Source organism: Ranitomeya imitator, chromosome 1, assembly GCF_032444005.1.
Source record: "Ranitomeya imitator isolate aRanImi1 chromosome 1, aRanImi1.pri, whole genome shotgun sequence".
NCBI classification, from domain to species: domain Eukaryota; kingdom Metazoa; phylum Chordata; class Amphibia; order Anura; family Dendrobatidae; genus Ranitomeya; species Ranitomeya imitator.
Window position 1 is genome coordinate 543,844,174 of NC_091282.1, and position 68,609 is coordinate 543,912,782.

The following is a 68,609-nucleotide window of genomic DNA, read 5'->3' on the forward strand; positions in this document are numbered from 1 at the left end:
TGTCAGCAGGCTGCAGCAGAGCTGTGTGTGTAGAGCCCGGCGTGTGTCAGCAGGCTGCAGCAGAGCTGTGTGTGCAGAGCCCGGCGTGTGTCAGCAGGCTGCAGCAGAGCTGTGTGTGCAGAGCCCGGCGTGTGTCAGCAGGCTGCAGCAGAGCTGTGTGTGTAGAGCCCGGCGTGTGTCAGCAGGCTGCAGCAGAGCTGTGTGTGCAGAGCCCGGCGTGTGTCAGCAGGCTGCAGCAGAGCTATGTGTGCAGAGCCCGGCGTGTGTCAGCAGGCTGCAGCAGAGCTGTGTGTGCAGAGCCCGGCGTGTGTCAGCAGGCTGCAGCAGAGCTGTGTGTGCAGAGCCCGGCGTGTGTCAGCAGGCTGCAGCACAGCTGTGTGTGCAGAGCCCGGCGTGTGTCAGCAGGCTGCAGCAGAGCTGTGTGTGTAGAGCCCGGCGTGTGTCAGCAGGCTGCAGCAGAGCTGTGTGTGCAGAGCCCGGCGTGTGTCAGCAGGCTGCAGCAGAGCTGTGTGTGTAGAGCCCGGCGTGTGTCAGCAGGCTGCAGCAGAGCTGTGTGTGCAGAGCCCGGCGTGTGTCAGCAGGCTGCAGCAGAGCTGTGTGTGCAGAGCCCGGCGTGTGTCAGCAGGCTGCAGCAGAGCTGTGTGTGCAGAGCCCGGCGTGTGTCAGCAGGCTGCAGCACAGCTGTGTGTGCAGAGCCCGGCGTGTGTCAGCAGGCTGCAGCAGAGCTGTGTGTGTAGAGCCCGGCGTGTGTCAGCAGGCTGCAGCAGAGCTGTGTGTGCAGAGCCCGGCGTGTGTCAGCAGGCTGCAGCAGAGCTGTGTGTGTAGAGCCCGGCGTGTGTCAGCAGGCTGCAGCAGAGCTGTGTGTGCAGAGCCCGGCGTGTGTCAGCAGGCTGCAGCAGAGCTATGTGTGCAGAGCCCGGCGTGTGTCAGCAGGCTGCAGCAGAGCTGTGTGTGCAGAGCCCGGCGTGTGTCAGCAGGCTGCAGCAGAGCTGTGTGTGTAGAGCCCGGCGTGTGTCAGCAGGCTGCAGCAGAGCTATGTGTGCAGAGCCCGGCGTGTGTCAGCAGGCTGCAGCAGAGCTGTGTGTGCAGAGCCCGGCGTGTGTCAGCAGGCTGCAGCAGAGCTGTGTGTGTAGAGCCCGGCGTGTGTCAGCAGGCTGCAGCAGAGCTGTGTGTGCAGAGCCCGGCGTGTGTCAGCAGGCTGCAGCAGAGCTGTGTGTGCAGAGCCCGGCGTGTGTCAGCAGGCTGCAGCAGAGCTGTGTGTGTAGAGCCCGGCGTGTGTCAGCAGGCTGCAGCAGAGCTGTGTGTGCAGAGCCCGGCGTGTGTCAGCAGGCTGCAGCAGAGCTATGTGTGCAGAGCCCGGCGTGTGTCAGCAGGCTGCAGCAGAGCTGTGTGTGCAGAGCCCGGCGTGTGTCAGCAGGCTGCAGCAGAGCTGTGTGTGCAGAGCCCGGCGTGTGTCAGCAGGCTGCAGCACAGCTGTGTGTGCAGAGCCCGGCTTGTGTCAGCAGGCTGCAGCAGAGCTGTGTGTGTAGAGCCCGGCGTGTGTCAGCAGGCTGCAGCAGAGCTGTGTGTGCAGAGCCCGGCGTGTGTCAGCAGGCTGCAGCAGAGCTGTGTGTGTAGAGCCCGGCGTGTGTCAGCAGGCTGCAGCAGAGCTGTGTGTGCAGAGCCCGGCGTGTGTCAGCAGGCTGCAGCAGAGCTGTGTGTGCAGAGCCCGGCGTGTGTCAGCAGGCTGCAGCAGAGCTGTGTGTGTAGAGCCCGGCGTGTGTCAGCAGGCTGCAGCAGAGCTGTGTGTGCAGAGCCCGGCGTGTGTCAGCAGGCTGCAGCAGAGCTATGTGTGCAGAGCCCGGCGTGTGTCAGCAGGCTGCAGCAGAGCTGTGTGTGCAGAGCCCGGCGTGTGTCAGCAGGCTGCAGCAGAGCTGTGTGTGCAGAGCCCGGCGTGTGTCAGCAGGCTGCAGCAGAGCTATGTGTGTAGAGCCCGGCGTGTGTCAGCAGGCTGCAGCAGAGCTATGTGTGCAGAGCCCGGCGTGTGTGAGCAGGCTGCAGCAGAGCTATGTGTGCAGAGCCCGGCGTGTGTCAGCAGGCTGCAGCAGAGCTATGTGTGCAGAGCCCGGCGTGTGTCAGCAGGCTGCAGCAGAGTTATGTGTGCAGAGCCCGGCGTGTGTGAGCAGGCTGCAGCAGAGCTATGTGTGCAGAGCCCGGAGTGTGTGAGCAGGCTGCAGCAGAGCTATGTGTGCATAGCCCGGCGTGTGTCAGCAGGCTGCAGCAGAGCTATGTGTGCAGAGCCCGGCGTGTGTGAGCAGGCTGCAGCAGAGCTATGTGTGCAGAGCCCGGAGTGTGTGAGCAGGCTGCAGCAGAGCTATGTGTGCAGAGCCCGGCGTGTGTCAGCAGGCTGCAGCAGAGCTATGTGTGCAGAGCCCGGCGTGTGTGAGCAGGCTGCAGCAGAGCTATGTGTGTAGAGCCATGTGTGCAGAGCTATGTGTGCAGAGCCCGGCGTGTGTCAGCAGAGCTGTGTGTGCAGAGCCCGGCGTGTGTCAGCAGGCTGCAGCAGAGCTGTGTGTGCAGAGCCCGGCGTGTGTCAGCAGGCTGCAGCAGAGCTGTGTGTGCAGAGCCCGGCGTGTGTGAGCAGGCTGCAGCAGAGCTATGTGTGCAGAGCCCGGCGTGTGTCAGCAGGCTGCAGCAGAGCTATGTGTGCAGAGCCCGGCGTGTGTGAGCAGGCTGCAGCAGAGCTATGTGTGCAGAGCCCGGAGTGTGTGAGCAGGCTGCAGCAGAGCTATGTGTGCAGAGCCCGGCGTGTGTCAGCAGGCTGCAGCAGAGCTATGTGTGCAGAGCCCGGCGTGTGTGAGCAGGCTGCAGCAGAGCTATGTGTGTAGAGCCATGTGTGCAGAGCTATGTGTGCAGAGCCCGGCGTGTGTCAGCAGGCTGCAGCAGAGCTGTGTGTGCAGAGCCCGGCGTGTGTCAGCAGGCTGCAGCAGAGCTGTGTGTGCAGAGCCCGGCGTGTGTCAGCAGGCTGCAGCAGAGCTGTGTGTGCAGAGCCCGGCGTGTGTGAGCAGGCTGCAGCAGAGCTATGTGTGCAGAGCCCGGCGTGTGTCAGCAGGCTGCAGCAGAGCTGTGTGTGCAGAGCCCGGCGTGTGTCAGCAGGCTGCAGCAGAGCTGTGTGTGCAGAGCCCGGCGTGTGTGAGCAGGCTGCAGCAGAGCTATGTGTGCAGAGCCCGGCGTGTGTCAGCAGGCTGCAGCAGAGCTATGTGTGCAGAGCCCGGCGTGTGTGAGCAGGCTGCAGCAGAGCTATGTGTGTAGAGCCATGTGTGCAGAGCTATGTGTGCAGAGCCCGGCGTGTGTCAGCAGGCTGCAGCAGAGCTGTGTGTGCAGAGCCCGGCATGTGTGAGCAGGCTGCAGCAGAGCTATGTGTGCAGAGCCCGGCGTGTGTCAGCAGGCTGCAGCAGAGCTGTGTGTGCAGAGCCCGGCGTGTGTCAGCAGGCTGCAGCAGAGCTATGTGTGCAGAGCCCGGCGTGTGTGAGCAGGCTGCAGCAGAGCTATGTGTGCAGAGCCCGGCGTGTGTCAGCAGGCTGCAGCAGAGCTATGTGTGCAGAGCCCGGCGTGTGTGAGCAGGCTGCAGCAGAGCTATGTGTGTAGAGCCATGTGTGCAGAGCTATGTGTGCAGAGCCCGGCGTGTGTCAGCAGGCTGCAGCAGAGCCATGTGTGCAGAGCCCGGCGTGTGTCAGCAGGCTGCAGCAGAGCCATGTGTGCAGAGCCCGGCGTGTGTCAGCAGGCTGCAGCAGAGCTATGTGTGTAGAGCCATGTGTGCAGAGCCCAGCGTGTGTAAGCAGGCTGCAGCAGAGCCATGTGTGTGCAGAGCCCGGCGTGTGTCAGCAGGCTGCAGCAGAGCTGTGTGTGCAGAGCCCGGCGTGTGTCAGCAGGCTGCAGCAGAGCTGTGTGTGCAGAGCCCGGCGTGTGTCAGCAGGCTGCAGCACAGCTGTGTGTGCAGAGCCCGGCGTGTGTCAGCAGGCTGCAGCAGAGCTGTGTGTGTAGAGCCCGGCGTGTGTCAGCAGGCTGCAGCAGAGCTGTGTGTGCAGAGCCCGGCGTGTGTCAGCAGGCTGCAGCAGAGCTGTGTGTGTAGAGCCCGGCGTGTGTCAGCAGGCTGCAGCAGAGCTGTGTGTGCAGAGCCCGGCGTGTGTCAGCAGGCTGCAGCAGAGCTGTGTGTGCAGAGCCCGGCGTGTGTCAGCAGGCTGCAGCAGAGCTGTGTGTGTAGAGCCCGGCGTGTGTCAGCAGGCTGCAGCAGAGCTGTGTGTGCAGAGCCCGGCGTGTGTCAGCAGGCTGCAGCAGAGCTATGTGTGCAGAGCCCGGCGTGTGTCAGCAGGCTGCAGCAGAGCTGTGTGTGCAGAGCCCGGCGTGTGTCAGCAGGCTGCAGCAGAGCTGTGTGTGCAGAGCCCGGCGTGTGTCAGCAGGCTGCAGCACAGCTGTGTGTGCAGAGCCCGGCGTGTGTCAGCAGGCTGCAGCAGAGCTGTGTGTGTAGAGCCCGGCGTGTGTCAGCAGGCTGCAGCAGAGCTGTGTGTGCAGAGCCCGGCGTGTGTCAGCAGGCTGCAGCAGAGCTGTGTGTGTAGAGCCCGGCGTGTGTCAGCAGGCTGCAGCAGAGCTGTGTGTGCAGAGCCCGGCGTGTGTCAGCAGGCTGCAGCAGAGCTGTGTGTGCAGAGCCCGGCGTGTGTCAGCAGGCTGCAGCAGAGCTGTGTGTGTAGAGCCCGGCGTGTGTCAGCAGGCTGCAGCAGAGCTGTGTGTGCAGAGCCCGGCGTGTGTCAGCAGGCTGCAGCAGAGCTATGTGTGCAGAGCCCGGCGTGTGTCAGCAGGCTGCAGCAGAGCTGTGTGTGCAGAGCCCGGCGTGTGTCAGCAGGCTGCAGCAGAGCTGTGTGTGCAGAGCCCGGCGTGTGTCAGCAGGCTGCAGCAGAGCTATGTGTGTAGAGCCCGGCGTGTGTCAGCAGGCTGCAGCAGAGCTATGTGTGCAGAGCCCGGCGTGTGTGAGCAGGCTGCAGCAGAGCTATGTGTGCAGAGCCCGGCGTGTGTCAGCAGGCTGCAGCAGAGCTATGTGTGCAGAGCCCGGCGTGTGTCAGCAGGCTGCAGCAGAGCTATGTGTGCAGAGCCCGGCGTGTGTGAGCAGGCTGCAGCAGAGCTATGTGTGCAGAGCCCGGAGTGTGTGAGCAGGCTGCAGCAGAGCTATGTGTGCATAGCCCGGCGTGTGTCAGCAGGCTGCAGCAGAGCTATGTGTGCAGAGCCCGGCGTGTGTGAGCAGGCTGCAGCAGAGCTATGTGTGCAGAGCCCGGAGTGTGTGAGCAGGCTGCAGCAGAGCTATGTGTGCAGAGCCCGGCGTGTGTCAGCAGGCTGCAGCAGAGCTATGTGTGCAGAGCCCGGCGTGTGTGAGCAGGCTGCAGCAGAGCTATGTGTGTAGAGCCATGTGTGCAGAGCTATGTGTGCAGAGCCCGGCGTGTGTCAGCAGAGCTGTGTGTGCAGAGCCCGGCGTGTGTCAGCAGGCTGCAGCAGAGCTGTGTGTGCAGAGCCCGGCGTGTGTCAGCAGGCTGCAGCAGAGCTGTGTGTGCAGAGCCCGGCGTGTGTGAGCAGGCTGCAGCAGAGCTATGTGTGCAGAGCCCGGCGTGTGTCAGCAGGCTGCAGCAGAGCTATGTGTGCAGAGCCCGGCGTGTGTGAGCAGGCTGCAGCAGAGCTATGTGTGCAGAGCCCGGAGTGTGTGAGCAGGCTGCAGCAGAGCTATGTGTGCAGAGCCCGGCGTGTGTCAGCAGGCTGCAGCAGAGCTATGTGTGCAGAGCCCGGCGTGTGTGAGCAGGCTGCAGCAGAGCTATGTGTGTAGAGCCATGTGTGCAGAGCTATGTGTGCAGAGCCCGGCGTGTGTCAGCAGGCTGCAGCAGAGCTGTGTGTGCAGAGCCCGGCGTGTGTCAGCAGGCTGCAGCAGAGCTGTGTGTGCAGAGCCCGGCGTGTGTCAGCAGGCTGCAGCAGAGCTGTGTGTGCAGAGCCCGGCGTGTGTGAGCAGGCTGCAGCAGAGCTATGTGTGCAGAGCCCGGCGTGTGTCAGCAGGCTGCAGCAGAGCTGTGTGTGCAGAGCCCGGCGTGTGTCAGCAGGCTGCAGCAGAGCTGTGTGTGCAGAGCCCGGCGTGTGTGAGCAGGCTGCAGCAGAGCTATGTGTGCAGAGCCCGGCGTGTGTCAGCAGGCTGCAGCAGAGCTATGTGTGCAGAGCCCGGCGTGTGTGAGCAGGCTGCAGCAGAGCTATGTGTGTAGAGCCATGTGTGCAGAGCTATGTGTGCAGAGCCCGGCGTGTGTCAGCAGGCTGCAGCAGAGCTGTGTGTGCAGAGCCCGGCATGTGTGAGCAGGCTGCAGCAGAGCTATGTGTGCAGAGCCCGGCGTGTGTCAGCAGGCTGCAGCAGAGCTGTGTGTGCAGAGCCCGGCGTGTGTCAGCAGGCTGCAGCAGAGCTATGTGTGCAGAGCCCGGCGTGTGTGAGCAGGCTGCAGCAGAGCTATGTGTGCAGAGCCCGGCGTGTGTCAGCAGGCTGCAGCAGAGCTATGTGTGCAGAGCCCGGCGTGTGTGAGCAGGCTGCAGCAGAGCTATGTGTGTAGAGCCATGTGTGCAGAGCTATGTGTGCAGAGCCCGGCGTGTGTCAGCAGGCTGCAGCAGAGCCATGTGTGCAGAGCCCGGCGTGTGTCAGCAGGCTGCAGCAGAGCCATGTGTGCAGAGCCCGGCGTGTGTCAGCAGGCTGCAGCAGAGCTATGTGTGTAGAGCCATGTGTGCAGAGCCCGGCGTGTGTCAGTAGGCTGCAGCAGAGCTATGTGTGTAGAGCCATGTGTGCAGAGCTATGTGTGCAGAGCCCGGCGTGTGTCAGTAGGCTGCAGCAGAGCTGTGTGTGCAGAGCCCGGCATGTGTCAGCAGGCTGCAGCAGAGCTGTGTGTGCAGAGCCTGGCGTGTGTCAGCAGGCTGCAGCAGAGCTATGTGTGCAGAGCCCGGCGTGTGTCAGCAGGCTGCAGCAGAGCTGTGTGTGCAGAGCCCGGCGTGTGTCAGCAGGCTGCAGCAGAGCTGTGTGTGCAGAGCCCGGCGTGTGTCAGCAGGCTGCAGCAGAGCTATGTGTGTAGAGCCCGGCGTGTGTCAGCAGGCTGCAGCAGAGCTATGTGTGCAGAGCCCGGCGTGTGTGAGCAGGCTGCAGCAGAGCTATGTGTGCAGAGCCCGGCGTGTGTCAGCAGGCTGCAGCAGAGCTATGTGTGCAGAGCCCGGCGTGTGTCAGCAGGCTGCAGCAGAGCTATGTGTGCAGAGCCCGGCGTGTGTGAGCAGGCTGCAGCAGAGCTATGTGTGCAGAGCCCGGAGTGTGTGAGCAGGCTGCAGCAGAGCTATGTGTGCATAGCCCGGCGTGTGTCAGCAGGCTGCAGCAGAGCTATGTGTGCAGAGCCCGGCGTGTGTGAGCAGGCTGCAGCAGAGCTATGTGTGCAGAGCCCGGAGTGTGTGAGCAGGCTGCAGCAGAGCTATGTGTGCAGAGCCCGGCGTGTGTCAGCAGGCTGCAGCAGAGCTATGTGTGCAGAGCCCGGCGTGTGTGAGCAGGCTGCAGCAGAGCTATGTGTGTAGAGCCATGTGTGCAGAGCTATGTGTGCAGAGCCCGGCGTGTGTCAGCAGGCTGCAGCAGAGCTGTGTGTGCAGAGCCCGGCGTGTGTCAGCAGGCTGCAGCAGAGCTGTGTGTGCAGAGCCCGGCGTGTGTCAGCAGGCTGCAGCAGAGCTGTGTGTGCAGAGCCCGGCGTGTGTGAGCAGGCTGCAGCAGAGCTATGTGTGCAGAGCCCGGCGTGTGTCAGCAGGCTGCAGCAGAGCTATGTGTGCAGAGCCCGGCGTGTGTGAGCAGGCTGCAGCAGAGCTATGTGTGCAGAGCCCGGAGTGTGTGAGCAGGCTGCAGCAGAGCTATGTGTGCAGAGCCCGGCGTGTGTCAGCAGGCTGCAGCAGAGCTATGTGTGCAGAGCCCGGCGTGTGTGAGCAGGCTGCAGCAGAGCTATGTGTGTAGAGCCATGTGTGCAGAGCTATGTGTGCAGAGCCCGGCGTGTGTCAGCAGGCTGCAGCAGAGCTGTGTGTGCAGAGCCCGGCGTGTGTCAGCAGGCTGCAGCAGAGCTGTGTGTGCAGAGCCCGGCGTGTGTCAGCAGGCTGCAGCAGAGCTGTGTGTGCAGAGCCCGGCGTGTGTGAGCAGGCTGCAGCAGAGCTATGTGTGCAGAGCCCGGCGTGTGTCAGCAGGCTGCAGCAGAGCTGTGTGTGCAGAGCCCGGCGTGTGTCAGCAGGCTGCAGCAGAGCTGTGTGTGCAGAGCCCGGCGTGTGTGAGCAGGCTGCAGCAGAGCTATGTGTGCAGAGCCCGGCGTGTGTCAGCAGGCTGCAGCAGAGCTATGTGTGCAGAGCCCGGCGTGTGTGAGCAGGCTGCAGCAGAGCTATGTGTGTAGAGCCATGTGTGCAGAGCTATGTGTGCAGAGCCCGGCGTGTGTCAGCAGGCTGCAGCAGAGCTGTGTGTGCAGAGCCCGGCATGTGTGAGCAGGCTGCAGCAGAGCTATGTGTGCAGAGCCCGGCGTGTGTCAGCAGGCTGCAGCAGAGCTGTGTGTGCAGAGCCCGGCGTGTGTCAGCAGGCTGCAGCAGAGCTATGTGTGCAGAGCCCGGCGTGTGTGAGCAGGCTGCAGCAGAGCTATGTGTGCAGAGCCCGGCGTGTGTCAGCAGGCTGCAGCAGAGCTATGTGTGCAGAGCCCGGCGTGTGTGAGCAGGCTGCAGCAGAGCTATGTGTGTAGAGCCATGTGTGCAGAGCTATGTGTGCAGAGCCCGGCGTGTGTCAGCAGGCTGCAGCAGAGCCATGTGTGCAGAGCCCGGCGTGTGTCAGCAGGCTGCAGCAGAGCCATGTGTGCAGAGCCCGGCGTGTGTCAGCAGGCTGCAGCAGAGCTATGTGTGTAGAGCCATGTGTGCAGAGCCCGGCGTGTGTCAGTAGGCTGCAGCAGAGCTATGTGTGTAGAGCCATGTGTGCAGAGCTATGTGTGCAGAGCCCGGCGTGTGTCAGTAGGCTGCAGCAGAGCTATGTGTGCAGAGCCCGGCGTGTGTCAGCAGGCTGCAGCAGAGCCATGTGTGCAGAGCCCGGCGTGTGTCAGCAGGCTGCAGCAGAGCTATGTGTGCAGAGCCCGGCGTGTGTCAGCAGGCTGCAGCAGAGCTATGTGTGTAGAGCCATGTGTGCAGAGCTATGTGTGCAGAGCCCGGCGTGTGTCAGCAGGCTGCAGCAGAGCTATGAGTGTAGAGCCATGTGTGCAGAGCTATGTGTGCAGTGCCCGGCGTGTGTCAGCAGGCTGCAGCAGAGCTGTGTGTGCAGAGCCCGGCGTGTGTCAGCAGGCTGCAGCAGAGCTATGTGTGCAGAGCCCGGCGTGTGTCAGCAGGCTGCAGCAGAGCTATGTGTGCAGAGCCCGGCGTGTGTCAGCAGGCTGCAGCAGAGCTATGTGTGCAGAGCCCGGCGTGTGTGAGCAGGCTGCAGCAGAGCTATGTGTGCAGAGCCCGGAGTGTGTGAGCAGGCTGCAGCAGAGCTATGTGTGTAGAGCCATGTGTGCAGAGCTATGTGTGCAGAGCCCGGCGTGTGTCAGCAGGCTGCAGCAGAGCTGTGTGTGCAGAGCCCGGCGTGTGTCAGCAGGCTGCAGCAGAGCTGTGTGTGCAGAGCCCGGCGTGTGTCAGCAGGCTGCAGCAGAGCTGTGTGTGCAGAGCCCGGCGTGTGTGAGCAGGCTGCAGCAGAGCTATGTGTGCAGAGCCCGGCGTGTGTCAGCAGGCTGCAGCAGAGCTGTGTGTGCAGAGCCCGGCGTGTGTCAGCAGGCTGCAGCAGAGCTATGTGTGCAGAGCCCGGCGTGTGTGAGCAGGCTGCAGCAGAGCTATGTGTGCAGAGCCCGGCGTGTGTCAGCAGGCTGCAGCAGAGCTATGTGTGCAGAGCCCGGCGTGTGTGAGCAGGCTGCAGCAGAGCTATGTGTGTAGAGCCATGTGTGCAGAGCTATGTGTGCAGAGCCCGGCGTGTGTCAGCAGGCTGCAGCAGAGCTGTGTGTGCAGAGCCCGGAGTGTGTGAGCAGGCTGCAGCAGAGCTATGTGTGCAGAGCCCGGCGTGTGTCAGCAGGCTGCAGCAGAGCTATGTGTGCAGAGCCCGGCGTGTGTCAGCAGGCTGCAGCAGAGTTATGTGTGCAGAGCCCGGCGTGTGTGAGCAGGCTGCAGCAGAGCTATGTGTGCAGAGCCCGGAGTGTGTGAGCAGGCTGCAGCAGAGCTATGTGTGCATAGCCCGGCGTGTGTCAGCAGGCTGCAGCAGAGCTATGTGTGCAGAGCCCGGCGTGTGTGAGCAGGCTGCAGCAGAGCTATGTGTGCAGAGCCCGGAGTGTGTGAGCAGGCTGCAGCAGAGCTATGTGTGCAGAGCCCGGCGTGTGTCAGCAGGCTGCAGCAGAGCTATGTGTGCAGAGCCCGGCGTGTGTGAGCAGGCTGCAGCAGAGCTATGTGTGTAGAGCCATGTGTGCAGAGCTATGTGTGCAGAGCCCGGCGTGTGTCAGCAGAGCTGTGTGTGCAGAGCCCGGCGTGTGTCAGCAGGCTGCAGCAGAGCTGTGTGTGCAGAGCCCGGCGTGTGTCAGCAGGCTGCAGCAGAGCTGTGTGTGCAGAGCCCGGCGTGTGTGAGCAGGCTGCAGCAGAGCTATGTGTGCAGAGCCCGGCGTGTGTCAGCAGGCTGCAGCAGAGCTATGTGTGCAGAGCCCGGCGTGTGTGAGCAGGCTGCAGCAGAGCTATGTGTGCAGAGCCCGGAGTGTGTGAGCAGGCTGCAGCAGAGCTATGTGTGCAGAGCCCGGCGTGTGTCAGCAGGCTGCAGCAGAGCTATGTGTGCAGAGCCCGGCGTGTGTGAGCAGGCTGCAGCAGAGCTATGTGTGTAGAGCCATGTGTGCAGAGCTATGTGTGCAGAGCCCGGCGTGTGTCAGCAGGCTGCAGCAGAGCTGTGTGTGCAGAGCCCGGCGTGTGTCAGCAGGCTGCAGCAGAGCTGTGTGTGCAGAGCCCGGCGTGTGTCAGCAGGCTGCAGCAGAGCTGTGTGTGCAGAGCCCGGCGTGTGTGAGCAGGCTGCAGCAGAGCTATGTGTGCAGAGCCCGGCGTGTGTCAGCAGGCTGCAGCAGAGCTGTGTGTGCAGAGCCCGGCGTGTGTCAGCAGGCTGCAGCAGAGCTGTGTGTGCAGAGCCCGGCGTGTGTGAGCAGGCTGCAGCAGAGCTATGTGTGCAGAGCCCGGCGTGTGTCAGCAGGCTGCAGCAGAGCTATGTGTGCAGAGCCCGGCGTGTGTGAGCAGGCTGCAGCAGAGCTATGTGTGTAGAGCCATGTGTGCAGAGCTATGTGTGCAGAGCCCGGCGTGTGTCAGCAGGCTGCAGCAGAGCTGTGTGTGCAGAGCCCGGCATGTGTGAGCAGGCTGCAGCAGAGCTATGTGTGCAGAGCCCGGCGTGTGTCAGCAGGCTGCAGCAGAGCTGTGTGTGCAGAGCCCGGCGTGTGTCAGCAGGCTGCAGCAGAGCTATGTGTGCAGAGCCCGGCGTGTGTGAGCAGGCTGCAGCAGAGCTATGTGTGCAGAGCCCGGCGTGTGTCAGCAGGCTGCAGCAGAGCTATGTGTGCAGAGCCCGGCGTGTGTGAGCAGGCTGCAGCAGAGCTATGTGTGTAGAGCCATGTGTGCAGAGCTATGTGTGCAGAGCCCGGCGTGTGTCAGCAGGCTGCAGCAGAGCCATGTGTGCAGAGCCCGGCGTGTGTCAGCAGGCTGCAGCAGAGCCATGTGTGCAGAGCCCGGCGTGTGTCAGCAGGCTGCAGCAGAGCTATGTGTGTAGAGCCATGTGTGCAGAGCCCAGCGTGTGTAAGCAGGCTGCAGCAGAGCCATGTGTGTGCAGAGCCCGGCGTGTGTCAGCAGGCTGCAGCAGAGCTGTGTGTGCAGAGCCCGGCGTGTGTCAGCAGGCTGCAGCAGAGCTGTGTGTGCAGAGCCCGGCGTGTGTCAGCAGGCTGCAGCACAGCTGTGTGTGCAGAGCCCGGCGTGTGTCAGCAGGCTGCAGCAGAGCTGTGTGTGTAGAGCCCGGCGTGTGTCAGCAGGCTGCAGCAGAGCTGTGTGTGCAGAGCTCGGCGTGTGTCAGCAGGCTGCAGCAGAGCTGTGTGTGTAGAGCCCGGCGTGTGTCAGCAGGCTGCAGCAGAGCTGTGTGTGCAGAGCCCGGCGTGTGTCAGCAGGCTGCAGCAGAGCTGTGTGTGCAGAGCCCGGCGTGTGTCAGCAGGCTGCAGCAGAGCTGTGTGTGTAGAGCCCGGCGTGTGTCAGCAGGCTGCAGCAGAGCTGTGTGTGCAGAGCCCGGCGTGTGTCAGCAGGCTGCAGCAGAGCTATGTGTGCAGAGCCCGGCGTGTGTCAGCAGGCTGCAGCAGAGCTGTGTGTGCAGAGCCCGGCGTGTGTCAGCAGGCTGCAGCAGAGCTGTGTGTGCAGAGCCCGGCGTGTGTCAGCAGGCTGCAGCACAGCTGTGTGTGCAGAGCCCGGCGTGTGTCAGCAGGCTGCAGCAGAGCTGTGTGTGTAGAGCCCGGCGTGTGTCAGCAGGCTGCAGCAGAGCTGTGTGTGCAGAGCCCGGCGTGTGTCAGCAGGCTGCAGCAGAGCTGTGTGTGTAGAGCCCGGCGTGTGTCAGCAGGCTGCAGCAGAGCTGTGTGTGCAGAGCCCGGCGTGTGTCAGCAGGCTGCAGCAGAGCTGTGTGTGCAGAGCCCGGCGTGTGTCAGCAGGCTGCAGCAGAGCTGTGTGTGTAGAGCCCGGCGTGTGTCAGCAGGCTGCAGCAGAGCTGTGTGTGCAGAGCCCGGCGTGTGTCAGCAGGCTGCAGCAGAGCTATGTGTGCAGAGCCCGGCGTGTGTCAGCAGGCTGCAGCAGAGCTGTGTGTGCAGAGCCCGGCGTGTGTCAGCAGGCTGCAGCAGAGCTGTGTGTGCAGAGCCCGGCGTGTGTCAGCAGGCTGCAGCAGAGCTATGTGTGTAGAGCCCGGCGTGTGTCAGCAGGCTGCAGCAGAGCTATGTGTGCAGAGCCCGGCGTGTGTGAGCAGGCTGCAGCAGAGCTATGTGTGCAGAGCCCGGCGTGTGTCAGCAGGCTGCAGCAGAGCTATGTGTGCAGAGCCCGGCGTGTGTCAGCAGGCTGCAGCAGAGCTATGTGTGCAGAGCCCGGCGTGTGTGAGCAGGCTGCAGCAGAGCTATGTGTGCAGAGCCCGGAGTGTGTGAGCAGGCTGCAGCAGAGCTATGTGTGCATAGCCCGGCGTGTGTCAGCAGGCTGCAGCAGAGCTATGTGTGCAGAGCCCGGCGTGTGTGAGCAGGCTGCAGCAGAGCTATGTGTGCAGAGCCCGGAGTGTGTGAGCAGGCTGCAGCAGAGCTATGTGTGCAGAGCCCGGCGTGTGTCAGCAGGCTGCAGCAGAGCTATGTGTGCAGAGCCCGGCGTGTGTGAGCAGGCTGCAGCAGAGCTATGTGTGTAGAGCCATGTGTGCAGAGCTATGTGTGCAGAGCCCGGCGTGTGTCAGCAGAGCTGTGTGTGCAGAGCCCGGCGTGTGTCAGCAGGCTGCAGCAGAGCTGTGTGTGCAGAGCCCGGCGTGTGTCAGCAGGCTGCAGCAGAGCTGTGTGTGCAGAGCCCGGCGTGTGTGAGCAGGCTGCAGCAGAGCTATGTGTGCAGAGCCCGGCGTGTGTCAGCAGGCTGCAGCAGAGCTATGTGTGCAGAGCCCGGCGTGTGTGAGCAGGCTGCAGCAGAGCTATGTGTGCAGAGCCCGGAGTGTGTGAGCAGGCTGCAGCAGAGCTATGTGTGCAGAGCCCGGCGTGTGTCAGCAGGCTGCAGCAGAGCTATGTGTGCAGAGCCCGGCGTGTGTGAGCAGGCTGCAGCAGAGCTATGTGTGTAGAGCCATGTGTGCAGAGCTATGTGTGCAGAGCCCGGCGTGTGTCAGCAGGCTGCAGCAGAGCTGTGTGTGCAGAGCCCGGCGTGTGTCAGCAGGCTGCAGCAGAGCTGTGTGTGCAGAGCCCGGCGTGTGTCAGCAGGCTGCAGCAGAGCTGTGTGTGCAGAGCCCGGCGTGTGTGAGCAGGCTGCAGCAGAGCTATGTGTGCAGAGCCCGGCGTGTGTCAGCAGGCTGCAGCAGAGCTGTGTGTGCAGAGCCCGGCGTGTGTCAGCAGGCTGCAGCAGAGCTGTGTGTGCAGAGCCCGGCGTGTGTGAGCAGGCTGCAGCAGAGCTATGTGTGCAGAGCCCGGCGTGTGTCAGCAGGCTGCAGCAGAGCTATGTGTGCAGAGCCCGGCGTGTGTGAGCAGGCTGCAGCAGAGCTATGTGTGTAGAGCCATGTGTGCAGAGCTATGTGTGCAGAGCCCGGCGTGTGTCAGCAGGCTGCAGCAGAGCTGTGTGTGCAGAGCCCGGCATGTGTGAGCAGGCTGCAGCAGAGCTATGTGTGCAGAGCCCGGCGTGTGTCAGCAGGCTGCAGCAGAGCTGTGTGTGCAGAGCCCGGCGTGTGTCAGCAGGCTGCAGCAGAGCTATGTGTGCAGAGCCCGGCGTGTGTGAGCAGGCTGCAGCAGAGCTATGTGTGCAGAGCCCGGCGTGTGTCAGCAGGCTGCAGCAGAGCTATGTGTGCAGAGCCCGGCGTGTGTGAGCAGGCTGCAGCAGAGCTATGTGTGTAGAGCCATGTGTGCAGAGCTATGTGTGCAGAGCCCGGCGTGTGTCAGCAGGCTGCAGCAGAGCCATGTGTGCAGAGCCCGGCGTGTGTCAGCAGGCTGCAGCAGAGCCATGTGTGCAGAGCCCGGCGTGTGTCAGCAGGCTGCAGCAGAGCTATGTGTGTAGAGCCATGTGTGCAGAGCCCGGCGTGTGTCAGTAGGCTGCAGCAGAGCTATGTGTGTAGAGCCATGTGTGCAGAGCTATGTGTGCAGAGCCCGGCGTGTGTCAGTAGGCTGCAGCAGAGCTGTGTGTGCAGAGCCCGGCATGTGTCAGCAGGCTGCAGCAGAGCTGTGTGTGCAGAGCCTGGCGTGTGTCAGCAGGCTGCAGCAGAGCTATGTGTGCAGAGCCCGGCGTGTGTCAGCAGGCTGCAGCAGAGCTGTGTGTGCAGAGCCCGGCGTGTGTCAGCAGGCTGCAGCAGAGCTGTGTGTGCAGAGCCCGGCGTGTGTCAGCAGGCTGCAGCAGAGCTATGTGTGTAGAGCCCGGCGTGTGTCAGCAGGCTGCAGCAGAGCTATGTGTGCAGAGCCCGGCGTGTGTGAGCAGGCTGCAGCAGAGCTATGTGTGCAGAGCCCGGCGTGTGTCAGCAGGCTGCAGCAGAGCTATGTGTGCAGAGCCCGGCGTGTGTCAGCAGGCTGCAGCAGAGCTATGTGTGCAGAGCCCGGCGTGTGTGAGCAGGCTGCAGCAGAGCTATGTGTGCAGAGCCCGGAGTGTGTGAGCAGGCTGCAGCAGAGCTATGTGTGCATAGCCCGGCGTGTGTCAGCAGGCTGCAGCAGAGCTATGTGTGCAGAGCCCGGCGTGTGTGAGCAGGCTGCAGCAGAGCTATGTGTGCAGAGCCCGGAGTGTGTGAGCAGGCTGCAGCAGAGCTATGTGTGCAGAGCCCGGCGTGTGTCAGCAGGCTGCAGCAGAGCTATGTGTGCAGAGCCCGGCGTGTGTGAGCAGGCTGCAGCAGAGCTATGTGTGTAGAGCCATGTGTGCAGAGCTATGTGTGCAGAGCCCGGCGTGTGTCAGCAGGCTGCAGCAGAGCTGTGTGTGCAGAGCCCGGCATGTGTCAGCAGGCTGCAGCAGAGCTGTGTGTGCAGAGCCCGGCGTGTGTCAGCAGGCTGCAGCAGAGCTGTGTGTGCAGAGCCCGGCATGTGTGAGCAGGCTGCAGCAGAGCTATGTGTGCAGAGCCCGGCGTGTGTCAGCAGGCTGCAGCAGAGCTATGTGTGCAGAGCCCGGCGTGTGTGAGCAGGCTGCAGCAGAGCTATGTGTGCAGAGCCCGGAGTGTGTGAGCAGGCTGCAGCAGAGCTATGTGTGCAGAGCCCGGCGTGTGTCAGCAGGCTGCAGCAGAGCTATGTGTGCAGAGCCCGGCGTGTGTGAGCAGGCTGCAGCAGAGCTATGTGTGTAGAGCCATGTGTGCAGAGCTATGTGTGCAGAGCCCGGCGTGTGTCAGCAGGCTGCAGCAGAGCTGTGTGTGCAGAGCCCGGCGTGTGTCAGCAGGCTGCAGCAGAGCTGTGTGTGCAGAGCCCGGCGTGTGTCAGCAGGCTGCAGCAGAGCTGTGTGTGCAGAGCCCGGCGTGTGTGAGCAGGCTGCAGCAGAGCTATGTGTGCAGAGCCCGGCGTGTGTCAGCAGGCTGCAGCAGAGCTGTGTGTGCAGAGCCCGGCGTGTGTCAGCAGGCTGCAGCAGAGCTGTGTGTGCAGAGCCCGGCGTGTGTGAGCAGGCTGCAGCAGAGCTATGTGTGCAGAGCCCGGCGTGTGTCAGCAGGCTGCAGCAGAGCTATGTGTGCAGAGCCCGGCGTGTGTGAGCAGGCTGCAGCAGAGCTATGTGTGTAGAGCCATGTGTGCAGAGCTATGTGTGCAGAGCCCGGCGTGTGTCAGCAGGCTGCAGCAGAGCTGTGTGTGCAGAGCCCGGCATGTGTGAGCAGGCTGCAGCAGAGCTATGTGTGCAGAGCCCGGCGTGTGTCAGCAGGCTGCAGCAGAGCTGTGTGTGCAGAGCCCGGCGTGTGTCAGCAGGCTGCAGCAGAGCTATGTGTGCAGAGCCCGGCGTGTGTGAGCAGGCTGCAGCAGAGCTATGTGTGCAGAGCCCGGCGTGTGTCAGCAGGCTGCAGCAGAGCTATGTGTGCAGAGCCCGGCGTGTGTGAGCAGGCTGCAGCAGAGCTATGTGTGTAGAGCCATGTGTGCAGAGCTATGTGTGCAGAGCCCGGCGTGTGTCAGCAGGCTGCAGCAGAGCCATGTGTGCAGAGCCCGGCGTGTGTCAGCAGGCTGCAGCAGAGCCATGTGTGCAGAGCCCGGCGTGTGTCAGCAGGCTGCAGCAGAGCTATGTGTGTAGAGCCATGTGTGCAGAGCCCGGCGTGTGTCAGTAGGCTGCAGCAGAGCTATGTGTGTAGAGCCATGTGTGCAGAGCTATGTGTGCAGAGCCCGGCGTGTGTCAGTAGGCTGCAGCAGAGCTATGTGTGCAGAGCCCGGCGTGTGTCAGCAGGCTGCAGCAGAGCCATGTGTGCAGAGCCCGGCGTGTGTCAGCAGGCTGCAGCAGAGCTATGTGTGCAGAGCCCGGCGTGTGTCAGCAGGCTGCAGCAGAGCTATGTGTGTAGAGCCATGTGTGCAGAGCTATGTGTGCAGAGCCCGGCGTGTGTCAGCAGGCTGCAGCAGAGCTATGAGTGTAGAGCCATGTGTGCAGAGCTATGTGTGCAGTGCCCGGCGTGTGTCAGCAGGCTGCAGCAGAGCTGTGTGTGCAGAGCCCGGCGTGTGTCAGCAGGCTGCAGCAGAGCTATGTGTGCAGAGCCCGGCGTGTGTCAGCAGGCTGCAGCAGAGCTATGTGTGCAGAGCCCGGCGTGTGTCAGCAGGCTGCAGCAGAGCTATGTGTGCAGAGCCCGGCGTGTGTGAGCAGGCTGCAGCAGAGCTATGTGTGCAGAGCCCGGAGTGTGTGAGCAGGCTGCAGCAGAGCTATGTGTGTAGAGCCATGTGTGCAGAGCTATGTGTGCAGAGCCCGGCGTGTGTCAGCAGGCTGCAGCAGAGCTGTGTGTGCAGAGCCCGGCGTGTGTCAGCAGGCTGCAGCAGAGCTGTGTGTGCAGAGCCCGGCGTGTGTCAGCAGGCTGCAGCAGAGCTGTGTGTGCAGAGCCCGGCGTGTGTGAGCAGGCTGCAGCAGAGCTATGTGTGCAGAGCCCGGCGTGTGTCAGCAGGCTGCAGCAGAGCTGTGTGTGCAGAGCCCGGCGTGTGTCAGCAGGCTGCAGCAGAGCTATGTGTGCAGAGCCCGGCGTGTGTGAGCAGGCTGCAGCAGAGCTATGTGTGCAGAGCCCGGCGTGTGTCAGCAGGCTGCAGCAGAGCTATGTGTGCAGAGCCCGGCGTGTGTGAGCAGGCTGCAGCAGAGCTATGTGTGTAGAGCCATGTGTGCAGAGCTATGTGTGCAGAGCCCGGCGTGTGTCAGCAGGCTGCAGCAGAGCTGTGTGTGCAGAGCCCGGAGTGTGTGAGCAGGCTGCAGCAGAGCTATGTGTGCAGAGCCCGGCGTGTGTCAGCAGGCTGCAGCAGAGCTGTGTGTGCAGAGCCCGGCGTGTGTCAGCAGGCTGCAGCAGAGCTATGTGTGCAGAGCCCGGCGTGTGTGAGCAGGCTGCAGCAGAGCTATGTGTGTAGAGCCATGTGTGCAGAGCTATGTGTGCAGAGCCCGGCGTGTGTCAGTAGGCTGCAGCAGAGCTATGTGTGCAGAGCCCGGCGTGTGTCAGCAGGCTGCAGCAGAGCCATGTGTGCAGAGCCCGGCGTGTGTCAGCAGGCTGCAGCAGAGCTATGTGTGTAGAGCCATGTGTGCAGAGCCATGTGTGCAGAGCTATGTGTGCAGAGCCCGGCGTGTGTCAGTAGGCTGCAGCAGAGCTATGTGTGTAGAGCCATGTGTGCAGAGCTATGTGTGCAGAGCCCGGCGTGTGTCAGTAGGCTGCAGCAGAGCTATGTGTGCAGAGCCCGGCGTGTGTCAGCAGGCTGCAGCAGAGCCATGTGTGCAGAGCCCGGCGTGTGTCAGCAGGCTGCAGCAGAGCTATGTGTGCAGAGCCCGGCGTGTGTCAGCAGGCTGCAGCAGAGCTATGTGTGTAGAGCCATGTGTGCAGAGCTATGTGTGCAGAGCCCGGCGTGTCAGCAGGCTGCAGCAGAGCTATGTGTGTAGAGCCATGTGTGCAGAGCTATGTGTGCAGAGCCCGGCGTGTGTCAGCAGGCTGCAGCAGAGCTGTGTGTGCAGAGCCCGGCGTGTGTCAGCAGGCTGCAGCAGAGCTATGTGTGCAGAGCCCGGCGTGTGTCAGCAGGCTGCAGCAGAGCTATGTGTGCAGAGCCCGGCGTGTGTCAGCAGGCTGCAGCAGAGCTGTGTGTGCAGAGCCCGGCGTGTGTCAGCAGGCTGCAGCAGAGCTATGTGTGCAGAGCCCGGCGTGTGTGAGCAGGCTGCAGCAGAGCTATGTGTGCAGAGCCCGGCGTGTGTCAGCAGGCTGCAGCAGAGCTATGTGTGCAGAGCCCGGCGTGTGTGAGCAGGCTGCAGCAGAGCTATGTGTGTAGAGCCATGTGTGCAGAGCTATGTGTGCAGAGCCCGGCGTGTGTCAGTAGGCTGCAGCAGAGCTATGTGTGCAGAGCCCGGCGTGTGTCAGCAGGCTGCAGCAGAGCCATGTGTGCAGAGCCCGGCGTGTGTCAGCAGGCTGCAGCAGAGCTATGTGTGTAGAGCCATGTGTGCAGAGCTATGTGTGCAGAGCCCGGCGTGTGTCAGTAGGCTGCAGCAGAGCTATGTGTGTAGAGCCATGTGTGCAGAGCTATGTGTGCAGAGCCCGGCGTGTGTCAGTAGGCTGCAGCAGAGCTATGTGTGCAGAGCCCGGCGTGTGTCAGCAGGCTGCAGCAGAGCCATGTGTGCAGAGCCCGGCGTGTGTCAGCAGGCTGCAGCAGAGCTATGTGTGCAGAGCCCGGCGTGTGTCAGCAGGCTGCAGCAGAGCTATGTGTGTAGAGCCATGTGTGCAGAGCTATGTGTGCAGAGCCCGGCGTGTCAGCAGGCTGCAGCAGAGCTATGTGTGTAGAGCCATGTGTGCAGAGCTATGTGTGCAGAGCCCGGCGTGTGTCAGCAGGCTGCAGCAGAGCTGTGTGTGCAGAGCCCGGCGTGTGTCAGCAGGCTGCAGCAGAGCTATGTGTGCAGAGCCCGGCGTGTGTCAGCAGGCTGCAGCAGAGCTATGTGTGCAGAGCCCGGCGTGTGTCAGCAGGCTGCAGCAGAGCTATGTGTGCAGAGCCCGGCGTGTGTGAGCAGGCTGCAGCAGAGCTATGTGTGCAGAGCCCGGTGTGTGTCAGCAGGCTGCAGCAGAGCTATGTGTGTAGAGCCATGTGTGCAGAGCTATGTGTGCAGAGCCCGGCGTGTGTCAGTAGGCTGCAGCAGAGCTATGTGTGCAGAGCCCGGCGTGTGTCAGCAGGCTGCAGCAGAGCCATGTGTGCAGAGCCCGGCGTGTGTCAGCAGGCTGCAGCAGAGCTATGTGTGCAGAGCCCGGCGTGTGTCAGCAGGCTGCAGCAGAGCTATGTGTGTAGAGCCATGTGTGCAGAGCTATGTGTGCAGAGCCCGGCGTGTGTCAGCAGGCTGCAGCAGAGCTATGTGTGTAGAGCCATGTGTGCAGAGCTATGTGTGCAGAGCCCGGCGTGTGTCAGCAGGCTGCAGCAGAGCTATGTGTGCAGAGCCCGGCGTGTGTCAGCAGGCTGCAGCAGAGCCATGTGTGCAGAGCCCGGAGTGTGTCAGCAGGCTGCAGCAGAGCTATGTGTGCAGAGCCCAGCGTGTGTCAGCAGGCTGCAGCAGAGCCATGTGTGCAGAGCCCGGCGTGTGTCAGCAGGCTGCAGCAGAGCTATGTGTGCAGAGCCCGGCGTGTGTCAGGCTGCAGCAGAGCTATGTGTGCAGAGCCCGGCGTGTGTCAGCAGGCTGCAGCAGAGCTATGTGTGTAGAGCCATGTGTGCAGAGCTATGTGTGCAGAGCCCGGCGTGTGTCAGCAGGCTGCAGCAGAGCTATGTGTGCAGAGCCCGGCGTGTGTCAGCAGGCTGCAGCAGAGCTATGTGTGCAGAGCCCGGAGTGTGTCAGCAGGCTGCAGCAGAGCTATGTGTGCAGAGCCCGGCGTGTGTCAGGCTGCAGCAGAGCTATGTGTGCAGAGCCCGGCGTGTGTCAGCAGGCTGCAGCAGAGCTATGTGTGCAGAGCCCGGCGTGTGTCAGCAGGCTGCAGCAGAGCTGTGTGTGCAGAGCCCGGCGTGTGTCAGCAGGCTGCAGCAGAGCTATGTGTGCAGAGCCCGGAGTGTGTCAGCAGGCTGCAGCAGAGCTGTGTGTGCAGAGCCCGGCGTGTGTCAGCAGGCTGCAGCAGAGCCATGTGTGCAGAGCCCGGAGTGTGTGAGCAGGCTGCAGCAGAGCTATGTGTGTAGAGCCATGTGTGCAGAGCTATGTGTGCAGAGCCCGGCGTGTGTCAGCAGGCTGCAGCAGAGCTGTGTGTGCAGAGCCCGGCGTGTGTCAGCAGGCTGCAGCAGAGCTGTGTGTGCAGAGCCCGGCGTGTGTCAGCAGGCTGCAGCAGAGCTGTGTGTGCAGAGCCCGGCGTGTGTGAGCAGGCTGCAGCAGAGCTATGTGTGCAGAGCCCGGCGTGTGTCAGCAGGCTGCAGCAGAGCTGTGTGTGCAGAGCCCGGCGTGTGTCAGCAGGCTGCAGCAGAGCTATGTGTGCAGAGCCCGGCGTGTGTGAGCAGGCTGCAGCAGAGCTATGTGTGCAGAGCCCGGCGTGTGTCAGCAGGCTGCAGCAGAGCTATGTGTGCAGAGCCCGGCGTGTGTGAGCAGGCTGCAGCAGAGCTATGTGTGTAGAGCCATGTGTGCAGAGCTATGTGTGCAGAGCCCGGCGTGTGTCAGCAGGCTGCAGCAGAGCTGTGTGTGCAGAGCCCGGAGTGTGTGAGCAGGCTGCAGCAGAGCTATGTGTGCAGAGCCCGGCGTGTGTCAGCAGGCTGCAGCAGAGCTGTGTGTGCAGAGCCCGGCGTGTGTCAGCAGGCTGCAGCAGAGCTATGTGTGCAGAGCCCGGCGTGTGTGAGCAGGCTGCAGCAGAGCTATGTGTGTAGAGCCATGTGTGCAGAGCTATGTGTGCAGAGCCCGGCGTGTGTCAGTAGGCTGCAGCAGAGCTATGTGTGCAGAGCCCGGCGTGTGTCAGCAGGCTGCAGCAGAGCCATGTGTGCAGAGCCCGGCGTGTGTCAGCAGGCTGCAGCAGAGCTATGTGTGTAGAGCCATGTGTGCAGAGCTATGTGTGCAGAGCCCGGCGTGTGTCAGTAGGCTGCAGCAGAGCTATGTGTGTAGAGCCATGTGTGCAGAGCTATGTGTGCAGAGCCCGGCGTGTGTCAGTAGGCTGCAGCAGAGCTATGTGTGCAGAGCCCGGCGTGTGTCAGCAGGCTGCAGCAGAGCCATGTGTGCAGAGCCCGGCGTGTGTCAGCAGGCTGCAGCAGAGCTATGTGTGCAGAGCCCGGCGTGTGTCAGCAGGCTGCAGCAGAGCTATGTGTGTAGAGCCATGTGTGCAGAGCTATGTGTGCAGAGCCCGGCGTGTCAGCAGGCTGCAGCAGAGCTATGTGTGTAGAGCCATGTGTGCAGAGCCCGGCGTGTGTCAGCAGGCTGCAGCAGAGCTGTGTGTGCAGAGCCCGGCGTGTGTCAGCAGGCTGCAGCAGAGCTATGTGTGCAGAGCCCGGCGTGTGTCAGCAGGCTGCAGCAGAGCTATGTGTGCAGAGCCCGGCGTGTGTCAGCAGGCTGCAGCAGAGCTGTGTGTGCAGAGCCCGGCGTGTGTCAGCAGGCTGCAGCAGAGCTATGTGTGCAGAGCCCGGCGTGTGTGAGCAGGCTGCAGCAGAGCTATGTGTGCAGAGCCCGGCGTGTGTCAGCAGGCTGCAGCAGAGCTATGTGTGCAGAGCCCGGCGTGTGTGAGCAGGCTGCAGCAGAGCTATGTGTGTAGAGCCATGTGTGCAGAGCTATGTGTGCAGAGCCCGGCGTGTGTCAGTAGGCTGCAGCAGAGCTATGTGTGCAGAGCCCGGCGTGTGTCAGCAGGCTGCAGCAGAGCCATGTGTGCAGAGCCCGGCGTGTGTCAGCAGGCTGCAGCAGAGCTATGTGTGTAGAGCCATGTGTGCAGAGCTATGTGTGCAGAGCCCGGCGTGTGTCAGTAGGCTGCAGCAGAGCTATGTGTGTAGAGCCATGTGTGCAGAGCTATGTGTGCAGAGCCCGGCGTGTGTCAGTAGGCTGCAGCAGAGCTATGTGTGCAGAGCCCGGCGTGTGTCAGCAGGCTGCAGCAGAGCCATGTGTGCAGAGCCCGGCGTGTGTCAGCAGGCTGCAGCAGAGCTATGTGTGCAGAGCCCGGCGTGTGTCAGCAGGCTGCAGCAGAGCTATGTGTGTAGAGCCATGTGTGCAGAGCTATGTGTGCAGAGCCCGGCGTGTCAGCAGGCTGCAGCAGAGCTATGTGTGTAGAGCCATGTGTGCAGAGCTATGTGTGCAGAGCCCGGCGTGTGTCAGCAGGCTGCAGCAGAGCTGTGTGTGCAGAGCCCGGCGTGTGTCAGCAGGCTGCAGCAGAGCTATGTGTGCAGAGCCCGGCGTGTGTCAGCAGGCTGCAGCAGAGCTATGTGTGCAGAGTCCGGCGTGTGTCAGCAGGCTGCAGCAGAGCTATGTGTGCAGAGCCCGGCGTGTGTGAGCAGGCTGCAGCAGAGCTATGTGTGCAGAGCCCGGTGTGTGTCAGCAGGCTGCAGCAGAGCTATGTGTGTAGAGCCATGTGTGCAGAGCTATGTGTGCAGAGCCCGGCGTGTGTCAGTAGGCTGCAGCAGAGCTATGTGTGCAGAGCCCGGCGTGTGTCAGCAGGCTGCAGCAGAGCCATGTGTGCAGAGCCCGGCGTGTGTCAGCAGGCTGCAGCAGAGCTATGTGTGCAGAGCCCGGCGTGTGTCAGCAGGCTGCAGCAGAGCTATGTGTGTAGAGCCATGTGTGCAGAGCTATGTGTGCAGAGCCCGGCGTGTGTCAGCAGGCTGCAGCAGAGCTATGTGTGTAGAGCCATGTGTGCAGAGCTATGTGTGCAGAGCCCGGCGTGTGTCAGCAGGCTGCAGCAGAGCTATGTGTGCAGAGCCCGGCGTGTGTCAGCAGGCTGCAGCAGAGCCATGTGTGCAGAGCCCGGAGTGTGTCAGCAGGCTGCAGCAGAGCTATGTGTGCAGAGCCCAGCGTGTGTCAGCAGGCTGCAGCAGAGCCATGTGTGCAGAGCCCGGCGTGTGTCAGCAGGCTGCAGCAGAGCTATGTGTGCAGAGCCCGGCGTGTGTCAGGCTGCAGCAGAGCTATGTGTGCAGAGCCCGGCGTGTGTCAGCAGGCTGCAGCAGAGCTATGTGTGTAGAGCCATGTGTGCAGAGCTATGTGTGCAGAGCCCGGCGTGTGTCAGCAGGCTGCAGCAGAGCTATGTGTGCAGAGCCCGGCGTGTGTCAGCAGGCTGCAGCAGAGCTATGTGTGCAGAGCCCGGAGTGTGTCAGCAGGCTGCAGCAGAGCTATGTGTGCAGAGCCCGGCGTGTGTCAGCAGGCTGCAGCAGAGCTATGTGTGCAGAGCCCGGCGTGTGTCAGGCTGCAGCAGAGCTATGTGTGCAGAGCCCGGCGTGTGTCAGGGTGCAGCAGAGCTATGTGTGCAGAGCCCGGCGTGTGTCAGGCTGCAGCAGAGCTATGTGTGCAGAGCCCGGCGTGTGTGAGCAGGCTGCAGCAGAGCTATGTGTGCAGAGCCCCGGCGTGTGTCAGCAGGCTGCAGCAGAGCTATGTGTGCAGAGCCCGGAGTGTGTCAGCAGGCTGCAGCAGAGCTATGTGTGCAGAGCCCGGCGTGTGTGAGCAGGCTGCAGCAGAGCTATGTGTGCAGAGCCCGGCGTGTGTGAGCAGGCTGCAGCAGAGCTATGTGTGCAGAGCCCGGCGTGTGTCAGCAGGCTGCAGCAGAGCTGTGTGTGCAGAGCCCGGCGTGTGTCAGCAGGCTGCAGCAGAGCTATATGTGCAGAGCCCGGCGTGTGTCAGGCTGCAGCAGAGCTATGTGTGCAGAGCCCGGCGTGTGTCAGCAGGCTGCAGCAGAGCTATGTGTGCAGAGCCCGGCGTGTGTCAGCAGGCTGCAGCAGAGCTGTGTGTGCAGAGCCCGGCGTGTGTCAGCAGGCTGCAGCAGAGCTGTGTGTGCAGAGCCCGGCGTGTGTCAGCAGGTTGCAGCAGAGCTGTGTGTGTAGAGCCCGGCGTGTGTCAGCAGGCTGCAGCAGAGCTGTGTGTGTAGAGCCCGGCGTGTGTCAGCAGGCTGCAGCAGAGCCCGGCGTGTGTCAGCAGGCTGCAGCAGAGCTATGTGTGCAGAGCCCGGCGTGTGTCAGCAGGCTGCAGCAGAGCTGTGTGTGCAGAGCCCGGCGTGTGTCAGCAGGCTGCAGCAGAGCTATGTGTGCAGAGCCATGTGTTCAGAGCCATGTGTGCAGAGCCCAGCGTGTGTCAGCAGGCTGCAGCAGAGCTATGTGTGCAGAGCCCGGAGTGTGTCAGCAGGCTGCAGCAGAGCTATGTGTGCAGAGCCCGGCGTGTGTCAGCAGGCTGCAGCAGAGCTGTGTGTGCAGAGCCCGGCGTGTGTCAGCAGGCTGCAGCAGAGCTATGTGTGCAGAGCCCGGCGTGTGTCAGCAGGCTGCAGCAGAGCTGTGTGTGCAGAGCCCGGCGTGTGTCAGCAGGCTGCAGCAGATCCATGTGTGCAGAGCCCGGAGTGTGTCAGCAGGCTGCAGCAGAGCTATGTGTGCATAGCCCGGAGTGTGTCAGCAGGCTGCAGCAGAGCTATGTGTGCAGAGCCCGGCGTGTGTCAGCAGGCTGCAGCAGAGCTATGTGTGCAGAGCCCGGCGTGTGTCAGCAGGCTGCAGCAGAGCCATGTGTGCAGAGCCCGGAGTGTGTCAGCAGGCTGCAGCAGAGCTATGTGTGCATAGCCCGGAGTGTGTCAGCAGGCTGCAGCAGAGCTATGTGTGCAGAGCCCGGAGTGTGTCAGCAGGCTGCAGCAGAGCTATGTGTGCAGAGCCCGGAGTGTGTCAGCAGGCTGCAGCAGAGCTATATGTGCAGAGCCCGGAGTGTGTCAGCAGGCTGCAGCAGAGCCCGGAGTGTGTCAGCAGGCTGCAGCAGAGCTATGTGTGCAGAGCCCGGCGTGTGTCAGGCTGCAGCAGAGCTATGTGTGCAGAGCCCGGCGTGTGTCAGGGTGCAGCAGAGCTATGTGTGCAGAGCCCGGCGTGTGTCAGGCTGCAGCAGAGCTATGTGTGCAGAGCCCGGCGTGTGTCAGCAGGCTGCAGCAGAGCTATGTGTGCAGAGCCCGGCGTGTGTCAGCAGGCTGCAGCAGAGCTGTGTGTGCAGAGCCCGGCGTGTGTCAGCAGGCTGCAGCAGAGCTATGTGTGCAGAGCCCGGAGTGTGTCAGCAGGCTGCAGCAGAGCCATGTGTGCAGAGCCCGGAGTGTGTCAGCAGGCTGCAGCAGAGCCATGTGTGCAGAGCCCGGAGTGTGTCAGCAGGCTGCAGCAGAGCTATGTGTGCAGAGCCCGGAGTGTGTCAGCAGGCTGCAGCAGAGCTATGTGTGCAGAGCCCGGAGTGTGTCAGCAGGCTGCAGCAGAGCTATATGTGCAGAGCCCGGAGTGTGTCAGCAGGCTGCAGCAGAGCTATGTGTGCAGAGCCCGGCGTGTGTCAGGCTGCAGCAGAGCTATGTGTGCAGAGCCCGGCGTGTGTCAGGGTGCAGCAGAGCTATGTGTGCAGAGCCCGGCGTGTGTCAGGCTGCAGCAGAGCTATGTGTGCAGAGCCCGGCGTGTGTCAGCAGGCTGCAGCAGAGCTATGTGTGCAGAGCCCGGCGTGTGTCAGCAGGCTGCAGCAGAGCTGTGTGTGCAGAGCCCGGCGTGTGTCAGCAGGCTGCAGCAGAGCTATGTGTGCAGAGCCCGGAGTGTGTCAGCAGGCTGCAGCAGAGCTGTGTGTGCAGAGCCCGGCGTGTGTCAGCAGGCTGCAGCAGAGCCATGTGTGCAGAGCCCGGAGTGTGTCAGCAGACTGCAGCAGAGCTATGTGTGCATAGCCCGGAGTGTGTCAGCAGGCTGCAGCAGAGCTATGTGTGCAGAGCCCGGCGTGTGTCAGCAGGCTGCAGCAGAGCTATGTGTGCAGAGCCCGGCGTGTGTCAGCAGGCTGCAGCAGAGCCATGTGTGCAGAGCCCGGAGTGTGTCAGCAGGCTGCAGCAGAGCTATGTGTGCATAGCCCGGAGTGTGTCAGCAGGCTGCAGCAGAGCTATGTGTGCAGAGCCCGGAGTGTGTCAGCAGGCTGCAGCAGAGCTATGTGTGCAGAGCCCGGAGTGTGTCAGCAGGCTGCAGCAGAGCCCGGAGTGTGTCAGCAGGCTGCAGCAGAGCTATGTGTGCATAGCCCGGAGTGTGTCAGCAGGCTGCAGCAGAGCTATGTGTGCAGAGCCCGGAGTGTGTCAGCAGGCTGCAGCAGAGCTATGTGTGCAGAGCCCGACGTGTGTCAGCAGGCTGCAGCAGAGCTGTGTGTGCAGAGCCCGGCGTGTGTCAGCAGGCTGCAGCAGAGCTGTGTGTGCAGTGCCCGGCGTGTGTCAGCAGGCTGCAGCAGAGCTGTGTGTGCAGAGCCCGGCGTGTGTCAGCAGGCTGCAGCAGAGCTGTGTGTGCAGAGCCCGGAGTGTGTCAGCAGGCTGCAGCAGAGCCATGTGTGCAGAGCCCGGCGTGTGTCAGCAGGCTGCAGCAGAGCTATGTGTGCATAGCCCGGAGTGTGTCAGCAGGCTGCAGCAGAGCTATGTGTGCAGAGCCCGGAGTGTGTCAGCAGGCTGCAGCAGAGCTATATGTGCAGAGCCCGGAGTGTGTCAGCAGGCTGCAGCAGAGCTATGTGTGCATAGCCCGGAGTGTGTCAGCAGGCTGCAGCAGAGCTATGTGTGCAGAGCCCGGCGTGTGTCAGCAGGCTGCAGCAGAGCTGTGTGTGCAGAGCCCGGCGTGTGTCAGCAGGCTGCAGCAGAGCTGTGTGTGCAGAGCCCGGCGTGTGTCAGCAGGCTGCAGCAGAGCCGTGTGTGCAGAGCCCGGAGTGTGTCAGCAGGCTGCAGCAGAGCTATGTGTGCAGAGCCCGGAGTGTGTCAGCAGGCTGCAGCAGAGCCATGTGTGCAGAGCCCGGAGTGTATCAGCAGGCTGCAGCAGAGCTATGTGTGCATAGCCCGGAGTGTGTCAGCAGGCTGCAGCAGAGCTATGTGTGCAGAGCCCGGAGTGTGTCAGCAGGCTGCAGCAGAGCTATGTGTGCAGAGCCCGGAGTGTGTCAGCAGGCTGCAGCAGAGCTATGTGTGCAGAACCCGGAGTGTGTCAGCAGGCTGCAGCAGAGCTATGTGTGCAGAGCCCGGAGTGTGTCAGCAGGCTGCAGCAGAGCTAGGTGTGCATAGCCCGGAGTGTGTCAGCAGGCTGCAGCAGAGCCATGTGTGCAGAGCCCGGAGTGTGTCAGCAGGCTGCAGCAGAGCTATGTGTGCAGAGCCCGGAGTGTGTCAGCAGGCTGCAGCAGAGCCATGTGTGCAGAGCCCGGCGTGTGTCAGCTGGCTGCAGCAGAGCTATGTGTGCAGAGCCCGGCGTGTGTCAGCAGGCTGCAGCAGAGCCATGTGTGCAGAGCCCGGCGTGTGTCAGCAGGCTGCAGCAGAGCTATGTGTGCAGAGCCCGGAGTGTGTCAGCAGGCTGCAGCAGAGCTGTGTGCAGAGCCCGGAGTGTGTCAGCAGGCTGCAGCAGAGCCATGTGTGCAGAGCCCGGCGTGTGTCAGCAGGCTGCAGCAGAGCTATGTGTGCAGAGCCCCGGCGTGTGTCAGCAGGCTGCAGAAGAGCTATGTGTGCAGAGCCCGGAGTGTGTCAGCAGGCTGCAGCAGAGCTATGTGTGCAGAGCCCGGCGTGTGTGAGCAGGCTGCAGCAGAGCTATGTGTGCAGAGCCCGGCGTGTGTCAGCAGGCTGCAGCAGAGCTATGTGTGCAGAGCCCGGCGTGTGTCAGCAGGCTGCAGCAGAGCTGTGTGTGCAGAGCCCGGCGTGTGTCAGCAGGCTGCAGCAGAGCTATATGTGCAGAGCCCGGCGTGTGTCAGGCTGCAGCAGAGCTATGTGTGCAGAGCCCGGCGTGTGTCAGCAGGCTGCAGCAGAGCTATGTGTGCAGAGCCCGGCGTGTGTCAGCAGGCTGCAGCAGAGCTGTGTGTGCAGAGCCCGGCGTGTGTCAGCAGGTTGCAGCAGAGCTGGGTGTGTAGAGCCCGGCGTGTGTCAGCAGGCTGCAGCAGAGCTGTGTGTGTAGAGCCCGGCGTGTGTCAGCAGGCTGCAGCAGAGCTGTGTGTGCAGAGCCCGGCGTGTGTCAGCAGGCTGCAGCAGAGCTATGTGTGCAGAGCCCGGCGTGTGTCAGCAGGCTGCAGCAGAGCTGTGTGTGCAGAGCCCGGCGTGTGTCAGCAGGCTGCAGCAGAGCTATGTGTGCAGAGCCATGTGTGCAGAGCCATGTGTGCAGAGCCATGTGTGCAGAGCCCAGCGTGTGTCAGCAGGCTGCAGCAGAGCTATGTGTGCAGAGCCCGGAGTGTGTCAGCAGGCTGCAGCAGAGCTATGTGTGCAGAGCCCGGCGTGTGTCAGCAGGCTGCAGCAGAGCTGTGTGTGCAGAGCCCGGCGTGTGTCAGCAGGCTGCAGCAGAGCTATGTGTGCAGAGCCCGGCATGTGTCAGCAGGCTGCAGCAGAGCTGTGTGTGCAGAGCCCGGCGTGTGTCAGCAGGCTGCAGCAGATCCATGTGTGCAGAGCCCGGAGTGTGTCAGCAGGCTGCAGCAGAGCTATGTGTGCATAGCCCGGAGTGTGTCAGCAGGCTGCAGCAGAGCTATGTGTGCAGAGCCCGGCGTGTGTCAGCAGGCTGCAGCAGAGCTATGTGTGCAGAGCCCGGCGTGTGTCAGCAGGCTGCAGCAGAGCCATGTGTGCAGAGCCCGGAGTGTGTCAGCAGGCTGCAGCAGAGCTATGTGTGCATAGCCCGGAGTGTGTCAGCAGGCTGCAGCAGAGCTATGTGTGCAGAGCCCGGAGTGTGTCAGCAGGCTGCAGCAGAGCTATGTGTGCAGAGCCCGGAGTGTGTCAGCAGGCTGCAGCAGAGCTATATGTGCAGAGCCCGGAGTGTGTCAGCAGGCTGCAGCAGAGCCCGGAGTGTGTCAGCAGGCTGCAGCAGAGCTATGTGTGCAGAGCCCGGCGTGTGTCAGGCTGCAGCAGAGCTATGTGTGCAGAGCCCGGCGTGTGTCAGGGTGCAGCAGAGCTATGTGTGCAGAGCCCGGCGTGTGTCAGGCTGCAACAGAGCTATGTGTGCAGAGCCCGGCGTGTGTCAGCAGGCTGCAGCAGAGCTATGTGTGCAGAGCCCGGCGTGTGTCAGCAGGCTGCAGCAGAGCTGTCTGTGCAGAGCCCGGCGTGTGTCAGCAGGCTGCAGCAGAGCTATGTGTGCAGAGCCCGGAGTGTGTCAGCAGGCTGCAGCAGAGCTGTGTGTGCAGAGCCCGGCGTGTGTCAGCAGGCTGCAGCAGAGCCATGTGTGCAGAGCCCGGAGTGTGTCAGCAGGCTGCAGCAGAGCTATGTGTGCATAGCCCGGCGTGTGTCAGCAGGCTGCAGCAGAGCTATGTGTGCAGAGCCCGGCGTGTGTCAGCAGGCTGCAGCAGAGCTATGTGTGCAGAGCCCGGCGTGTGTCAGCAGGCTGCAGCAGAGCCATGTGTGCAGAGCCCGGAGTGTGTCAGCAGGCTGCAGCAGAGCTATGTGTGCATAGCCCGGAGTGTGTCAGCAGGCTGCAGCAGAGCTATGTGTGCAGAGCCCGGAGTGTGTCAGCAGGCTGCAGCAGAGCTATGTGTGCAGAGCCCAGAGTGTGTCAGCAGGCTGCAGCAGAGCTATATGTGCAGAGCCCGGAGTGTGTCAGCAGGCTGCAGCAGAGCCCGGAGTGTGTCAGCAGGCTGCAGCAGAGCTATGTGTGCATAGCCCGGAGTGTGTCAGCAGGCTGCAGCAGAGCTATGTGTGCAGAGCCCGGAGTGTGTCAGCAGGCTGCAGCAGAGCTATGTGTGCAGAGCCCGGCGTGTGTCAGCAGGCTGCAGCAGAGCTGTGTGTGCAGAGCCCGGCGTGTGTCAGCAGGCTGCAGCAGAGCTGTGTGTGCAGTGCCCGGCGTGTGTCAGCAGGCTGCAGCAGAGCTGTGTGTGCAGAGCCCGGCTTGTGTCAGCAGGCTGCAGCAGAGCTGTGTGTGCAGAGCCCGGAGTGTGTCAGCAGGCTGCAGCAGAGCCATGTGTGCAGAGCCCGGAGTGTGTCAGCAGGCTGCAGCAGAGCTATGTGTGCAGAGCCCGGAGTGTGTCAGCAGGCTGCAGCAGAGCTGTGTGTGCAGAGCCCGGCGTGTGTCAGCAGGCTGCAGCAGAGCTGTGTGTGCAGAGCCCAGCGTGTGTCAGCAGGCTGCAGCAGAGCTATGTGTGCAGAGCCCGGAGTGTGTCAGCAGGCTGCAGCAGAGCTGTGTGTGCAGAGCCCGGCGTGTGTCAGCAGGCTGCAGCAGAGCCATGTGTGCAGAGCCCGGAGTGTGTCAGCAGGCTGCAGCAGAGCTATGTGTGCATAGCCCGGAGTGTGTCAGCAGGCTGCAGCAGAGCTATGTGTGCAGAGCCCGGAGTGTGTCAGCAGGCTGCAGCAGAGCTATGTGTGCAGAGCCCAGAGTGTGTCAGCAGGCTGCAGCAGAGCTATATGTGCAGAGCCCTGAGTGTGTCAGCAGGCTGCAGCAGAGCCCGGAGTGTGTCAGCAGGCTGCAGCAGAGCTATGTGTGCATAGCCCGGAGTGTGTCAGCAGGCTGCAGCAGAGCTATGTGTGCAGAGCCCGGAGTGTGTCAGCAGGCTGCAGCAGAGCTATGTGTGCAGAGCCCGGCGTGTGTCAGCAGGCTGCAGCAGAGCTGTGTGTGCAGAGCCCGGCGTGTGTCAGCAGGCTGCAGCAGAGCTGTGTGTGCAGAGCCCGGCATGTGTCAGCAGGCTGCAGCAGAGCTGTGTGTGCAGAGCCCGGCGTGTGTCAGCAGGCTGCAGCAGAGCTGTGTGTGCAGAGCCCGGAGTGTGTCAGCAGGCTGCAGCAGAGCCATGTGTGCAGAGCCCGGAGTGTGTCAGCAGGCTGCAGCAGAGCCGTGTGTGCAGAGCCCGGCGTGTGTCAGCAGGCTGAAGCAGAGCCGTGTGTGCAGAGCCCGGAGTGTGTCAGCAGGCTGCAGCAGAGCCATGTGTGCAGAGCCCGGCGTGTGTCAGCAGGCTGCAGCAGAGCTATGTGTGCAGAGCCCGGCGTGTGTCAGCAGGCTGCAGCAGAGCCATGTGTGCAGAGCCCGGAGTGTGTCAGCAGGCTGCAGCAGAGCTATGTGTGCATAGCCCGGAGTGTGTCAGCAGGCTGCAGCAGAGCTATGTGTGCAGAGCCCGGAGTGTGTCAGCAGGCTGCAGCAGAGCTATGTGTGCAGAGCCCGGAGTGTGTCAGCAGGCTGCAGCAGAGCTATGTGTGCAGAGCCCGGAGTGTGTCAGCAGGCTGCAGCAGAGCCATGTGTGCAGAGCCCAGAGTGTGTCAGCAGGCTGCAGCAGAGCTATGTGTGCATAGCCCGGAGTGTGTCAGCAGGCTGCAGCAGAGCTATGTGTGCATAGCCCGGAGTGTGTCAGCAGGCTGCAGCAGAGCTGTGTGTGCAGAGCTCGGCGTGTGTCAGCAGGCTGCAGCAGAGCTGTGTGTGCAGAGCCCGGCGTGTGTCAGCAGGCTGCAGCAGAGCTGTGTGTGCAGAGCCCGGCGTGTGTCAGCAGGCTGCAGCAGAGCTGTGTGTGTAGAGCCCGGCGTGTGTCAGCAGGCTGCAGCAGAGCTGTGTGTGCAGAGCCCGGCGTGTGTCAGCAGGCTGCAGCAGAGCTATGTGTGTAGAGCCCGGCGTGTGTCAGCAGGCTGCAGCAGAGCTATGTGTGCAGAGCCCGGCGTGTGTCAGCAGGCTGCAGCAGAGCTATATGTGCAGAGCCCGGCGTGTGTCAGCAGGCTGCAGCAGAGCTATGTGTGCAGAGCCCGGCGTGTGTCAGGCTGCAGCAGAGCTGTGTCTGCAGAGCCCGGCGTGTGTCAGCAGGCTGCAGCAGAGCTGTGTGTGCAGAGCCCGGCGTGTGTCAGCAGGCTGCAGCAGAGCTGTGTGTGCAGAGCCCGGCGTGTGTCAGCAGGCTGCAGCAGAGCTGTGTGTGCAGAGCCCGGCGTGTGTCAGCAGGCTGCAGCAGAGCTGTGTGTGTAGAGCCCGGCGTGTGTCAGCAGGCTGCAGCAGAGCTGTGTGTGTAGAGCCCGGCGTGTGTCAGCAGGCTGCAGCAGAGCTGTGTGTGCAGAGCCCGGCGTGTGTCAGCAGGCTGCAGCAGAGCTGTGTGTGCAGAGCCCGGCGTGTGTCAGCAGGCTGCAGCAGAGCTGTGTGTGCAGAGCCCGGCGTGTGTCAGCAGGCTGCAGCAGAGCTGTGTGTGCAGAGCCCGGCGTGTGTCAGCAGGCTGCAGCAGAGCTGTGTGTGCAGAGCCCGGCGTGTGTCAGCAGGCTGCAGCAGAGCTATGTGTGTAGAGCCCGGCGTGTGTCAGCAGGCTGCAGCAGAGCTATGTGTGCAGAGCCCGGCGTGTGTCAGCAGGCTGCAGCAGAGCTATGTGTGCAGAGCCCGGCGTGTATCAGCTGGCTGCAGCAGAGCTATGTGTGCAGAGCCCGGCTTGTGTCAGCTGGCTGCAGCAGAGCTATGTATGCAGAGCCCGGCATGTGTCAGGCTGCAGCAGAGCTGTGTGTGTAGAGCCCGGCGTGTGTCAGCAGGCTGCAGCAGAGCTGTGTGTGCAGAGCCCGGTGTGTGTCAGCAGGCTGCAGCAGAGCTATGTGTGTAGAGCCCGGCGTGTGTCAGCAGGCTGCAGCAGAGCTATGTGTGCAGAGCCCGGCGTGTGTCAGCAGGCTGCAGCAGAGCTATGTGTGCAGAGCCCGGCGTGTGTCAGCAGGCTGCAGCAGAGCTATGTGTGCAGAGCCCGGCGTGTGTCAGCAGGCTGCAGCAGAGCTATGTGTGCAGAGCCCGGCGTGTGTCAGCAGGCTGCAGCAGAGCTGTGTGTGCAGAACCCGGCGTGTGTCAGCAGGCTGCAGCAGAGCTGTGTGTACAGAGCCCGGCGTGTGTCAGCAGGCTGCAGCAGAGCTGTGTGTGCAGAGCCCGGCGTGTGTCAGCAGGCTGCAGCAGAGCTGTGTGTGTAGAGCCCGGCGTGTGTCAGCAGGCTGCAGCAGAGCTGTGTGTGTAGAGCCCGGCGTGTGTCAGCAGGCTGCAGCAGAGCTGTGTGTGCAGAGCTTGGCGTGTGTCAGGCTGCAGCAGAGCTATGTGTGCAGAGCCCGGCGTGTGTCAGCAGGCTGCAGCAGAGCTATGTGTGCAAAGCCCGGCGTGTGTCAGCAGGCTGCAGCAGAGCTGTGTGTGCAGAGCCCGGCGTGTGTCAGCAGGCTGCAGCAGAGCTGTGTGTGCAGAGCCCGGCGTGTGTCAGCAGGCTGCAGCAGAGCCATGTGTGCAGAGCCCGGCGTGTGTCAGCAGGCTGCAGCAGAGCCGTGTGTGCAGAGCCCGGAGTGTGTCAGCAGGCTGCAGCAGAGCTGTGTGTGCAGAGCCCGGCGTGTGTCAGCAGGCTGCAGCAGACCTATATGTGCAGAGCCCGGCGTGTGTCAGGCTGCAGCAGAGCTATGTGTGCAGAGCCCGGCGTGTGTCAGCAGGCTGCAGCAGAGCTGTGTGTGCAGAGCCCGGCGTGTGTCAGGCTGCAGCAGAGCTATGTGTGCAGAGCCCGGCGTGTGTCAGCAGGCTGCAGCAGAGCTATGTGTGCAGAGCCCGGCGTGTGTCAGCAGGCTGCAGCAGAGCTATGTGTGCAGAGCCCGGCGTGTGTCAGCAGGCTGCAGCAGAGCTATGTGTGCAGAGCCCGGCGTGTGTCAGCAGGCTGCAGCAGAGCTATATGTGCAGAGCCCGGCGTGTGTCAGGCTGCAGCAGAGCTATGTGTGCAGAGCCCGGCGTGTGTCAGCAGGCTGCAGCAGAGCTATGTGTGCAGAGCCCGGCGTGTGTCAGCAGGCTGCAGCAGAGCTATGTGTGCAGAGCCCGGCGTGTGTCAGCAGGCTGCAGCAGAGCTATGTGTGCAGAGCCCGGCGTGTGTCAGCAGGCTGCAGCAGAGCTATATGTGCAGAGCCCGGCGTGTGTCAGGCTGCAGCAGAGCTATGTGTGCAGAGCCCGGCGTGTGTCAGCAGGCTGCAGCAGAGCTGTGTGTGCAGAGCCCGGCGTGTGTCAGCAGGCTGCAGCAGAGCTGTGTGTGCAGAGCCCGGCGTGTGTCAGCAGGCTGCAGCAGAGCTGTGTGTGCAGAGCCCGGCGTGTGTCAGCAGGCTGCAGTAGAGCTATATGTGCAGAGCCCGGCGTGTGTCAGGCTGCAGCAGAGCTATGTGTGCAGAGCCCGGCGTGTGTCAGCAGGCTGCAGCAGAGCTGTGTGTGCAGAGCCCGGCGTGTGTCAGCAGGCTGCAGCAGAGCTGTGTGTGCAGAGCCCGGCGTGTGTCAGCAGGCTGCAGCAGAGCTGTGTGTGCAGAGCCCGGCGTGTGTCAGCAGGCTGCAGCAGAGCTGTGTGTGCAGAGCCCGGCGTGTGTCAGCAGGCTGCAGCAGAGCTGTGTGTGCAGAGCCCGGCGTGTGTCAGCAGGCTGCAGCAGAGCTGTGTGTGCAGAGCTCGGCGTGTGTCAGCAGGCTGCAGCAGAGCTGTGTGTGCAGAGCCCGGCGTGTGTCAGCAGGCTGCAGCAGAGCTGTGTGTGCAGAGCCCGGCGTGTGTCAGCAGGCTGCAGCAGAGCTGTGTGTGTAGAGCCCGGCGTGTGTCAGCAGGCTGCAGCAGAGCTGTGTGTGTAGAGCCCGACGTGTGTCAGCAGGCTGCAGCAGAGCTGTGTGTGCAGAGCCCGGCGTGTGTCAGCAGGCTGCAGCAGAGCTGTGTGTGCAGAGCCCGGCGTGTGTCAGCAGGCTGCAGCAGAGCTGTGTGTGCAGAGCCCGGCGTGTGTCAGCAGGCTGCAGCAGAGCTGTGTGTGCAGAGCCCGGCGTGTGTCAGCAGGCTGCAGCAGAGCTGTGTGTGCAGAGCCCGGCGTGTGTCAGCAGGCTGCAGCAGAGCTGTGTGTGCAGAGCCCGGCGTGTGTCAGCAGGCTGCAGCAGAGCTATGTGTGTAGAGCCCGGCGTGTGTCAGCAGGCTGCAGCAGAGCTATGTGTGCAGAGCCCGGCGTGTGTCAGCAGGCTGCAGCAGAGCTGTGTGTGCAGAGCCCGGAGTGTGTCAGCAGGCTGCAGTAGAGCCGTGTGTGCAGAGCCCGGCGTGTGTCAGCAGGCTGCAGCAGAGCTATGTGTGCAGAGCCCGGCGTGTGTCAGCAGGCTGCAGCAGAGCTATGTGTGCAGAGCGAGGAGTGTGTCAGCAGGCTGCAGCAGAGCTATGTGTGCAGAGCCCGGCGTGTGTCAGCAGGCTGCAGCAGAGCTATGTGTGTAGAGCCCGGCGTGTGTCAGCAGGCTGCAGCAGAGCTATGTGTGCAGAGCCCGGCGTGTGTCAGCAGGCTGCAGCAGAGCTATATGTGCAGAGCCCGGCGTGTGTCAGCAGGCTGCAGCAGAGCTGTGTGTGCAGAGCCCGGCGTGTGTCAGCAGGCTGCAGCAGAGCTATGTGTGCAGAGCCCGGCGTGTGTCAGGCTGCAGCAGAGCTGTGTCTGCAGAGCCCGGCGTGTGTCAGCAGGCTGCAGCAGAGCTGTGTGTGCAGAGCCCGGCGTGTGTCAGCAGGCTGCAGCAGAGCTGTGTGTGCAGAGCCCGGCGTGTGTCAGCAGGCTGCAGCAGAGCTGTGTGTGCAGAGCCCGGCGTGTGTCAGCAGGCTGCAGCAGAGCTGTGTGTGCAGAGCCCGGCGTGTGTCAGCAGGCTGCAGCAGAGCTGTGTGTGTAGAGCCCGGCGTGTGTCAGCAGGCTGCAGCAGAGCTGTGTGTGTAGAGCCCGACGTGTGTCAGCAGGCTGCAGCAGAGCTGTGTGTGCAGAGCCCGGCGTGTGTCAGCAGGCTGCAGCAGAGCTGTGTGTGCAGAGCCCGGCGTGTGTCAGCAGGCTGCAGCAGAGCTGTGTGTGCAGAGCCCGGCGTGTGTCAGCAGGCTGCAGCAGAGCTGTGTGTGCAGAGCCCGGCGTGTGTCAGCAGGCTGCAGCAGAGCTGTGTGTGCAGAGCCCGGCGTGTGTCAGCAGGCTGCAGCAGAGCTGTGTGTGCAGAGCCCGGCGTGTTTCAGCAGGCTGCAGCAGAGCTATGTGTGTAGAGCCCGGCGTGTGTCAGCAGGCTGCAGCAGAGCTATGTGTGCAGAGCCCGGCGTGTGTCAGCAGGCTGCAGCAGAGCTGTGTGTGCAGAGCCCGGAGTGTGTCAGCAGGCTGCAGTAGAGCCGTGTGTGCAGAGCCCGGCGTGTGTCAGCAGGCTGCAGCAGAGCTATGTGTGCAGAGCCCGGCGTGTGTCAGCAGGCTGCAGCAGAGCTATGTGTGCAGAGCGAGGAGTGTGTCAGCAGGCTGCAGCAGAGCTATGTGTGCAGAGCCCGGCGTGTGTCAGCAGGCTGCAGCAGAGCTATGTGTGTAGAGCCCGGCGTGTGTCAGCAGGCTGCAGCAGAGCTATGTGTGCAGAGCCCGGCGTGTGTCAGCAGGCTGCAGCAGAGCTATATGTGCAGAGCCCGGCGTGTGTCAGCAGGCTGCAGCAGAGCTGTGTGTGCAGAGCGCGGCGTGTGTCAGCAGGCTGCAGCAGAGCTATGTGTGCAGAGCCCGGCGTGTGTCAGGCTGCAGCAGAGCTGTGTCTGCAGAGCCCGGCGTGTGTCAGCAGGCTGCAGCAGAGCTGTGTGTGCAGAGCCCGGCGTGTGTCAGCAGGCTGCAGCAGAGCTGTGTGTGCAGAGCCCGGCGTGTGTCAGCAGGCTGCAGCAGAGCTATGTGTGCAGAGCCCGGCGTGTGTCAGCAGGCTGCAGCAGAGCTATGTGTGCAGAGCGAGGAGTGTGTCAGCAGGCTGCAGCAGAGCTATGTGTGCAGAGCCCGGCGTGTGTCAGCAGGCTGCAGCAGAGCTATGTGTGTAGAGCCCGGCGTGTGTCAGCAGGCTGCAGCAGAGCTATGTGTGCAGAGCCCGGCGTGTGTCAGCAGGCTGCAGCAGAGCTATATGTGCAGAGCCCGGCGTGTGTCAGCAGGCTGCAGCAGAGCTGTGTGTGCAGAGCCCGGCGTGTGTCAGCAGGCTGCAGCAGAGCTATGTGTGCAGAGCCCGGCGTGTGTCAGGCTGCAGCAGATCTGTGTCTGCAGAGCCCGGCGTGTGTCAGCAGGCTGCAGCAGAGCTGTGTGTGCAGAGCCCGGCGTGTGTCAGCAGGCTGCAGCAGAGCTGTGTGTGCAGAGCCCGGCGTGTGTCAGCAGGCTGCAGCAGAGCTGTGTGTGCAGAGCCCGGCGTGTGTCAGCAGGCTGCAGCAGAGCTGTGTGTGTAGAGCCCGGCGTGTGTCAGCAGGCTGCAGCAGAGCTGTGTGTGTAGAGCCCGGCGTGTGTCAGCAGGCTGCAGCAGAGCTGTGTGTGCAGAGCCCGGCGTGTGTCAGCAGGCTGCAGCAGAGCTGTGTGTGCAGAGCCCGGCGTGTGTCAGCAGGCTGCAGCAGAGCTGTGTGTGCAGAGCCCGGCGTGTGTCAGCAGGCTGCAGCAGAGCTGTGTGTGCAGAGCCCGGCGTGTGTCAGCAGGCTGCAGCAGAGCTGTGTGTGCAGAGCCCGGCGTGTGTCAGCAGGCTGCAGCAGAGCTATGTGTGTAGAGCCCGGCGTGTGTCAGCAGGCTGCAGCAGAGCTATGTGTGCAGAGCCCGGCGTGTGTCAGCAGGCTGCAGCAGAGCTATGTGTGCAGAGCCCGGCGTGTGTCAGCTGGCTGCAGCAGAGCTATGTGTGCAGAGCCCGGCGTGTGTCAGCTGGCTGCAGCAGAGCTATGTATGCAGAGCCCGGCATGTGTCAGGCTGCAGCAGAGCTGTGTGTGTAGAGCCCGGCGTGTGTCAGCAGGCTGCAGCAGAGCTGTGTGTGCAGAGCCCGGTGTGTGTCAGCAGGCTGCAGCAGAGCTATGTGTGTAGAGCCCGGCGTGTGTCAGCAGGCTGCAGCAGAGCTATGTGTGCAGAGCCCGGCGTGTGTCAGCAGGCTGCAGCAGAGCTATGTGTGCAGAGCCCGGCGTGTGTCAGCAGGCTGCAGCAGAGCTATGTGTGCAGAGCCCGGCGTGTGTCAGCAGGCTGCAGCAGAGCTATATGTGCAGAGCCCGGCGTGTGTCAGGCTGCAGCAGAGCTATGTGTGCAGAGCCCGGCGTGTGTCAGCAGGCTGCAGCAGAGCTGTGTGTGCAGAGCCCGGCGTGTGTCAGCAGGCTGCAGTAGAGCTATATGTGCAGAGCCCGGCGTGTGTCAGGCTGCAGCAGAGCTATGTGTGCAGAGCCCGGCGTGTGTCAGCAGGCTGCAGCAGAGCTGTGTGTGCAGAGCCCGGCGTGTGTCAGCAGGCTGCAGCAGAGCTATATGTGCAGAGCCCGGCGTGTGTAAGGCTGCAGCAGAGCTATGTGTGCAGAGCCCGGCGTGTGTCAGCAGGCTGCAGCAGAGCTATGTGTGCAGAGCCCGGCGTGTGTCAGCAGGCTGCAGCAGAGCTATGTGTGCAGAGCCCGGCGTGTGTCAGCAGGCTGCAGCAGAGCTATGTGTGCAGACCCCGGCGTGTGTCAGCAGGCTGCAGCAGAGCTATGTGTGCAGAGCCCGGCGTGTGTCAGCAGGCTGCAGCAGAGCTATGTGTGCAGAGCCCGGCGTGTGTCAGCAGGCTGCAGCAGAGCTATGTGTGCAGAGCCCGGCGTGTGTCAGCAGGCTGCAGCAGAGCTGTGTGTGCAGAGCCCGGCGTGTGTCAGCAGGCTGCAGCAGAGCTGTGTGTGTCAGCAGGCTGCAGCAGAGCTGTGTGTGCAGAGCCCGGCGTGTGTCAGCAGGCTGCAGCAGAGCTGTGTGTGCAGAGCCCGGCGTGTGTCAGCAGGCTGCAGCAGAGCTGTGTGTGTAGAGCCCGGCGTGTGTCAGCAGGCTGCAGCAGAGCTGTGTGTGTAGAGCCCGGCGTGTGTCAGCAGGCTGCAGCAGAGCTGTGTGTGCAGAGCTCGGCGTGTGTCAGCAGGCTGCAGCAGAGCTATGTGTGTAGAGCCCGGCGTGTGTCAGCAGGCTGCAGCAGAGCTGTGTGTGTAGAGCCCGGCGTGTGTCAGCAGGCTGCAGCAGAGCTGTGTGTGCAGAGCTCGGCGTGTGTCAGCAGGCTGCAGCAGAGCTATGTGTGCAAAGCCCGGCGTGTGTCAGCAGGCTGCAGCAGAGCTATGTGTGTAGAGCCCGGCGTGTGTTAGCAGGCTGCAGCAGAGCTATGTGTGCAGAGCCCGGCGTGTGTCAGCAGGCTGCAGCAGAGCTATGTGTGCAGAGCCCGGCGTGTGTCAGCTGGCTGCAGCAGAGCTATGTGTGCAGAGCCCGGCGTGTGTCAGGCTGCAGCAGAGCTGTGTGTGTAGAGCCCGGCGTGTGTCAGCTGGCTGCAGCAGAGCTATGTGTGCAGAGCCCGGCGTGTGTCAGGCTGCAGCAGAGCTGTGTGTGTAGAGCCCGGCGTGTGTCAGCAGGCTGCAGCAGAGCTGTGTGTGCAGAGCCCGGCGTGTGTCAGCAGGCTGCAGCAGAGCTATGTATGCAGAGCCCGGCGTGTGTCAGCAGGCTGCAGCAGAGCTATGTGTGCAGAGCCTGGAGTGTGTCAGCAGGCTGCAGCAGAGCTATGTGTGCAGAGCCCGGCATGTGTCAGCAGGCTGCAGCAGAGCTATGTGTGCAGAGCCCGGCGTGTGTCAGCAGGCTGCAGCAGAGCTATGTGTGCAGAGCCCGGCGTGTGTCAGCAGGCTGCAGCAGAGCTATGTTTGCAGAGCCCGGCGTGTGTCAGCAGGCTGCAGCAGAGCTGTGTGTGCAGAGCCCGGCGTGTGTCAGCAGGCTGCAGCAGAGCTGTGTGTGCAGAGCCCGGCGTGTGTCAGCAGGCTGCAGCAGAGCTGTGTGTGCAGAGCCCGGCGTGTGTCAGCAGGCTGCAGCAGAGCTGTGTGTGCAGAGCCCGGCGTGTGTCAGCAGGCTGCAGCAGAGCTATGTGTGCAGAGCCCGGCGTGTGTCAGCAGGCTGCAGCAGAGCTATGTGTGCAGAGCCCAGCGTGTGTCAGCTGGCTGCAGCAGAGCTATGTGTGCAGAGCCCGGCGTGTGTCAGGCTGCAGCAGAGCTGTGTGTGTAGAGCCCGGCGTGTGTCAGCAGGCTGCAGCAGAGCTGTGTGTGCAGAGCCCGGCGTATGTCAGCAGGCTGCAGCAGAGCTATGTGTGTAGAGCCCGGCGTGTGTCAGCAGGCTGCAGCAGAGCTATGTGTGCAGAGCCCGGCATGTGTCAGCAGGCTGCAGCAGAGCTGTGTGTGCAGAGCCCGGCGTGTGTCAGCAGGCTGCAGCAGAGCTATATGTGCAGAGCCCGGCGTGTGTCAGGCTGCAGCAGAGCTATGTGTGCAGAGCCCGGCGTGTGTCAGCAGGCTGCAGCAGAGCTATGTGTGCAGAGCCCGGCGTGTGTCAGCAGGCTGCAGCAGAGCTATGTGTGCAGAGCCCGGCATGTGTCAGCAGGCTGCAGCAGAGCTATATGTGCAGAGCCCGGCGTGTGTTAGGCTGCAGCAGAGCTATGTGTGCAGAGCCCGGCGTGTGTCAGCAGGCTGCAGCAGAGCTGTGTGTGCAGAGCCCGGCGTGTGTCAGCAGGCTGCAGCATAGCTGTGTGTGCAGAGCCCGGCGTGTGTCAGCAGGCTGCAGCAGAGCTATATGTGCAGAGCCCGGTGTGTGTCAGGCTGCAGCAGAGCTATGTGTGCAGAGCCCGGCGTGTGTCAGCAGGCTGCAGCAGAGCTATGTGTGCAGAGCCCGGCGTTTGTCAGCAGGCTGCAGCAGAGCTATGTGTGCAGAGCCCGGCGTGTGTCAGCAGGCTGCAGCAGAGCTATATGTGCAGAGCCCGGTGTGTGTCAGGCTGCAGCAGAGCTATGTGTGCAGAGCCCGGTGTGTGTCAGCAGGCTGCAGCAGAGCTATGTGTGCAGAGCCCGGCGTGTGTCAGCAGGCTGCAGCAGAGCTATGTGTGCAGAGCCCGGCATGTGTCAGCAGGCTGCAGCAGAGCTATATGTGCAGAGCCCGGCGTGTGTCAGGCTGCAGCAGAGCTATGTGTGCAGAGCCCGGCGTGTGCCAGCAGGCTGCAGCAGAGCTATGTGTGCAGAGCCCGGCGTGTGTCAGCAGGCTGCAGCAGAGCCATGTGTGCAGAGCCCGGCGTGTGTCAGCAGGCTGCAGCAGAGCTATGTGTGCAGAGCCCGGAGTGTGTCAGCAGGCTGCAGCAGAGCTATGTGTGCAGAGCCCGGAGTGTGTCAGCAGGCTGCAGCAGAGCTATGTGTGCAAAGCCCGGCATATGTCAGCAGGCTGCAGCAGAGCTATGTGTGCAGAGCCCGGCGTGTGTCAGCAGGCTGCAGCAGAGCAATGTGTGCAGAGCCCGGCGTGTGTCAGCAGGCTGCAGCAGAGCCAGGTGTGCAGAGTCCAGCATGTGTCAGCAGGCTGCAGCAGAGCCATGTGTGCAGAGTCCGGCATGTGTCAGCAGGCTGCCACAGAGCCATGTGTGCAGAGTCCGGCATGGGTCAGCAGGCTGCAGCAGAGCTGTGTGTGCAGAGTCCGGCATGTGTCAGCAGGCTGCAGCAGAGCTGTGTGTGCAGAGTCCGGCATGTGTCAGCAGGCTGCCACGGAGCCATGTGTGCAGAGTCCGGCATGGGTCAGCAGGCTGCAGCAGAGCTGTGTGTGCAGAGTCCGGCATGTGTCAGCAGGCTGCAGCAGAGCTATGTGTGCAGAGTCTGGTATGTGTCAGTGTTGCACCAGAGCTATGTGTGCAGAGCCCCTCATGTCAGCTGGCTGCAGCAGAGCTATGTGTGGCGTGCGGCGCCCATAGCAGGCACATCTGTATGGCTGCCTGCGTGTACTGCTGGCCGCTGTGTGCGTGTATATATACTATACAGGGTGGGCCATTTATAATGGATACACCTAAATAAAATGGGAATGGTTGGTGATATCAACTTCCTGTTTGTGGCAAATTAGTATATGGGAGGAGGAAAACTTTTCAAGATGGGTGATGACTATGGTGGCCATTTTCCAAGGGAAAAAGGGAAGAGGGTCATGTGACACATCAAACTTATTGAGAATTTCACAAAAAAACAATGGTGTGCTTGGTTTTAACTTAACTTTATTCTTTCATGAGTTATTTACAAGTTTATGACCACTTATAAAATGTGTTCAAAGTGCTGCCCATTGTATTGGATTGTTAATGCAATCCTCTTCTCCCACTCTTGACACACTGATAGCAATACCGCAGAAGAAATGCTAGCACAGGCTTCCAGTATCCGGTGATTCAGATGCTGCACATCTCGTATCTTCACAGCATAGACAATTGCCTTCAGATAACCCCAAAGATAAAAGTCTAAGGGGGTCAGATCAGGAGACCTTGGTGGCCATTCAACTGGCCCACGACAACCAATCCACTTTCTAGAAAACTGTTTATGTAGGAATGCTCGGATCTGACACCAATAATGATGGTATGGTGTGATATATGGGGTACAAAGATAGTATGGCCATTCTTCAACAATGGAAACCTCAATGCCGCTGGATATCTGAAATTGCTACATGATGATGTGTTTCCCTCTTTATGCACTGAAGATGGCATGTTCCCTGATTTTTCCCAGCAAGATGTTGCACCACCATATTATGGCTACAGGTCCAAGCATTCCTACAAGGAATCTGACCCCCCTTAGACTAGCATTTCTTCTGCGGTGTTGCTATCAGTGTGTAAAGAGTGGGAGAAGAGGATTGCATTGACAATCCAACACTTTGAAACCATTTCATAAGTGGTCATAAACTTGTAAATAACTCATGAAACAATAACCTTATGTTAAAACCAAGCACACCATTGTTTTTCTTGTGAAATTCTCAATAAGTTTGATGTGTCGCATGACCCTCTTCCCATTGGAAAAAATAAAGTTGGATCCAAAATGGCTGACTTCAAGATGGCCTCCATGGTCCCCACCCATCTACTAATGTGCCACAAGCAGGAAGTTGATATCACAACCATTCCCATTTTATTCAGATATATCCATATAAATGGTCCACGCTGTATAATGAATCTGGTTAGAATCGCTTCCCTGCAGAGCTAGCTATATGTATGGGAATAGGTCGGCTACATGTTATGCTGTATATGAAAGCTCTGCTGCAGAGTGGTGTCTCTGTGTGTATTGCTGTGCGGCCGAGCTTCGAGGAATACAGTATAACACATATTCAGCCAATGATTTACATCAATAGAAATTTCTCTGCTGTCAAGACACATATATACATACACTGCTCAAAAAAATAAAGGGAACACTTAAACAACAGAATATAAGTCCAAGTAAATCAAACTTCTGTGAAATCAAACTGTCCACTTAGGAAGCAACACTGTTTGACAATTGTCAAGACACCCTCAATGGAGTGGTTCTGCAGGTGGGGACCACAGACCAAAACTTAGTACCAATGCTTTCTGGCTGATGTTTTGGTTACTTTTGAATGTTGGTTGTGCTTTCACACTTGTGGTAGCATGAGACGGACTCTACAACCCACACAGGTGGCTCAGGTAGTGCAGCTCATCCAGGATGGCACATCAATGCGAGTTGTGGAAAGAAGGTTTGCTGTGTCTGTCAGCGTAGTGTCCAGAGGCTCGAGGCACTACCAGGAGACAGGCCAGTACACCAGGAGACATGGACGGGGCCGTAGGAGGGCAACAACCCAGCAGCAGGACCGCTACCTCAGCCTTTGTGCAAGGAGGAACAGGAGGAGCTCTGCCAGAGCCCTTCAAAATGATCTCCAGCAGGCAACAAATGTGCATGTGTCTGCACAAACTGTTAAAAATTAACTCCATGAGGATGGCCTGAGTGCCCTTCGTCCACAGATGGGGGTTGTGCTCACTGTTTCGGCTCTGCAACTCAGGACTAGCGTAGAAGAGGGAACAACTAATCCTGTACTAGGACTAGGCTGAAACCCTACGATGGAGTTGGCGACCTATTCCTTGTGAATAGACCCACCGACGTTTCCTAGGCTAAACTCGAACGAAGACCTACAGGTAAGGGGGAAGGGAGTCCCTGAACGATCTAGAGACTGGGAACAAAAACAGGTAATCTCCCAGAAAGAAAATAGAGGAAGCTGCAGAAACTAATGGAAAAACAAAAACAAAACTGGCAGAACTAGAGATCCTAAAACTGCACAATATCAAACACAGAAAGCTAACAAGGCACCAAGCCAGAACAGCGGATTAACACTGTTGTCCAGCAAGGACTGGGAGGCAGGTGCTGGTAATAAAGGGTAATGCAATCACCTGACCTAGGACAAACCCATCACCAGAGGAAAAAGACCAGCAGCCTGAAAACCACAACAAGATGGCGGATGGTCAAAACTAAATAGATTCTAACACTCACAGCCCAACACTATGCAGGATGCTTGTCATTTGCCACAGAACACCAGGATTGGCAAATTCGCCACTGGCACCATGTGCTCTTCACAGATGAAGGCAGGTTCACACTGAGCACATGTGACAGAGTCTGGAGACTCCGTGGAGAGCGATCTGCTGCCTGCAACACCCTTCAGCATGACCGGTTTGGCAGTGGGTCAGTAATGGTGTGGGGTGGCATTTCTTTGGAGGGCCGCACAGCCCTCGCCAGAGGTAGTCTGACTGCCATTGGTACCGAGATCCTCAGACCCCTTGCGAGACCATATGCTGGTGCAGTTGGCCCTGGGTTCCTCCTAATGCAGGACAATGCCAGACCTCATGTGGCTGGAGTGTGTCAGCAGTTCCTGCAAGATGAAGGCACTGAAGCTATGGACTGGCCCTCCCATTCCCCAGACCTGAATCCAATTGAGCATATCTGGGACATCATGTCTCACACCACTCACCAACGTCACGTTGCCCCACAGACTGTCCAGGAGTTGGCGGATGCTTTAGTCCAGGTCTGGGAGAAGATCCCTCAGGAGACCATCCGCCGCCTCATCAGGAGCATGCCCAGGCGTTGTAGGGAGGTCATACAGGCATGTGGAGGCCACACACACTACTGAGCATCATTTCCTTGTGTTGAGGCATTTCCACTGAAGTTGGATCAGCTTGTAACTTCATTTTCCACTTTGATTTTGAGCATCATTCCAACTCCAGACCTCCGTGGGATATTAGTTGTGATTTACATTGATAATTTTTAGGTTTTATTATTCTCAACACATTCCACTATGTAATGAATAAAGATTTACAACTGGAATATTTCATTCAGTGATATCTAGGATGTGGGATTTTAGCTGTTCCCTTTATTTTTTTGAGCAGTGTATACGCACACACCCACGGCTCTCCAGCAGAGCTTTCATATACAGTATACCATGTAGTCGGTCTATTCACACACACTATAATATACAGTATATATGCAATAATAATCATTCATATATTCAGCTTTGTAGTCGCTACTTTATATGCAGATACACTATGTATATGTATGTTTCTGTATGTAGCTGTCCGTGTAATGTGTACGCAGCCCTTTTACACGTATATGCATATAATATATATATTACATATCACGCACATATATTTATTACACACATATATATGCATATAAGGTGCATGCATCCTTTTACACATGTAGCCATATAAATATACTGTTGCAAACTGTAAATCGACACATTCTAAATCTCAGCTTCCATAGTACATGCAGCTGGAGAAGCTAGCCCAAGAGGACTGTGTTTGTAGCCATCCTATCCTCATTTATTAGTCCCCAGTGAGTGCCGCTAATGTCATGTGCACAGGAATCTTTTCTTCTACATGAAGATTAGTGATGCGCGAGCATGCTGAGATAAGCTGTTATCGTGTTTGTTAGGCAATCCCTGCCTGTGTTGTGGCTGTTGAACACCAGCGAGACATGGAGCTGCGGGGACTCGAGTATATTATTCGAACACAGCGAAGACACTCTGTTAGCATACAGGCATGATCGGATATCAGCTTATGTTATAACCCCTTATCTCGGCACGCTGGCTCATCACTAATGACTTCTATAAAGATCTTCTGGGTCTCTTCCATTAGACCAGTTTATCACAAGTAAGACTTTGTTCACACTTCTTTTTTTCCTGTTACATTTCTGGTGACCTTTCACAGCTGTAATAGCATCCCATGGGGACTAAATAAATAAATGTACAGTTGTATAATGATTCATTCCCACAATGCAAATCAGGTGTATTGGCAAAATGTAAAAACTTTCTGCCGTTCACATTTCACAGTATAATTAACTCAAACGCAACTAATATAACAAGAGGTTTCTCCAAATCCACCACAAAATGCCACTTCTAGTGAACCATGCAGTGTTCGGTTATGTACACACAGTGCGTTTTTGATGCGTTTTTGTAGCATTTTTTTCCGCTCGGAAATGGTCCAAAAATACAATGGAATCCTTATGCAAGGCAATTCAATAACAATCCTGAAGTGTTGTGCACATGATTAGTAAATTTCCGTGCATATTTGCCATCTGTTTTTTACCTGCAGTATGTCAATTCTTTGCGTGTTTCTGCCGCGTTTTTCTCCCATTGATTTCAATTGAGTCAGTCAAATCCGCAGCAAAAACGCAGGTATAAAAATGTTTGCGGATTTGCTGAGTTTTTGTTTTCCATTTTACCAGCTTCCTATGGTTTGTCCCATCTGTGTGGCAGCGTGGGAAACACCAGCACGGGGGTTCTTATCGGCGGTAACCCGATAAGACCATTGGTCAGAGCGCTGCGGGACCATGCTGCCAGACGTCAGCGTGACCCCGCAGCTGTGACTGTCACTCGCATGCGTGGGCAGAGGAGACTACTGCTCTCATCGGGCTACGTCTGCTGTCACTGACAACAGCGATTGCACCTATAGATCAGTCACATCGCGAGATGTGACTGCTCTACCTAGCCACCGGCGATACACTGACTGGAGGTAATCGCTCCTGCAGTGTATCACTGCGCTGCCGTGAGAGTTCACCGGAGTTCATCTGCTCTGGTGCTCTCATGGCACTGCTGCTTAAGAACTTTCCCATGCAGTGATACCGTAAGGAAGCTGATCAGCTGGTGAACTCAGTTCTATACACTGCGGAAGGGATCACCTCCTGTCAGTGTATCGCCGGCTGTCTTTGAGAGCAGTCACATCACTGATGTAACTGCTCTCAAATTGATCTGGATCATCATGGGACATTAAGGACTATCTTCTCAGTGGACAGGTGAGGAATATTGTGGTTTATTATTTTATTTTTCTTGCAGTAGAAGTTGGGTTCGGCGGATTAGGCGCTCAGTGAGTTTGGATTAATTAAGATTATTAAAGGTGTCTGTGTCATTATTTCAAAAAAAGGACTTTATTCTGGGTGTCTGTGTTTTTATAAAATATCACTATGGGATTAGTAATGGATAGGTGTCTTATAGACGCCTCTCCATTACTAACCTGTGGGGTTGATGTTGGATCGCCCCCAGACACAGGGCCACAGTTTACTTAGTACCGGTCCTTTCTGTCTCAGTTCTGGGGTTGTCACGGTGGCTGGACCCGGTCCGTGACCCTGCTAAGGGGCGTCCAATAAAGGGGGATGGTGCGTAGTGCGAGGAATAACGAGGACACAGGGTTCAGTTTCTTTACCTTTTACTGAAGGTTTCAGGATCCTCAATCCGGGGCACTTTCAACAGGGCTGTCTGAGACCGGCCGGTCCGAAGGCACATCCAGAGTTCCCTTTGCAGGTGGAAATCAGTGTCTACCCACTAGCGCCTGTGTGTTGTAGTGCTTCCCTGCTGAGCATTCAGGATAGTCCTCACAACTTCTGTTCTCATTCGTTCTAGATCTTTCTCTTCTCCGTCCCCCAGGTATGTTATGGCTAGGACGCACCTTTATGACAGGTAAGCCTGGAGTTATTCTGGAACCCTAGTGTCGCCCCTCTCCCACGGTTGCCTCCTATGTCCTTCTTAGGTGTTGTATGGTAGACAGCCAACCTGTAATTAACTGTCCTGCCGCTGTTTGAAGTAATGAGTGGAGACTGTTACTTCTTCGGTGCTCCGGCCACCGGCTATGCGCCTCAGTAAGATGTTGCCTTTCTCGGGGCACGACTCCTATTGGATCTCCTTTGTGCTGATCTCGTTTCTCACTGTTCCACAATATCCTTCCTTTTTTGTCTCTTTCTTAGGATACCGCCGCAAGGTAGTGCAGGCGCGGTTCCGTAACAATCTGTCCTTTCGCTAGGTCCCTGCCAGATTTCCCAGTTCTGACAGGTCCTCCCTGGAGCTCTCCCAGGCTTCGTTCTGCCTAACTTCCTGTCCGACCCCTAGTTTTACCAACGTGAGAAGTGGCCCAATAAATAAGCCTTTTGCTCCCCCTAGTGGCCGGAGTGTGAAGTGTAGTGTGTGCTTGGTGATACCTGGTCAGTAGAACTCCTTTAGTGCCATCAGACGTACCATCACTCCCCTTAGTGGCAGAGCGACATTACTGCAACGACCAGATCTCTGGGGCGCTGCACTCCCCCACGGTTAAATACAGTACTCCCGGACTGGGAAAAGAAGAACAACAATACATGTTAATAGAAAACACACAAAAATTCTGATATATATACTATGAACAAATAAACATAACAGTGCTTTCCGTTACGGAAGGTAAGGACGCTTGAACGTTCCAAAAGATTGGTCATGCACAGTCCATGACTCCCAGTTCTGTAGGTGTAACCATAGAATAGCAGGGACCCCGGGTAAACAAAGGGGCTCCTGTGAAAGTTTTGGAGTGATTCACTGTCCGTCACACCATTGTCCATTTTTAACCTATAACACAAATATTTACACAAGCATTTTCAACCAAATAACAACTATCGCTAATATCGCCAAGGTCTATAACGAAGTGGAGTCTGACTCTTGGTGCTACGCGTGGACCTCCGCAGCGCAGGGGTCGCCACTGGCCTGACAGGACCCGCTACGCTTTCTATCGCTAGTGTAGTGCACTGTCTTCTAGCTACACTTCTAGTGATTCTGGGCAGCACTGGCATACTTGCGTCCTCAGAGCTACCGCTATTAGTGGTGGGCATGGCAGATTCACCGATGACAGAGGGAGGACCCGCTGGTTCTACCGTTGGCATCGCATCTTCTGGTGGGGTCGGCTGCGCTGGCGGGTCCAGCTGCCCTGGCACCACATTTGGTTCTGGCGGTCTCGGTTGACGGAACGTTAGGACAGCTACCACAATGGCCTGCTTTATTTGAGTCCAGGACTGGGGAAAATCGCCAAGAACAGTGTGAATCATCTTTTCTTCCATGGGCGGAGAAATCCTGGGATCTGTTTCCCCATCTTTCAGCTTATCCGGGCATATTTTCAGGTGGTCTCTGGATATGGCCGCTGAGGTCTCTCCTCCATCCTTACTGATGAGACAGACCTTTGTATTGTCGAAGTCGGAGGGGAGAATGGTATACGGTTCTGCTTCCCATTGATCATCAAGCCTGTGTAGTCTCCTCTTTCTTTTGAGTACTTGCTCACCAGGTGCCAATGGAGCCGCGGGAGCATGCTGGTTGTAGTCCCTCTCTTGCTTCTGTCTGGCCTGAGGGAGACTCTTTTCCACACAATCTTGTACTTTGCGGTACCTCTGCTACCTCTCGGTATCCCAATCCGCATCTGGTGATATATCTTCGGGGGTCAGAACCCCCATGTCCAGATCGATGGGTAACTTGCTAGACCTTCCTCGCATCAGGTACGCTGGGGTGCAGTTGGTGGAATTCACCGGAATGTGGTTATACATGTCCACCAAGTCCGGTAACTTTGTAGGCCACAAGTTCCGCTCCTCTACAGGTAAGGTTTTCAGTAAGTCAATCACCACTTGATTCATCTTTTCACACATCCCGTTGGTCTGTGGATGGTATGGCGTGGTTCTGATCTTCTTACACCCATACAAATTGCAGAACTCCTGGAACACCTCCGCTTCAAATGCCGGCCCCTGATCGGTCAACACCTTCTCTGGGTATCCATGGGGTCGACAGAAGTACTGCTGGAAGGTTTTGGCAGCCGTCCTAGCCGTCAGATCTTTGACTGGTACGACTACCAGGAATCGGGAATAGTGGTCCACAATTGTGAGAGCATAGATATACCCTGACCGGCTAGGTGTTAGCTTTACGTGATCCAGCGCGACCAACTCGAGCGGCCGTTTGGTGATGATGGGCTGCAGGGGAGCCCGTTGGCTGTCATGATCCTTCCAGCATAGGCTACAGGGGCCAAACTCTCGACACCACTTCTCGATGGCCTTTCTCATGCCGACCCAGTAGAACCTCCCACGGAGTAGCCTCTCCAGCTTTCTCCATCCAAAGTGTCCTGCCCCATCGTGGAATGCTCCCAGAACCATGGTCACATCTTGTCTGGGGACCACAATCTGCCACACTAATTCGTGAGTGCGAGGGTCGATGTTCCTTCGGCACAGCTTGCCATCGTGAAGAAACAGTTTGCCCCTCTTCTTCCACAACTGTAATGTCTCCGGTGGATCATCCGGGCCAGGATGCAAACCTGCCTGCGTCAGGAGCTCCTTCACCCGACGGACCGCAGAGTCACCATCCTGGTTCTCTGTCCACCCGTGGTGGGGCAGGGGATACAACGGGGCGCCCTGTTTGTTTCTGCGCCTGTTCTCCACCTGATGGGAACACTGAGTTGCCTTGGGACGATGGAAAGCGGGCAGCTCCATTTCTTCAAATGCTTCTGGGTCTTCCTCCGTTTCGGGTAGGTGAGGCATTCGGGACAATGCATCAGCATTCGCATTCTTGTGCCCCGCCCGGTACTTGATGGTAAAATCGTAATTAGACAACCGGGCCATCCACCGCTGCTCCAAGGCGCCGAGTTTTGCTGTGTCCAAGTGCGTAAGTGGATTATTATCCGTGAAGACGGTGAATTTCGCTGAGGCCAGATAGTGCTTGAACCTCTCCATCACGGCCCAAACGACTGCGAGGAACTACAGCTTAAAGGAACTGTAGTTGTCTGGGTTCCTTTCAGTGGGGCGAAGCTTCCTGCTGGCATAAGCGATTACTCGTTCCTTGCCCTCTGGACCTGGGACAGCACCGCTCCCAGTCCCACGTTGCCGGCATCCGTGTACAATACAAATGGTTGGTCGTATTCCGGGTAGGCTAGTACTTCCTCTCCCGTTAATGCCGATTTTAAGCAAGTGAACGATCCTTCCAGTCCGTCGTTCCAATCCAACGGGGTATTCTTACCCTTGGGTTTCTTGGGCTGGCCCACCAACAGGTCTTGCAACGGCGCGGCCTTCTTGGTGAAGTCCTTGATAAACCTCCGGTAGTAACCCACCAACCCGAGGAACTGCCGGACCTCATGAATGTTACTGGGCTGCGGCCAGTCCTTGATCACCGTGACCTTGTCGGGGTCTGGGGCCACTCCTTCGGCACTCACCACATGGCCCAGGTACTGTACTTTGGGTTTGAGCAGATGGCATTTGGACGGTTTCACCTTTAAGCCAAAGTTGGACAGCGCTTCAAAGACCTCGGCCAGGTGCTTCAGATGGTCTTCATAGGTCTTAGAGAAGACAATGACATCGTCTAGATACAGCAGCACGGTCTCAAAGTTCTTGTGTCCCAAACAGCACTCCATCATCCTCTGGAACGTCCCCGTGTGTTACACAATCCGAAGGGCATGTAGTTGAACTTGCAGAGACCCATCAGCGTCGTGAAGGCTGTCTTTTCTTTGTCCGCCTCTGCCACGGGAACCTGCCAATACCCACTGGTGAGACCTAAGTAGAGAAGTAATTAGCAGACTTTAACGCAGCCAAGGACTCCTCTATCCTAGGCAGGGGGTATGTGTCCTTATGTGTAATGCGGTTTAATTGCCTATAATCCACACACATCCTCATGGTGCCATCTTTCTTTCTAACGAGGACTAATGGAGCTGCCCAGGGGCTACAGCTGTCTCTCACTACCCCAGCCTCCTTCATCTCTCACAACATGTCCTTGTCCTCACTGATAATGAGCTGGGGGTACAGGACGGTATCTTTCTTTTACGGGCAGGTGATCTCCTGTGGGGATGTGGTGTTGAATCCCTTTTACCTGCCCGAAATCAAGGGGGAGTTTGCTGAATACCCGCTCATACTCGTGAACCACCCTGTAGGCCCCCTGTATCTGGTGAGATGGAGTAGCATCAGTGTCCACATGTAATTCAATCTTTTGATTGCTCTGCAGAGCCGTTGTCCTCCGCCGTTGTCCTCCGCCGACTTGGACGGAGCCAAGGGCCCGGGTGCCTGTATCACACTATTATTAACAGTAAACAGCTTGGCAAGTGTGGCATATTTAGTTAGGTGGACTTCCTCCTCCCCGCAGTTAAGAACACGTACCGGCACCCTCCCCTTGCGGACGTCAACCACTCCTCTGGCTGTCAGTAGGGTAGGCCTATTCTCCGAATACACAGGTTCTACCAGGGCCTGATAGTCTTTACCCCCGAGACCTATGGCTGCCCAACACCATATTAACATTTCACTCCTGGGGGGTATTGCAATGGGGTTCGAATCACTCACTGTCACCCGGCCAATTTCACCACCGGTCAGCTCCACTTGCTGTCTCCGCATTAGGGCTCTGATTTCTTTCTGTAAGGCACGTTGTTCACTGTGACCGGCTGTCTCTGCTACTTGCTGCAACAAAACAATAACTTCTGCAAGACAATTTTCTATGACATTAGTACCGATGGTCATAATGGGGTTACGTTCACGCCGGTCAATATCAACAATGACAATTCCTTGGGCCTCCAATTCTACCCGCCCCACCTTAATAGTGACCTCTTTATATCCCACTTTCGGCAGTGGCTGACCATTGCTAGCTATTATGGTGAAATCATCATCAGGGGCACGGGTGATGTCAGTGTCCTCCCAATAACGCCTATAAAGAATGTAGGGCATAGTTGTCACCTGGGAACCGGTGTCCAGCAAAGCGTTCATGGGGATACCGACGATCACGATGGGGAGAACAGGACGTCCCCCGACGTATTTGGCTCTCCAATTTTGCGGGCCTGGGCGTTCTACTCCTGGGGGTTGGCCCTTGGCCACAGGGGTTGCTCGTTTAACTGACAGTATCTTGCAAGATGGTCCACCTGATGGCAGCGGCGGCAGATAGGTCATCCATCCTGATGAAAACGGTCGTCGTCTCTGCCTCTGGTCGATGGAACCCTCCTTGGTCGTTGCCAGGGGACATCCTCCGGTCTGGGAGCCGGCTGGATCTTCTCCTTGGGGGCCTCCTGTAGGGACTGGACGGTCCGAGCTAGGGCAGCAATGCTCCTGGTCAGTTCCTGTACCTGGAGGCGCAGTCCTGCAGGGGAGTCGTTGTCCAGGGTCTGGGCATTGGCCTCGGTGGAGACAGGTGCGTCCTGCGCCACCTCCTGGTGGTATGTAAGGGCTTGCCGCCTGGGAAGTGTGGCACGGCTGGGCTGCCGCTCCGGTAGCGCCTGGATAGCTTTATCTTTGAATTGCGCGAAAGTCAAGTCTGGATTCTGCATGGCCAGGAAGTGTAGCTGGGCCCTTTGGTTACTGCACAGGAGCCCTTCGATGAACCGCTCTTTCAGGAGTTTATCTTCATCTTGCATGCTGCTTGGGTCACTTTGCTTGATGGCCCGCAGCGCCTCCTGCAAATTAAGGGCATAGTCCCGTAAGCTATCATGCGGCCGCTGCTTGCCCCCATAGTACGTCAATTTAATTTCCTTAGCGGTGCGGGTGTCAAAGGTGGCTTTAAGCTTGGCAAATAATTGTTGCGCAGTTTTCTTGTCCGCAGCGGGCCAGGACTTTACTTCCCTCAATGCCGCTCCAAAGAGTTGGCCGATTATCATATGAACCTTCTGAGGCTCCATCCAGGGATAAAACTCGAGCAGGCTACAAATCCCTTCTTTAAAGTCAGTTAACGTATGAGCTTCTCCAAAGTATTGCGGGAGCCAGGCGGCCCCTGGTAGGTACGGCATAGAGAAGGGCATTATGGCTGCTGTAGCGGCGGCACTATCCGGCTGGTTGGTGGGAGCGGTAAGCCCCGCGGCCTCTAGCGGTGATATATGACTTCTACTGGATCTCCTTTGTGCTGATCTCATTTCTCACTGTTCCACAATATCCTTCCTTTCTTGTCTCTTTCTTAGGATACTGCCGCAAGGTAGTGCAGGCGCGGTTCCGTAACAATCTGTCCTTTCGCTAGGTCCCTGCCAGATTTCCCAGTTCTGACAGGTCCTCCCTGGAGCTCTCCCAGGCTTCGTTCTGCCTAACTTCCTGTCCGACCCCTAGTTTTACCAAGGCCCAATAAATAAGCCTTTTGCTCCCCCTAGTGGCCGGAGTGTGAAGTGTAGTGTGTGCTTGGTGATACCTGGTCAGTAGAACTCCTTTAGTGCCATCAGACGTACCATCACTCCCCTTAGTGGCAGAGCGACATTACTGCAACAACCAGATCTCTGGGGCACTGCACTGTCACCTAACAATACTAAAGTGACATCAACTAAAGCGCCAGATTTGGCTCATCTTATTGATGCGCCTTTTCTGGAGTGGCTGAAAGCTGATGTTTTTAGTCTGGGAGGGGCCAATATCCACGGTCCCTTCCTAGCCTATTAACATCAGCTCGCAGCTGTCTAGCGTTTGCTGGTTAGATTTTTATAGGGGGACGCTATGCCAATTTTTTTCTGGGGTCCCCCTGTAAACTAGCCAGTAAAGACTAAGCAAACAGCTGTGAGCTGATATTAATAGCCTGGGAACCTTTATGGCTATTGGCTCATTCCCAAAATTATTAACACCAACCATTGGCTTTCCCTCCGGTTATTAAAATTACCTGAGAGCCTACAATTTTTTTCATTTTTGTTTCTTTAAAATTAACGGTTGCTGTCTGGTTACAGCCTATTTATGTTCCTTCTGTTAACGCTCCTATATAGGCTGGTGACAATGTGTGTGTTTTTGTTTACTAGTTATGGGTGAGCACTAAAATGCTCGGGCGCTCGTTGCTCGGGTTGAGCAAATTCAAATGCTAGAAATTGCGGAAATCGATGGGAACATTGGTCAAATAACATGGGAACAGCTTTAGCATTGCTTTCAACGAAGACAAAAGGATTCACTGGAAAATGTCATTTTACAACCTTATCTGGCCATGTGGTGTGTGACATCATCAGACACATCCTGTTTCATTTATGAAGGAGGGACTCTGAAAGTCCCAAAGCCTATTTTTATAGGCCCATCAGGCGGCCTTTACAATTCTGAAAGGGCCCACAGTTGGCACTATTTTTAGAGAGCCATCAGCCGGCTATGCTTTGCTGTTCCCATTATTAAACAGTGGGTCTCCTATACTGTTATTGCTTATGCAGTGAATTGCAGGGCTGCCCAAAATTTGGACGCACCCCAATACCCCTTTGAAGAGACGTACAGTAGGGCCTCCTGAAAACAATGTTCCCATTATTAGGAAGTGGGTCTCCCATAGTTTTTTCCTATGCAGTGAATGCAAGGGCTGCCAAACATTTGGAGGAACTCAAAGGCCCCTTGGAAGAGACGTAGAGGTCAGAGTAACATAGTAACATAGTAACATAGTTAGTAAGGCCGAAAAAAGACATTTGTCCATCCAGTTCAGCCTATATTCCATCATAATAAATCCCCAGATCTACGTCCTTCTACAGAACCTAATAATTGTATGATACAATATTGTTCTGCTCCAGGAAGACATCCAGGCCTCTCTTGAACCCCTCGACTGAGTTCGCCATCACCACCTCCTCAGGCAAGCAATTCCAGATTCTCACTGCCCTAACAGTAAAGAATCCTCTTCTATGTTGGTGGAAAAACCTTCTCTCCTCCAGACGCAAGGAATGCCCCCTTGTGCCCGTCACCTTCCTTGGTATAAACAGATCCTCAGCGAGATATTTGTATTGTCCCCTTATATACTTATACATGGTTATTAGATCGCCCCTCAGTCGTCTTTTTTCTAGACTAAATAATCCTAATTTCGCGAATCTATCTGGGTATTGTAGTTCTCCCATCCCCTTTATTAATTTTGTTGCCCTCCTTTGTACTCTCTCTAGTTCCATTATATCCTTCCTGAGCACCGGTGCCCAAAACTGGACACAGTACTCCATGTGCGGTCTAACTAGGGATTTGTACAGAGGCAGTATAATGCTCTCATCATGTGTACCCAGACCTCTTTTAATGCACCCCATGATCCTGTTTGCCTTGGCAGCTGCTGCCTGGCACTGGCTGCTCCAGGTAAGTTTATCATTAACTAGGATCCCCAAGTCCTTCTCCCTGTCAGATTTACCCAGTGGTTTCCCATTCAGTGTGTAATGGTGATATTGATTCCTTCTTCCCATGTGTATAACCTTACATTTATCAGAGGACCTCATGAAAAAACAATGTTCCCATTATTATGAAGTGGGTCTTCCCTAATATTTTCCTGTGCAGTGAATCAATGGCTGCCAAAAATTTGGAGGAACTCTAATACCCCTTGGAAGAGATGTACAAGTCAGAGGGCCTCCTGAAAACAATGTTCCCATTATTAGGAAGTGGGTCTTCCGTACTGTTTGCCTATGTAGTGAAGCAATGGCTGCCAAAAATTTGAAGGAACTCCAATACCCCTTTAAAGAGACGTAGAGGAGGGCCTTATGAAAAAATGTTCCCATTATTAGAAAGTGTGTCTCCCATACTGTTTGCCTATGCAGTGAATGCAATGGCTGCCAAAAATTCGAAGGCAACTCCAATGCCCCTTTGGAGAGATGTGGAGGAGGGCCTCATAAAAAAATGTTCCCATTAGAAAGGAGCGGGCCTCCTATACTTGTAATGCCCATGCACTAAGTGTATGGGCTGACAAACATTTACCTGTCATGATCCCAATGGCAGGGGATCACTAAAGGACAAGCACAGATACAAACAAGCTCTAGGGCGATGGAACCTGAGCTGACCGCGACCCTGAACCTAACACACAAATAAAAGTAGCCGGGGAACGTGCCTACGATGATCCTAGACGTCTCGCTCCAGCCGAAGATCTAACTTCCCCTATTAGAAGAAACACAGACCTCTCTTGCCTCCAGAGAAATACCCCACAGAAATAGCAGCCCCCCACATATAATGACGGTGAAATGAGAGGAAAGCACATACGCAGTATGAAAACAGTTTCAGCAAAATGAGGCCCGCTAAAGCTAGATAGCAGAGGATACAAAAGTGAACTGCGCGGTCAGCGAAAAACCCTTCAAAAAACCATCCTGAAATTACTTGAACTCATGTGCCAACTCATGGTACATGAGGAGCAATTTCAGCCCACTAGAGCAACCAGCAGCAATAATCACATATCTGCAGGCTGGACTAAAAACCAAATAAAGCAAAACACCAAAACAGGAAAATCCAAACTTAGCTTGACCAGAAGATTCTAGGAGCAGGGAGCAGAGGTAACAAGACACACTGGATACATTGATAACCGGCGAGGAAATGCCAGCAAAGCCAGGTTAAATAGGAAACTCCCATATCCTGATGGAACAGGTGGAACCCAGAGACCCAGGAAAGACAAGTCACCCAGTACCATCAGTAACCACCAGAGGGAGCCCAAAAACAGAACTCACAACAGTACCCCCCCCTTGAGGAGGGGTCACCGAACCCTCACGAGAACCACCAGGGCGACCAGGATGAGCCCTATGAAAAGCGCGAACCAAATCATCAGCATGAACATCCGAGGCAACCACCCAAGAATTATCCTCCTGACCATAACCCTTCCACTTGACCAAATACTGGAGTTTCCGTCTGGAAACACGAGAATCCAAGATCTTCTCCACAACATACTCCAATTCTCCCTCCACCAGCACTGGAGCAGGAGGCTCAAGCGAAGGAACAACAGGTACCTCATACTTCCGCAACAACGACCGATGGAATACATTATGAATAGCAAACGATGCCGGGAGATCCAAACGAAACGACACAGGGTTAAGAATTTCCAAGATCCTATAGGGACCGATGAACCGAGGTTTGAACTTAGGAGAAGAGACCTTCATAGGAACAAAACGAGAAGACAACCACACCAAGTCCCCAACAAGAAGTCGAGGACCCACGCGGCGACGGCGATTAGCAAACTGCTGAGCCTTCTCCTGGGACAACTTCAAATTGTCCACCACATGACTCCAAATCCGATGCAACCTATCCACCACCATGTCCACTCCAGGACAATCAGAAGGTTCCACCTGACCAGAGGAAAAACGAGGATGAAACCCCAAATTACAAAAGAAAGGAGAAACCAAGGTAGCAGAACTAGCCCGATTATTAAGGGCAAACTCGGCCAGCGGCAAAAAGGTAACCCAGTCATCCTGATCAGCAGAAACAAAACACCTTAAATAAGTTTCCAAGGTCTGATTAGTTCGTTCAGTCTGGCCATTCGTCTGAGGATGGAATGCAGACGAAAAGGACAAATCAATGCCCATCTTAGCACAGAACGTCCGCCAAAATCTAGACACAAACTGGGATCCCCTGTCAGAAACGATGTTCTCAGGAATCCCATGCAAACGAACCACATTCTGAAAAAAACAGAGGGACCAACTCAGAGGAGGAAGGTAACTTAGGCAAGGGTACCAGATGAACCATTTTAGAAAAGCGATCACACACAACCCAGATGACGGACATTTTTTGAGAGACAGGGAGATCCGAAATAAAGTCCATGGAAATGTGCGTCCAAGGCCTCTTCGGGATAGGCAAAGGTGACAACAATCCACTGGCCCGAGAACAGCAAGGCTTAGCCCGAGCACAAACCTCACAAGACTGCACAAAAGAACGCACATCCCTCGACAAGGAAGGCCACCAAAAAGACCTGGCCACCAAGTCTCTTGTACCAAATATTCCAGGATGACCTGCCAACGCAGAAGAATGGACCTCGGAGATGACTCTACTGGTCCAATTATCCGGAACAAACAGTCTCTCAGGCGGACAACGATCAGGTTTACCCGCCTGAAACTCCTGCAAAGCACGTCGCAAGTCTGGGGAGACAGCAGACAAAATCACCCCATCCCTAAGGATACCAGAGGGCTCAGAATTTCCAAGGGAGTCAGGCACAAAACTCCTAGAAAGAGCATCCGCCTTCACATTCTTTGAACCTGGCAGGTATGAAACCACAAAATTGAAACGAGAGAAAAACAGTGACCAACGAGCCTGTCTAGGATTCAGACGCCTGGCAGACTCAAGGTAAATCAAATTTTTGTGATCAGTCAAGACCACCACACGATGTCTAGCACCCTCTAGCCAATGACGCCACTCCTCAAATGCCCACTTCATGGCCAAAAGTTCCCAATTACCAACATCATAATTCCGCTCAGCCGGCGAAAACTTTCTAGAAAAAAACGCGCATGGCTTCATCACTGAGCCATCGGAGCTTCTCTGTGACAAAACCGCCCCCGCTCCAATCTCGGAAGCATCAACCTCAACCTGAAAAGGGAGCGAAACATCTGGCTGACGCAACACAGGAGCAGAAGAAAACCGGCGCTTAAGTTCCTGAAAGGCCTCCACAGCCGCAGGAGACCAATTAGCAACATCAGCACCCTTCTTAGTCAAATCCGTCAAAGGCTTAACAACACTAGAAAAATTAGTTATAAAACGACGATAGAAATTAGCAAAGCCCAAGAACTTCTGTAGACTCTTAAGAGATGTAGGCTGCGTCCAGTCACAAATAGCCTGAACCTTGACGGGATCCATCTCAATAGTAGAAGAGGAAAAAATATACCCCAAGAAAGAAATCTTCTGGACTCCAAAGAGACACTTTGAGCCTTTTACAAACAAGGAATTGGCCCGCAGGACCTGAAACACCTTCCTGACCTGCTGAACATGAGACTCCCAGTCATCAGAAAAAAACAAAATATCATCCAAATACACAATCATAAATTTATCCAGATATTCACGGAAAATATCGTGCATAAAGGACTGGAAGACTGAAGGAGCATTAGAAAGTCCGAAAGGCATTACCAAATACTCAAAATGGCCCTCAGGCGTATTAAATGCGGTTTTCCACTCATCACCTTGCTTTATTCGTATAAGATTATACGCACCCCGAAGATCAATCTTAGTGAACCATTTAGCCCCCTTAATGCGAGCAAACAAATCAGTCAACAATGGCAAAGGATACTGATATTTTACGGTAATCTTATTCAAAAGACGATAATCTATACAAGGCCTCAAGGAACCATCTTTTTTGGCCACGAAAAAAAAACCTGCTCCCAAAGGGGACAAAGATGGACGGATATGTCCCTTTTCCAAGGACTCCTTAACATAATCCCGCATAGCAGTATGCTCTGGCACTGACAGATTGAACAAACGACCTTTAGGAAATTTACTGCCTGGAATTAAATTTATAGCACAATCGCAATCCCTGTGAGGAGGAAGCGAACTGAGCTTAGGCTCCTCAAAAACATCCCGATAGTCAGACAAAAACACAGGAATCTCAGAAGGAGTAGATGAAGCGATAGAAATCGGAGGTGCATCATCATGAACCCCCTGACAACCCCAGCTTAACACAGACATCGATTTCCAGTCAAGGACTGGATTATGAGTTTGTAACCATGGCAGACCAAGCACTAGGACATCATGCAAATTATACAGTACCAGGAAGCGAATCACCTCCTGATGAACAGGAGTCATACGCATGGTCACTTGTGTCCAGTACTGAGGTTTATTCATAGCCAAAGGTGTAGAGTCAATTCCCTTCAAAGGAATAGGGACTTCCAGAGGCTCCAGACTAAACCCACAGCGATTGGCAAATGACCAATCCATAAGACTCAGGGCAGCGCCTGAATCCACATAGGCATCGACGGAAATGGATGATAATGAACAAATCAGAGTCACAGACAGAATGAACTTAGACTGTAAAGTACTAATGGCAACAGACTTATCAACCTTTTTTGTGCGTTTAGAGCATGCTGATATAACATGAGCTGAATCACCACAATAAAAGCACAACCTTTTTTTCCGCCTATAATTTTGCCGTTCACTTCTGGACTGAATTTTATCACATTGCATTATCTCAGGTGACGGTTCAGACGACACCGCCAAATGGTGCACAGGTTTGCGCTCCCGTAAACGCCGATCAATCTGAATAGCCATAGTCATAGACTCATTCAGACCAGTAGGCGCAGGGAACCCAACCATAACATCTTTAATGGACTCAGAAAGGCCATCTCTGAACCTTGCAGCCAGGGCGCACTCATTCCACTGAGTAAGCACCGACCACTTCCGAAATTTTTGACAATAAATTTCTGCTTCATCTTGCCCCTGAGAGAGGGCCAACAAAGCTTTTTCAGCCTGAATCTCTTGGTTAGGTTCCTCATAGAGCAAACCCAATGCCAGAAAAAACGCATCCGCATTAAGCAACGCAGGGTCCCCTGGTGCCAATGCAAATGCCCAATCCTGAGGGTCACCCCGCAGGAAAGATATAATAATCTTTACTTGCTGAGCAGGGTCTCCAGAGGAGCGAGATTTCAAAGAAAGAAACAACTTGCAATTGTTCCTAAAATTCAGAAAACGAGATCTATCTCCAGAAAAAAACTCTGGGACAGGAATTCTAGGTTCAGACATAGGAGCATGTACAACAAAATCCTGTATATTTTGAACCTTAGCGGCAAGGTTATTCAGGCTGGAAGCCAAACTCTGGACGTCCATGATAAACAGCTGGGATCAGAGCCATTCAAAGATTAAGAGGAGGAGGAAGTAGCCAGGCTGCAATAAGGCTAGGCAGCAAACTCTGAGGGAAAAAAAAAAAAAAAAACTTCCTCAGACTAGTAAGTAACATAGTAACATAGTTAGTAAGGCCGAAAAAAGACATTTGTCCATCCAGTTCAGCCTATATTCCATCATAATAAATCCCCAGATCTACGTCCTTCTACAGAACCTAATAATTGTATGATACAATATTGTTCTGCTCCAGGAAGACATCCAGGCCTCTCTTGAACCCCTCGACTGAGTTCGCCATCACCACCTCCTCAGGCAAGCAATTCCAGATTCTCACTGCCCTAACAGTAAAGAATCCTCTTCTATGTTGGTGGAAAAACCTTCTCTCCTCCAGACGCAAAGAATGCCCCCTTGTGCCCGTCACCTTCCTTGGTATAAACAGATCCTCAGCGAGATATTTGTATTGTCCCCTTATATACTTATACATGGTTATTAGATCGCCCCTCAGTCGTCTTTTTTCTAGACTAAATAATCCTAATTTCGCTAATCTATCTGGGTATTGTAGTTCTCCCATCCCCTTTATTAATTTTGTTGCCCTCCTTTGTACTCTCTCTAGTTCCATTATATCCTTCCTGAGCACCGGTGCCCAAAACTGGACACAGTACTCCATGTGCGGTCTAACTAGGGATTTGTACAGAGGCAGTATAATGCTCTCATCATGTGTATCCAGACCTCTTTTAATGCACCCCATGATCCTGTTTGCCTTGGCAGCTGCTGCCTGGCACTGGCTGCTCCAGGTAAGTTTATCATTAACTAGGATCCCCAAGTCCTTCTCCCTGTCAGATTTACCCAGTGGTTTCCCGTTCAGTGTGTAATGGTGATATTGATTCCCTCTTCCCATGTGTATAACCTTACATTTATCATTGTTAAACCTCATCTGCCACCTTTCAGCCCAAGTTTCCAACTTATCCAGATCCATCTGTAGCAGAATACTATCTTCTCTTGTATTAACTGCTTTACATAGTTTTGTATCATCTGCAAATATCGATATTTTACTGTGTAAACCTTCTACCAGATCATTAATGAATATGTTGAAGAGAACAGGTCCCAATACTGACCCCTGCGGTACCCCACTGGTCACAGCGACCCAGTTAGAGACTATACCATTTATAACCACCCTCTGCTTTCTATCACTAAGCCAGTTACTAACCCATTTACACACATTTTCCCCCAGACCAAGCATTCTCATTTTGTGTACCAACCTCTTGTGCGGCACGGTATCAAACGCTTTGGAAAAATCGAGATATACCACGTCCAATGACTCACCGTGGTCCAGTCTATAGCTTACCTCTTCATAAAAACTGATTAGATTGGTTTGACAGGAGCGATTTCTCATAAACCCATGCTGATATGGAGTTAAACAGTTATTCTCATTGAGATAATCCAGAATAACATCCCTCAGAAACCCTTCAAATATTTTACCAACAATAGAGGTTAGACTTACTGGCCTATAATTTCCAGGTTCACTTTTAGAGCCCTTTTTGAATATTGGCACCACATTTGCTATGCGCCAGTCCTGCGGAACAGACCCTGTCGCTATAGAGTCCCTAAAAATAAGAAATAATGGTTTATCTATTACATTACTTAGTTCTCTTAGTACTCGTGGGTGTATGCCATCCGGACCCGGAGATTTATCTATTTTAATCTTATTTAGCCGGTTTCGCACCTCTTCTTGGGTTAGATTGGTGACCCTTAATATAGGGTTTTCATTGTTTCTTGGGATTTCACCTAGCATTTCATTTTCCACCGTGAATACCGTGGAGAAGAAGGTGTTTAATATGTTAGCTTTTTCCTCGTCATCTACAACCATTCTTTCCTCACTATTTTTTAACGGGCCTACATTTTCAGTTTTTATTCTTTTACTATTGATATAGTTGAAGAACAGTTTGGGATTAGTTTTACTCTCCTTAGCAATGTGCTTCTCTGTTTCCTTTTTGGCAGCTTTAATTAGTTTTTTAGATAAAGTATTTTTCTCCCTATAGTTTTTTAGAGCTTCAATGGTGCCATCCTGCTTTAGTAGTGCAAATGCTTTCTTTTTACTGTTAATTGCCTGTCTTACTTCTTCGTTTAGCCACATTGGGTTTTTCCTATTTCTAGTCCTTTTATTCCCACAAGGTATAAACCGCTTACACTGCCTATTTAGGATGTTCTTAAACATTTCCCATTTATTATCTGTATTCTCATTTCTGAGGATATTGTCCCAGTCTACCAGATTAAGGGCATCTCTAAGCTGTTCAAACTTTGCCTTCCTAAAGTTCAATGTTTTTGTGACTCCCTGACAAGTCCCCCTACTGAAAGACAGGTGAAACTGCACAATATTGTGGTCGCTATTTCCTAAATGCCCAACCACCTGCAGATTTGTTATTCTGTCAGGTCTATTAGATAGTATTAGGTCTAAAAGTGCTGCTCCTCTGGTTGGATTCTGCACCAATTGTGAAAGATATTTTTTCTTGGTTATTAGCAGAAACCTGTTGCCTTTATGGGTTTCACAGGTTTCTGTTTCCCAGTTAATATCCGGGTAGTTAAAGTCCCCCATAACCAGGACCTCATTATGGGTTGCAGCTTCATCTATCTGCTTTAGAAGTAGACTTTCCATGCTTTCTGTTATATTTGGGGGTTTGTAACAGACCCCAATGAGAATTTTGTTACCATTTTTCCCTCCATGAATTTCAACCCATATGGACTCGACATCCTCATTCCCTTCGCTAATATCCTCCCTTAAAGTGGACTTTAGACAAGACTTTACATAGAGACAAACCCCTCCTCCTCTCCGATTTTTACGATCCTTTCTAAACAGACTGTAACCCTGTAAGTTAACTGCCCAGTCATAGCTTTCATCTAACCATGTCTCGGTTATTCCCACTATGTCAAAGTTACCTGTAGATATTTCTGCTTCTAGTTCTTCCATCTTGTTTGTCAGGCTTCTGGCGTTTGCGAGCATGCAGTTTAGAGGATTTTTTTTTGTTCCAATCTCCTCACTGTGGATTGTTTTAGAAATGTTCTTACCTCCCTTCTGAGTATGTTTTCCTGGGTTGTCTTTGTTCGAGTCTAATGTTTTTCTTCCCGTCCCCTCTTCTTCTAGTTTAACGCCCTCCTGATGAGTGTAGCGAGTCTTCTGGCGAATGTGTGTTTCCCAGGTTTGTTGAGGTGTAGTCCGTCTCTGGCGAGGAGTCCATCATACCAGTAATTCACACCGTGGTCCAGGAATCCAAATCCTTGTTGTCTGCACCATCGTCTTAGCCAGTTGTTTGCATCAAGGATCCTGTTCCATCTCCTGGTGCCATGCCCATCTACTGGAAGGATAGAAGAAAAAACTACCTGTGCATCCAGTTCCTTTACTTTCTTCCCCAACTCTTCAAAGTCCTTGTAGATTGTCGGTAGGTCCTTCCTTGCCGTGTCATTGGTGCCAACATGTATCAGAAGAAATGGGTGGACGTCCTTGGAGCTGAAGAGCTTTGGTATCCTATCGGTCACATCCTTGATCATCGCACCTGGAAGGCAGCATACTTCTCTTGCAGTTATGTCCGGTCTGCAGATGGCTGCTTCTGTGCCTCTCAGTAGTGAGTCTCCCACCACCACCACTCTTCGTTGCTTCTTGGCTGTACTTTTTGCTGTCACTTGTTGCTGTGTGCCCTTTTCTTTTTTGCTTGCTGGTATTGCTTCATTCTTAGGTGTGCCCATCTTCATCCTCTACAAAGATTTGATATCGGTTCTTCAGTTGTGTGGTTGGTGATTTCTCCACGGTCTTCTTGCTTCTTTTGGTCACATGATTCCACTCATCTGCTTTTGGAGGTTCTCTGACACTTTTTGCACCTTCTGTGACCAGTAGAGATGCTTCTGTTCTGTCTAGAAAGTCTTCATTCTCTTTGATGAGTTTCAAAGTTGCTATTCTTTCTTCCAGACCCCGCACCTTTTCTTCTAAAAGGGCCACTAGTCTACACTTCTGACAGGTGAAATTGGATTCTTCTTCTGGTCGATCTGTGAACATGTAGCACATGCTGCAGCTCACCATGTAGGTTGTCACATCTGCCATGTTGCTCCTAGATCCTGCTGACTTGCTGTGTGTTTTCCTTCTTGTGTAATCTACTCAGCCAAGCTCTCTTGCAATAATGTCCTACAGGCAAAAATACGGCGCGCGGTTTGGTGATGCTTTCGAAGCAGCTGGTCCCGGCTGTACCCAACGATCTTCTAGCTTAGGGAGACTTCGCTTCTCCCAGAAGGCACCTGGAATATGCAAATTAGCCTCCTGAAGCTTGAATCCCTGGTTTGGTGATGCTTTCGAAGCAGCTGGTCCCGGCTGTACCCAACGATCTTCTAGCTTAGGGAGACTTCGCTTCTCCCAGAAGGCACCTGGAATATGCAAATTAGCCTCCTGAAGCTTGAATCCCTGGTTTGGTGATGCTTTCGAAGCAGCTGGTCCCGGCTGTACCCAACGATCTTCTAGCTTAGGGAGACTTCGCTTCTCCCAGAAGGCACCTGGAATATGCAAATTAGCCTCCTGAAGCTTGAATCCCTGGTTTGGTGATGCTTTCGAAGCAGCTGGTCCCGGCTGTACCCAACGATCTTCTAGCTTAGGGAGACTTCGCTTCTCCCAGAAGGCACCTGGAATATGCAAATTAGCCTCCTGAAGCTTGAATCCCTGGTTTGGTGATGCTTTCGAAGCAGCTGGTCCCGGCTGTACCCAACGATCTTCTAGCTTAGGGAGACTTCGCTTCTCCCAGAAGGCACCTGGAATATGCAAATTAGCCTCCTGAAGCTTGAATCCCTGGTTTGGTGATGCTTTCGAAGCAGCTGGTCCCGGCTGTACCCAACGATCTTCTAGCTTAGGGAGACTTCGCTTCTCCCAGAAGGCACCTGGAATATGCAAATTAGCCTCCTGAAGCTTGAATCCCTGGTTTGGTGATGCTTTCGAAGCAGCTGGTCCCGGCTGTACCCAACGATCTTCTAGCTTAGGGAGACTTCGCTTCTCCCAGAAGGCACCTGGAATATGCAAATTAGCCTCCTGAAGCTTGAATCCCTGGTTTGGTGATGCTTTCGAAGCAGCTGGTCCCGGCTGTACCCAACGATCTTCTAGCTTAGGGAGACTTCGCTTCTCCCAGAAGGCACCTGGAATATGCAAATTAGCCTCCTGAAGCTTGAATCCCTGGTTTGGTGATGCTTTCGAAGCAGCTGGTCCCGGCTGTACCCAACGATCTTCTAGCTTAGGGAGACTTCGCTTCTCCCAGAAGGCACCTGGAATATGCAAATTAGTCTCCTGACTACTTATCCTCCTACTTCAGCCAATACAATTAACACTTTGTGGGCCGGTTATACTGTCATGATCCCAATGGCAGGGGATCACTAAAGGACAAGCACAGATACAAACAAGCTCTAGGGCACAAATAAAAGTAGCCGGGGAACGTGCCTACGATGATCCTAGACGTCTCGCTCCAGCCGAAGATCTAACTTCCCCTATTAGAAGAAACACAGACCTCTCTTGCCTCCAGAGAAATACCCCACAGAAATAGCAGCCCCCCACATATAATGACGGTGAAATGAGAGGAAAGCACATACGCAGTATGAAAACAGTTTCAGCAAAATGAGGCCCGCTTAAGCTAGATAGCAGAGGATACAAAAGTGAACTGCGCGGTCAGCGAAAAACCCTTCAAAAAACCATCCTGAAATTACTTGAACTCATGTGCCAACTCATGGTACATGAGGAGCAATTTCAGCCCACTAGAGCAACCAGCAGCAATAATCACATATCTGCAGGCTGGACTAAAAACCAAATAAAGCAAAACACCAAAACAGGAAAATCCAAACTTAGCTTGACCAGAAGATTCTAGGAGCAGGGAGCAGAGGTAACAAGACACACTGGATACATTGATAACCGGCGAGGAAATGCCAGCAAAGCCAGGTTAAATAGGAAACTCCCATATCCTGATGGAACAGGTGGAACCCAGAGACCCAGGAAAGACAAGTCACCCAGTACCATCAGTAACCACCAGAGGGAGCCCAAAAACAGAACTCACAACATTTACCCCTGCGAGTATACATGAACATACTAACAAATTGTTTTTATGGGCATCATAAACACCCTTTAACCCCTTCCCGACCTTTGACGCATACGCTGCGTCATGAAAGTCGGTGCCATTCCGACCCATGACGCAGCATATGCGTCATGGCGGAATCGCGTTCCTGCAGGCCGGGTGAAAGGGTTAACTGTAATTTCACCCAGCGTGCAGGGACAAGAGGAGTTGTACTTG